This window comes from Salvelinus namaycush, chromosome 13, assembly GCF_016432855.1.
Source record: "Salvelinus namaycush isolate Seneca chromosome 13, SaNama_1.0, whole genome shotgun sequence".
In the NCBI taxonomy this organism is placed as follows: domain Eukaryota; kingdom Metazoa; phylum Chordata; class Actinopteri; order Salmoniformes; family Salmonidae; genus Salvelinus; species Salvelinus namaycush.
In genome coordinates this window covers 20,994,243-21,066,331 of record NC_052319.1, presented here as the reverse complement: position 1 = coordinate 21,066,331, position 72,089 = coordinate 20,994,243, and the positions used below count along the sequence as shown (strand labels likewise).

Genomic DNA, 72,089 nt, shown 5'->3' with positions numbered 1-72,089 from the left:
GGCTACCCAGTCTATTTGCATTACCCCCCCAAGTTTTAAACCGCTGCTACTCTCTGTTGTTATCATCCATGCATAGTCACTGTAATAACTCTACCTACATGTACATATTATCTCAACTAACCAGTGCCCCCGCACATTGACTCTGTACCGGTACCCCCCTGTATATATAGTCTCGCTATTGTTATTTTACTGCTGCTTTTTAATTACTTGTTACTTTTATTTCTTATTCTTATCTGTATTTTTTTTAAACTGCTTTGTTGGTTAGGTTCTCGTAAGTAAGCATTTCACTGTAAGGTCTACACCTGTTGTATTCGGCGCATATGACTAATACAATTTGATTTTTCCCTTTATTCAGATTACAACCGCTCACTTTTGGTTATTTGAAAACAAAATAATCTCCAAAATATCGTTATTTTACAAACAATCCATAGAAACTTGGTTGCAATTTCAGTTTAATGCACCAGAAAAGACTGAAAAGGTTTAATCCTAGACACATGAAAAGTGGGATGTATACGGAGGGTATGGGGCAAAAGAAGACGAACAGCAGAGGGGCTAAGGATCTTGGAGATGGGGAAAGGGCCGATAAATTGAGGGGACATTTTGCGGGACTCTAACTGGAGGGGCAGATCCCGAGTTGACAGCCATACCATCGGCCCGAGACGATAACGGGGAGCCGGGGTTCGGTGGCAGTCTGCCTGTCGTTGATACCTGGAAGTGGTCTTGAGGCTAGCCAACCTCTGGGCCGAGAGTATGCTGACCTCTTCCTCTTGCTCTGGGAAGAGCGGGGGCTGATATCCCAGGGAGCACTCAAAAGGCGAGCTACCAGTGGCTAAGCGTGGGAGGGTGTTGCGTGCGTACTCTACCCACACGAGCTGCTGGCTCCAGGCGGTGGGATTGGCGGAGACCAGGCAGCGAAGAGTCGTCTCCAGGTCCTGATTTGCTCGCTTCCGACTGGCCATTAGACAGAGGGTGGAACCCGGAGGACAGACTGGCCAACGACCCAATGAGCGTGCAGACGCCTTACAGAACTGGGACAAGAACTGAGAACTGTTACCATCAGACGGGGGGGAGACAAGTGACGAAGTCCAGGGATATATGTGACCAGGGATGGTGAGGGACGGGAAGTAGTTGGAGGCCAGCCGGAGCTTGCAGAGTAGTCATATTCTGGGCACACAAGGTGCAGGCGGCGACGAATGCGGGGACGTCAGGAATCAAGGTGGGCCACCAAAAACGTTGTCGTACAAAGGCCAGGGTCTGACGGGAGCCAGGATAGCAGGCCAGTCGAGAGGAATAAGCCCATTCCAGAACCAAGGATGTCCCCCCCCCGGCCTCACGGACCCGGTTTTCTATACCCCAGAAAAGTGCAGCTACGAGACAAGAGGAAGGGAGGATGGTCTCGGGGTCCAATGGTGTAGCGGTGGGGAAATAGAGGCATGACAGCGCATCCGGCTTTATATTCTTGGACCCTGGGTGGTAGGAGATAGTGAAGTTAAATCGGGTGAATAGCAGGGCCCATCGAGCTTGCCTGGAGTTGAAGCGCATGTCGGTGCGGAGATATCCCAGTTCTTGTGATCTGTCCATACTTTGAATGGGTGTTCCGCCCCCTCTAACGAGTGCCTCCACTCCTACAACTCCATCTTCACCGTCAGCGGAGGTTAGCTGGCTGGCTTGCTAGCTAACATTATCTTACATGTATGAAGTGTGTGAAACATTAGTAATGTTTTCTCAGAATGCCATTTCACATTGCTAGTTATAGCCTAATGTTAGCTAGCTAACATTGAACCTGTTTGGTTAACTTTAGCTAGCTATGACAATCAGTTTGTATTGTTAGTTAAAGCTTGTTGTTAGCTAGCCAGCTTAAGTTTGATGGATGGCTTGCTAGCTAACATTGAACCTATTCGGTTAACTTTAGCTAGCTATGACAATCGGTTTGTATTGCTAGTTAAAGCTTTCTGTTAGCTATCCAGCTGATGTTAGATGGCTGGCTAGCTAGCTAACATTATATTTTTGAACTGTGTGTAGTGATATGTTATCTCAGAATGCCATTTCACATCTATTGTATAATATTGCTAAAATATTTGTATCTGGAATTTGTCTTTCAGCATCAGTAGAACATGCCTGACTCTCCTCCACCAGTCATACAAGGAGAATGGTCTAATGCCTCCCATCCTAAAGAGAGCTTGCCCAAGCAAGCACAGGTTACACCTAAAGCATGTGAGTGGTAAACTTCATCAACAACTATGCAGAGGATAATGCATTAGTATTACCAGGACACCACCCAGGACACAAACAATTTGGTGGAAAGCTGCTGTCATCCCATGTGACAAAAGCAGCGATGTGGAGTCTCTACAAGGAATCGATGACAACACTTGGTATGTAAATCATAAACAAATTTTGATTATTTAATTGACCTCCAACATGATTGGCACTACTTTTATTGATCTCGCATTATTTCTGTATTTTCCAGAGGTACGTGGCTGCGAATGCTTATTGAATTGTTTTATTTCTGCCTTTTCTATTCCAGACATTCTGAAATTCACTAAAGCATCCCATGTATGTAACTTTAGTCTTTCACTTTTCACTGTCTTCCTTCAGGAATCTGTGGAGAAAATTGCTGCACCACATCTCAAGCACTAAGCCCAGGACAGACCTGTGATGGCAGTGCCAGAGGAACAACTATCAGGTCTTCAGATCTGTCAATCTGCCAGAAGCTGTTAAATCAGCCAAGCTGAAGAAGCAAGAGCAGCATCTCCTGCTTGTTCAGAGTGAGCAGTCTGTCTACCAGAAGATGGTCGCTGACTGCAAGACCACTTGTCAAGACCTGCAGTTGTCTTTGTGGGCATCTACTGAACCAGCAAGCAAAGACATCAGGATGCATTACAGTTTTGATTTTGCTCAAAAAGTAGGCAACATTTCCTCCGTTATACTGATTAAGGACATAGATGGATAGACATACACTCAACAACAAACAAATCTCATATATATATATATATATGGGATGCAGGCAAATACCTTTCACTGAGCTGTGTAAAGACAGATTGACAGGGGCGAGACAATTAATTGTAATTTATCTTAATGTTCTTTTGTCGTTTGCTGATGCACTATCCTCCCGACTCTATGCAGCCAGGTCCCATCTACTTTTTAACTCCTCGCAAGTGTGGCTTGTTTGGTGTCTGCTATGAAGGAATACCACAACAAGTCAACTACTTGATTGATGAAGGCATGTCATCCAGCAAAGGCAGCAGCGCAGTCATCAACTACATGCACTACATGTACTGGTGTGAAGGCATTTGGGCAGTGGTGTAAGTATTTTTGGGGGGTATCTGTACATTACTTTACTATTTATATTTTTGGCAACTTTTACTTTTACTTCACTACATTCCCGAATGAAAATAATGTATTTTTTACTCCATACATTTTCCCTGCCACCTAAAAGTACTCGTTACATTTTGACATGAAAATTGTCCAATTCACTCACTTATCAAGAGAACATCCCTGGAAACCACATATCCTGAGGCTGCATTTATTCTAGCTGGGGATTTTAACAAGGCTAATCTGAAAACAAAGCTCCCTAATTTGTATCAGCGTATCGAATGCGCGACCCGGGACGGCAAAATCCTGGATCATTGTTACTCTAACTTCCGCAACGAATACAAAGCACTCCCTCACCCTCCTTTCGGGCAAATCTGACCACGACTCCATTTTGTTGCTCCCAGCCTATAGACAGAAACTAAAACAGGAAACGCCCGTGCTCAGGTCTGTTCAACACTGGTTCGACCAAACTGATTCCACGCTTCAAGATTGCTTCGATCACATGGACTGGGATATGTTCCTGATAGCGTCGACAACAACATTGATGTATACGCTGATTCGGTGAGCGAGTTTATTAGCAAGTGCATCGGTGATGTTGTACCCACGGCGAATATTAAAACCTTCCAACCAGAAACCATGGTTTGATGGCAGCATTCACACAAAAATGAAAGCGCGAACCACTGCTTTTAATCAGGGCAAGGCGACCGGAAACATGACCGAATACAAACAGTGTAGCTATTCCCTCCGCAAGGCAATAAAACAAGCTAAGCGTCAGTATAGAGACATAGTAGAGTCGCAATTAAACGGCTCAGACACGAGAGGTATGTGGCAGGGTCTACAGTCAATCACGGACTACAAAAAGAAAGCCAGCCCCGTCGCGGACCCCGATGTCTTGCTCCCAGACAAACTAAACAACTTCTTTGCTCGCTTTGAGGACAATACAGTGCCACCGATACGGCCCGCTACCACAACCTGCAGGCTCTCCTTCACCGCAACCAACGTGAGTAAAACATTTAAACGTGTTAACCCTCGCAAGGCTGCCGGCCCAGACGGCATCCCTAGCCGTGTCCTCAGAGCATGCGCAGACCAGCTGGCTGGTGTGTTTACGGACATATTCAATCAATCCCTGTTCCCAAGAAAGCTAAGGTAACTGAGCTAAATGACTATCGCCCCGTAGCACTCACTTCCGTCATCATGAATTTCTTTGAGAGACTAGTCAAGGATCATATCACCTCCACCCGACCTGACACCCTAGACCTACTCCAATTTGCTTACCACCCCGATAGGTCCACAGACGACGCAATCGCACTGCACACTGCTCTAACCCATCTGGACAAGAGGAATACCTGTGTAAGAATGCAGTTCATCGATTATAGCTCAGCATTTAACACCCTAGTACCCTCCAAACTCGTCATTAAGCGCGAGACCCTGTGTCTCGACCCCGCCCTGTGCAACTGGGTCCTGGACTTTCTGACGGGACGCCCCCAGGTGGTGAGGGTAGGAAACAACATCTCCACCCCGCTGATCCTCAACACTGGGGCCCCACAAGGGTGCGTTCTCAGCCCTCTCCTGTACTCCCTGTTCACCATTGACTGCGTGGCCATGCACGCCTCCAACTCAATCATCAAGTTTGCAGACGACACTACAGTGGTAGGCTTGATTACCAACAACGACGAAATGGCCTACAGGGAGGAGGTGAGAGCCCCCGGAGTGTGGTGTCAGGAAAATAACCTCACACTCAACGTCACAAAACAAAGTAGATGATCGTGGACTTCAGGAAACAGCAGAGGGAGCAACCCCCTATCCACATCGACGGGACAGTAGTGGAGAAGGTGGAAAGTTTTAAGTTCCTCGGAGTCCACCCACACAGACAGCGTGGTGAAGAAGGCGCAACAGCCTTAAAAGTTTTTGGCCTTGAAAGTTTTTGAAAATAGACATAAATAGACATGGGTCATTGAAAGTGCTTTAATTTTTATATGTTGTGCAAGAATAGAAATTGAAGATTTAAAAAAACTTAACGTCAGTAATAGGCTACGTTCCGCTGTCTGCATGTGTCTCCCACCGTCTGTGCGTCCTTGTTTCACACGCCACCTGCCTCGAGAAAGTGCGACGGTCACGTGCGTGCATGAGTGATTGAAGTCGAATGATGCAGGCTAAACAGCAGCAAGCAAGCGAGAAAGCTAACGTTAAGCGAACCTTCAGCTATGCCTGGAAAATGGAAACTCACCAGACACTTACAAAGGCTGGCTTGTTAAAGATCCGTGGGACATCCATATGGCCCGATGCAGAGCCTGCAGCAAAACAATAAAAGTTCACGCCATGGGCGAAGCAGCTGTGACGAGCCATGCTGCTGGAGCATCACACAGGACAGCACAAGTTAAAAGCAGGTAGGTCCTACCCCTGGTAACATGTAGAAAGGAATACAACAACCATACTTAGTTAGTTACTAACGTTAATTAGTTAACTAGATTATTCAGTCTCTTCGTGGTTGGGTAAATTTACTTTAACATTAGAATTATTCGGTCAAATTAACGTTTGCTATGTTGTTGTTAGCTAACGTTATCTAGATGTCTCAGTCAGTTTTCCCACATAACTACACCTGTCAATATAGTGCTAGCTAGCTAACGTTAGCTAAGTTGTTAACGTTACGTTAGCCAACTTGCGGCAAGCAGAGCTGGACAGTGAACATTTAAAATAAATGACAGTTTGCTAACATTAGCTGATAGTTTACATTTAGTTAAAGGACATTCACTAGAGTTGTTAGTGACAGCGTTTAATGACTAATGCTAGCCAACGTTAGCCAGCTAGCTAGTCATTCATCAGACTTGGACACTTATTTTCTTACAGCTCACACTCTATTGAACTATGTGGAAAAGTCATCGTCATCTACATCACCACCTAGACAATCTTCTACAACTGCTACCACATTCACCACCTCAAGACAGTCCATCATTACTGGCGTACCCAAAGAGGACACATTGTTGGAAGAGACACTGTGGTGTCTGAATATTATGGAGTCTGAGTGGCATGGTTTATAAGCTGTCACCTGTAACATGAAATTATTTTTAGGAACATGTTATGTTTGTTTTCATAGTTCATTTTCTCTCTCTGTGACACACACACACACACACACACACATGTTCACACACAGGCTAGAAACAGAAAGTGTTTGATTTCAATCTTTTTTTTTTTTTTTACTCGTGGGTGTGCTGTTCTCATCGATGTTCCCAGACAGTGCAATAGCCAAGACCTTTGCATGCTGGGAAATAATTGCAGCTGTGTACACACGTGGCTTGGCTCCTAATTTCAAGCACTTGTTGTCTAAAAAACTGTCTGCTAGGGAGGAGGACTATGTACTTCTCTATGATGAGAACCTTAACTTCTCTAGGGTAGGTGAGACGCTAACGTCCCACCAGGCCAACATCCGGTGAAACTGCAGAGAGCTAACATTTTAAATACACCATTCGTTGTATTAAACATTCTTGTAAAAACATGTATCTTACATAATTTAATGTCAGATTTCAAAAAGGTTTACTGCAAAAGCAAACATGCGATTTTCTGAGGACGGCGCCCCACACACACAAGTATTACTAGCATTTTCCAACCAAGTATTAGCGTCACGAAAGTCAGAAATAACAATAGAATAAATCGCTTACCATTGAAGATCTTCCTCTGGTGGCAATGCCAAGTGTCCTAACTACACAGTGAATGTTCGTTTTGTTTGATAAAATACATTTTTATAGCCTAACACGAAACATTTGTAAACCGGTTGCGTCGTGATTTCCGTCCCATTCAACTTTGGACGAAGCGTTCGTGGTAATTACACACACTAAACAAACGTTTATCCAGTTATGGTTGATTTCATTGCAATCCTCTGGTTGTTACTAACACCAACCATACATGATGGCTCTTTTCCCGGGACGTATTGACCGAAACAAACCGATTTGAAGACACCAATCAATGACCTCATTGCGCACCAATGGTAGGACCGGTCTATCGTTGATTGACTGTATTTTGGCCCAATGACCACTGATCATCTTGAAATCTAGCTTGGAAGATAGCCAATGAGCTGAGGTAAACGGCAATATGTAATGGTTATACGTTTGAAGACCAGCCTTTGTCGTAAACTCTGGCGTAAAAGAGGTTCATTCGCCATGGCAAATCCTACTTGACGGAGCCACGAGTGTTACGCATAGCAGTACAAATTCAATAGCATTTTCAACAAGTTTATACATTTAAATTATGGCGAATAAATCAGGAAAAGCTAAAACAAAGTCTAGGTATACAGATTTAACCCAAATTATAGAGGAAATTGATAGAGACAGCCCCCCATCTCACAGCTAGCCTTCAGGGAGCTGCTCATCCAGAAGCTTGCTAGCTACAGCAAGTCCACTGCAGCACCTTCTGCTCCAACCAGTGGTGTTCACCTGCCCAGATTCATCTCTGCAGGCATGAATGTGCCTCAGGGCAAAAAGGGCACAGTAGGGAGACGTCGTTGTGCCCTTTGTCACAGGAAATGCCCCATCACTTACACCACCTGTTCAGTAAGCCTCTGCTTTACAGCAGAAAGAGACTGTTATGGGCCATGGCACCAGCAGCACAATATTGTGTAGAGGACTGAGGGTCTTCACAATATTGTAAATAGAAAATGTGTAAATAGTTACCCTTGTTATTTGTTTGTTTATTATTATTTATGTTTTTCATTATTTTTTTTCATATATATATATATATATATATATATTTTGGGGGGGGTGTGTTAGAATAGCATTTATGTATTTTGTATATAGTTCTTTCCTTCAAAATGTATCACTGTACCAATTTGGCCACTTGGGTACATTTGGGTACATTTGTGTGGGACACCTGGGTGACTTCATGCTCAATGTCATGTAGCTCGCTCATTTCTGAAGTTCTGTCTAAAACTTTGCTCAGCTATTGTTGCCATCTTATGTTCTTCATTCAAATCATCCACAGCATCCTATCTGTATGTTTGGCTGTTCTTGGTCATTTGAAAGATGATGCAGCAACAATAAAAAACAGAAAACATATGTTTATTTCCTTGTATTTTCTTCTACCAGATCAATTGTGTTATATTCTCCTACATTCAATTTACATTTCCACAAAATCCAGAGTGTTTCCTTTCAAATGATACCAAGAATATGCATATTCTTGCTTCTGGGCCTGAGCTACAGGCAGTTAGATTAGGGTATGTCTTTAGGCGGAAATTGAGAAGAGGGGGTACCCCAAAGAAGTTAACAGAAAATCACTTTATGGGACATGCGACTGCGTTGGACCTTAAAGCGGTCTATGAGAAGAGCACTGGAGATCTACCAAAGAAAAACATGGTTCAGATCTCCATGGATGGACCAAATGTAAATTGGTCATTTTACTCAAAGGTTGAGAAGTCTCTCCTAGATTTTGATGTACACCTTATAAACATTGGCAGTTGCGGTCTACATATTGTACACATATTGTACATAGTATACTGCATGCTATGTACCAACTTCTGAAGGATACTCCAGCCTGCAGGGAGGACTACTTTAACATCATTGGATCATCAGATCCCCAATGCCATTTAAGTTTTGCAAGACGGTGAGTTGAAAATGTGCCGGTGCTTGAAAGAGCTTTAGAGTTTTTACCCCATATGGCAACATATGTGAAGGCTGTAGAGAAGAGATGTCCAAATACAGGCACAAAGTCCTTTGAGGTGATTCAGGAGGCTGTTAAGGACCCTCTCAAGACAGCAAAACTGAATTTCATCTTGTCAGCGAGCAAAGAAGTGACACCATTCCTCACACGCTACCAGACCAATAAGCCCATGGTGCCATTTCTCTCTACAGACTTGTTCAAGCTGTTTAAGAGCTTGATGAGCAGATTCATTAAGCCAGACCTCATGAAAGAAGCGAAGACCCCTCAAAAACGTCTTGATGTAGAGGTGAGCCAGTCATCCAATCACATCGACTCCTCACCGGTCGACATGGGCTTTGTTACTCGAAGAATTGTGAGAGACTTGTCCGCGGGGAAGAAAATTGGACAGAAAACATTGAACATCAAAATTGCTTGCAAGAAGTGTATGCTCAAAACTGTTAACAAATGGCAGGCACAAATGGAAAGATGCTGTGTACAGCAAAATTGAAGAAGGCCCTGACCTACCTTGTAAATAGACATTGGGTGAAGGAAGAAGATTGTGATGACATCAGTCATCACTACTCACATTTTATTGATGACATTGTCCAGGCCCAACACTCAGTTTGCCAACTTTGATTCTGTCCAAGACAGCGTGTACACATTTTTACATGAGTACATGTCAAAGGACAAAGAGTTCAGAAATCTATGGAGACTTTGCCGCCAACTCCTCTTACTGTCACACGGGCAAGCCTTAGTAGAGCGCGGATTCTCCATCAATCGGCAGATTGAAGTGTAGAACTTGAAGAAAGATTCGTATGCAGCACAGAGATGTATAGTTGACCACATAAGAGCTGTGGGTGCCATACATGTGTGCATTGACAGACCGCTACTGATGTCAGTGGCAGCTGCAAGGCAGAGGTATGTGACACATCAAGAAGAACAGAGACAGAGAAGAATGGATGAGCAAAAAAACATTATAGATGAACCTTATAGATGAACTGAAAAGGAAGAAAAGAAGACTGACATCTGACATAAATGCTCTCTAGACCTCAGCAGACAAATTCGCACTCAAAGCGGAGAGCACAGGCAACCTCAGTCTTATTGCCACGTCCAATAGCCTGAGAAAGGGTGCTAAAGATAAAAGAGCACAAATAGCTGAAATAGCAACACTATTCAACAAAAAAGTGAATGACCTGAAAAGCAAATGAAGGGGCATAGCAGCAAAAAGAAAGGGTTGGGCACTGTTTTAACAGTTAGAGAAAGGGCAAAACACTACTCAATGAGTAAGTGATAAAAAATAAAAAAGCAAATGAACCAAAAAAGCCAACAACCCCAGAACACAATGGTTGGGGAAGTGTTTAATTTATTTTGATCCAATTCATTTTCATCTAATCTTTTATTGTTGCAAAACATTTTATTTATGGTCATGTGTTTTTGTTTATTTATCTGTTATTTTGGTCATGTTCATGAAAATAGGTCATGTTTTTGCTCTGCGACATGTTTTGTGTTGTTAAGCTGGTGCTAATGAAATAAACGAGGAATTACTTAGCTCTTCAACTCGTAAATAAGTCTGTCTCTATCGCTCAACTTACACAATATATTGTTTTGCTGTGTTAGAGAAGGCAAGAGACCACGTAGTCTGCCATCACTGTAACACAGCACAATTGAGAAGTGTTCACACATTCAAGCCTCTCTCTCTTTTTAATTGTTGTCTGTGAGCTTCTGTAAAGCCTGCTAGTTCTCATTATAAAAATTCTCAGTGTTGTAACAGTAATAAACCTTGATCCGTGTCTCAAACTATGCCATGTTGGGTCCTTGAATTTGAGGGAATTGGGCCTGGAAAGTCCTTGAGGTTGATGTTTAAGAAGGTGTAGGAACCCTGTCTCCAGTAGGTACCAAAACATTCAAAGGCCCTTATCTCAAAAGGGAGCTTACAAGTTTATCAACTTTCAAAGCAGAATTACTTTCCCATTGTTCCTCAACAATGCAGTGTATGATTTATAATTTTGTAGCTCTGAGTTTCTACTTTAACTTGGGGTCTGTGGTAGATGTGACGTTAACGTTAGCTAGCTAGCTAAAAAAATTAGCTAAAATCCCAATCCATAGTGTAACGTTACTAGCAATACAAACCGATTGTCATTGCTAGCAAGCCAGCCATTTAACTTCAGCTGGCAAGCTAACAGCAAGCTCTTACTAGCAATAAAAAACCGATTGCCATAGTTAGCTAAAGTTAAGAAAATAGGTTCAATGTTAGCTTGTTAACATTAGGCTATAACTAGCAATGTGAAATTACATTCTGAGAAAACATCACTAACGTTACACACACTTCATACATGTAAGTTAATGTTAGCTAGCAAGCCAGCCATCGAATTCCAGCTGGCTAGCTAACAGCAAGCTTAAACTTGCAATGAAAACAACTTTCTGACTAAATAAAAAATGTATAATATCTGAAACTGTAGCTAGATTCTTACCCGAATACATGAATGAAAGCTTCACGGCAGACTGCAACCCCTTTTATTACATTTTCAGAGTCAGAGTCAGAATGGCATGAACGTCCTCCAGAAAGTAGTCTATAACAACTTTTTCCCACTGACCTTAGTGCCTGATAAATTCAGGGCAGCAATGTTATTGAGAGCAGTAGCAACATATTTTCAGCTCTCCATGGCTAATGTTATATCTTTAGAAAAAACTGCAGTAGAAAGGATTATCTACTCATAGCGAGCAGCTCATTTTTATAGACACAAGCTGCTACACCGCAGACCAATCCAAACTCATCTCTCGGCATGTCCAGCCCACTCATTATCTCAACCAATCATGGCTAGCGGGACGGTTGCTGACTTTTTCTGTGGCTAAACAAACTAGGCTCGTAATTTAACAATTTTATTTGTATTTACAGATGGCATACAAGTTTGTTATTAAGGCACATGAAAGTTCACATGTTCGAGAAGGCATTTCTGTCAAAAAAATGTATTACGTTCAAACGGCTCTCCTGTGAAGTTGTAACTTGCGACATACGCCTAGTTTCCTGAATCGGGTCACATATGTGGGTATGTGTATGTATGTATACCCCAAAAATATATGGGGGATTGGAAATGATGCAGACAATTACATTGATGGAAGCTACAATCTATCCGCTATATTAAAGCTGATCCACCCTGTAAAAAAAGAAATACTTACAGTGTAGTGAGAGCGGCTTTATCTCAACGCTACCTCATACCTGCCGAATTTCTGTCTGCTTGAACGGCAATTTCTCAGATATACATGAAAACATGAATTGACCCAGGGAACCGATAAAACATCGCTCAGAGATGCACACAAACAATATAACATTCAAAATGGGTGAATATTTACTTTAATAGGCACTTACTATTGTATTTTTTTTTTTAAATTTAACCTGTTGAGATGGGAAAACATGTTTTTTATTAACTTGAACATTTGCTCTTTATGACAGAATGTTAAAATTAAGTTTTAAAAAATGTGTTTTTTTTACTACTCAAAAGGCACCTAATTGGTGGAATGACCAACAAGCTCTCAGTGTCATTGCAGAATCTGATGTTTTACCATTAACATACATTTCGAAGGTTAAGTTTAGGCATTCATTCAGATTGTTAAGGTAATGGTTAAGGTTTGGGATAGGGTTAAAACCTCAAAATGCAAAACGAGGGTCTAGCCCTGGGATTGAACTCGACCCTCGGAGCTGGAGCTCATCCGCCATCCCCGTCCGCAACACCCTACTTGATGGTAATAGCTCTCACTGCTGCCCCTAGTGACCGGTTTTCAGTGGTGTAAAGTATTTAAGTAAAAATACTTTATAGTACTACTTAAGTCGTTTTTTGTGGTATCTGTACTTTACTTTACTATTTATTTATTGACAACTTTTCCTTTTCCTCCACTACATTCTTAAAGAAAATAATGAACTTTTTACTCCATACATTTTCCCTGACACCCAAAAGTGCTTGTTACATTTTGAATGCTTAGCAGGACAGGACAATTGTTGGGAGATGAATTCAAAACCGGCAGTGGTGGAAAAAGTATCCGAATATCATACTTGAGTAAAAGTAAAGATACCATAATATAAAATGAAAAAAAGTGAAGTCACCCAGTAAAATACTAAAATACTACTTGGTTTTAAATATACCTAAAATATACCTAAGTATCAAAAGTAAATGTAATTGCTAAAATATATACAATATTTCAAAACCAATCTGTTAATTGGGGCTATTCTCCCTTTAGAAAAAATAAAATGAAACACCATTTTTACTAACACAAAACATTAAAAAATTCAATATTTGAGTACAAACAATTTCATAATTAATGTGGTTTAACACTTGGTTTAACATTGTTAAAAAAAAGGACACTGTTGTCAATCTAAAACATAACACCTGGAAATATAGGTACAATGATATTCTTTTTTGATTCTCTGCAAAATAGATTTGCTGAATTGTTTTTTAAAAACTGAACGATTATTCAGCTGAATTAACAAAGATTAAGATATGTACAGTATATTTGGGACTGTTATATGGACTAAATAACACCTTAGCATGGGAACTTTATGCATCAACAGCTGCATCACACCCCCGCTTTGTGATACATTTCCATATAAAAATATACATGTTTCTTTTAAATACAGTGGCTTGTGAAATTATTCACCCCCTTGGCAGTTTTCCTATTTTGTTGTCGTACAACCTGGAATTAAAATAGATTTTTGGGGGGTTTGTATCATTTGATTTACACAACATGCCTACCACTTTGAAGATGCAAAATATGTTTTATTGTGAAACAAACAAGAAATAAGACAAAAAAACTGAACTTGAGTGTGCATAACTATTCACCCCCCCACCCCACCCCCAAAGGCAATACTTTGTAGAGCCACCTTTTGCAGCAATTACAGCTGCAAGTCTCTTGTGGTATGTCTCTATAAGCATGGCACATCCAGCCACTGGGATTTTTGCCAATTCTTCAAGGCAAAACTGCTCCAGCTCCTTCAAGTTGGATGGGTTCTGCTGGTGTATCACAATCTTTAAATCATACCACAGATTCTCAATTGGATTGAGGTCTGGGCTTTGACTAGGCCATTCCAAGACATTTAAATGTTTCCCCTTAAACCACTCAAGTGTTACTTTAGCAGTATTGTAACGGCTGATTTCCTCCTCTTCGTCTGAAGAGGAGGTGTAGCAGGGATCGGACCAAGACGCAGAGTGGTAAGTGTCCATGTTTTAATAGAATTAACTGAACACGACAAAAAATACAAAATAACAAAGTAACCTAACCGAAACAGTCCCGTGTGGCACGAACACAGACACAGGAAACAAACACCCACAAACCAACAGTGAAAACAGGCAACCTAAATATGGTTCCCAATCAGAGACAATGCAAAACACCTGTCTCTGATTGAGAACCATATCAGGCCAATTGACAAACCTAAACATAGAAACACATAACATAGACTGCCCACCCCAACTCACGCCCTGACCATACTAACTAAAGACAAAACAAAGGAAAATAAAGGTCAGAACGTGACAAGTATGCTTAGGGTCATTTTCCTGCTGGAAGGTGAACCTCCGTCCCAGTCTCAAATCTCTGGAAGACTGAAACAGGTTTCCCTCAAGAATTTCCCTGTATTTAGCGCCTTCCTTCAATTCTGACCAGTTTCCCAGTCCCTGCCGATGAAAAACATCCCCACAGCATGATGCTGCCACCACCATGCTTCACTGTAGGGATGGTGTTCTCGGGATGATGAGAGGTGTTGGGTTTGCCCCAGACATAGCGTTTTCCTTGATGGCCAAAAAGCTAGATTTTAGTCTCATCTGACCAGAGCACCTTCTTCCATATGTTTGGGGAGTCTCCCACATGCCTTTTGGCAAACACCAAATGTGTTTGCTTATTTTGTCTTTAAGCAATGACTTTTTTCTGGCCACTCTTCCATAAAGCCCAACTCTGTGGAGTGTGCAGCTTAAAGTGGTCCTATGTACAGATACTCCAATCTCCGCTGTGGAGCTTTGCAGCTCCTTCAGGGTTATCTTTGGTCTCTTTGTTGACTCTCTAATTAATGCCCTCCTTGCCTGGTTCATGAGTTTTGGTGGGCGGCCCTCTCTTGGCAGGTTTGTTGTGGTGCCATATTCTTTATATTTTTTAATCATGGATTACATAGTGCTCCGTGGGATGTTCAAAGTTTCAGATATTTTTTTACAACCCAACCCTGATCTGTACTTCTCCACAACTTTGTCCCTGACCTGTTTGGAGAGCTCCTTGGTCTTCATGGTGCCGCTTGCTTGGTGGTGCCGCTTGCTTAGTGGTGTTGCAGACTCTGGGGCCTTTCAGAAACGGTGTGTATATATACTGAGATCATGTGACCGATCATGAGACACCTAGATTGCACACAGGTGGACTTTATTTAACTAATTATGTGACTTCTGAAGGAAATTGGTTGCACCCGATCTTATTTAGGGGCTTCATAGCAAATGGGGTGAATACATATGTACGCACCACTTTTCTTTTTTTTTTTCTTCTTTTTTTTTTAAACAAGTAATTTTTTTCATTTCACTTCACCAATTTGGACTATTTTGTGTATGTCCATTACATGAAATCCCGCCAAAAATCAATTTAAATTACAGGTTGTAATGCAACAAAATAGGAAATACGCTAAGGGGGATGAATACTTTTGCAAGGCACTGTAGTTTACAAAATGCCATCCCTCTCTCTCTGGGTCAGAGGTCAAAGCTCAGAGGTCAGCCAATGTCATCTGCCACACAGAGATGACCGTGTGTCTAACTAAGGGCTTTCCCCCCAGCACCAGTAGCAAATCAGGCAGGTTTTGTGCTATGCTCTCATGGCTCTTCTCTGGTTTACCTGAACCATCCTCCTCTCTATTCTCACAGCTCCACTGCTTACTGAAGGCCTCCTGGTTCTCAAAGGTCAGACAGTTCCCAAACCGCTGAGTGTCATTCCCACTTAGACCATTACAATAGTCCTCCACTTCAGTCAATAGCTTCTCCGAGCTACTAAACGTCTCCAGCTCTATAGTGCCCTCTGTCTCTGAGGAGGATGGGAAGCATTTGTTCTTGAACGGCCGTATCTTGCTGTCAAGTCTGTTTCTGATGGTGGTGCTGGGGGTCGGGGTGGTGCTGGTGGTTGTGGTCACGGCAGGCTGATAGCTAGGGCCCAGGCCGGCACAGCAGTGGTAGATCCTGTGGGGAGGTGGGTTGGAGCCGGGTAGCACGGCTAGCTTCCCCCAGGTCTGGGTGGTGAAGCTGTACCTGTGGATAAAAAGCATCTACTAAATGGCATATCTTATATTATTATATATTCAGTGTAGCTTGCTTCAGCAAGCACACTCTAGATATTTCTCTTCTGACTTATAGTTATTACTATTATTTAGGACGATATTTCTCTTACACCACCATTTACGATAGAAACTCCATTCAAAATGTGAAGAGTGACTCAGGTCTGAATAGTGAAGATGTACCTCCATAGACAGCTCCTGGGTGTGTGCTGGCTTTCTCCTCCTCCAAACAGAAGCATGCTGTCCCGGTAGACCACAGTTGAGTGGCCCACCAGCTTAGAGGGGCCTGATCTGTATAACACATCCACAGGACAGACAGACCGGAAGGAAGGAAAAACAACACAACGCATTGTTAAACAAGCGACACAATTAGTCTATTGTTAGTTTTTTTGCTTTGTGTGGAAAAGATAACATCACTTAGATTGTTGATTTACTTAATGTACTGTGTGTACATACACTGCACAATCCAAATGATTTATTCAAACGTAACAATTGATAGTGAATGATGATATATGTTTGTGAGAGGTTAAAGCTACAGGTTAAGCAAATTAATCTGGTGGCTAGGCGCCAGATAACATTGTCTGGTTTCAGCTGTTTTGCATTTCCTGTTGAAACGCTGAACAAATTGCCACACAAAACAACTGAGCCCATAAAGAGAAATTATAATTGACATGATATTGCCCTCCATAAGGCTGTTGAGGTTGTCAGTGCCTGAAACAGACCTGGGTCAAATACATTATCTCAAATACTTTCAAATACTTGACCGGAGCTTGATTTAGCTTACCTAGTACAATGGAACCAATGGAACAATCCTAAAAGTGTCCTCCATAAGGGTATTGAAAGTTGTCAGTGCCTGAACCCTTAAACTATTTTCATAGATCTGTAGTATCCAGTGAAACCCCAGCGGCAGAGAGAGAGAGAGAGATAGAGACACAGCCAAATAAAGAGGGAGCAGAGATCACTCACGTGGCGTTGAGACAGCTCCAGGAATGACTGGTAGAGTTCCATCTCCACAGATCCCTCTGCTCCCTCAGGCCTCTCAGACCCCCGAACAGGTACATGCAGTCCAGGTGGGTCATGGCAGAGTGGCTGTGTCTGGGACCAGGACCCACCTCTGTCTGGGTACAGTCCAGCAGGGACCACAACATAGTGTCTGACACACACAAGACAGTGTTCAGTGAAGTGTTGGTAAATTCAAAACATATTCCAGTCATGACATCATTATTATTTTCTCTGGAAATGTGACAGCAATGTGTTGTTATTAAATGATAATCACGAAAACCAAATGATCTATCCATAGAAAACGTCTAACTCACCAAATTCTAACTTCCAAAACTCCTGTGATGAGGCTCTCATGTCAATGTATCCTCCGTAGATGTACATGGCAGAGCTAAACACCACGGCACTGTGGCCCTTCCTGTTGACTGGCACCTGATTCTGTTAACATGTTAGCATATGGACGGCCATGAGGGATGTCATCAATATCAGTACAAAGCATGGGAACCATACTTGATCAGCCATGACTATTAATCATGCTATGGGCCAGTTTATAGAGCTGCCATATGCTGTTGTTACATTTAGTTAATCAACTGATTATGTTTTTCATTAATTGCAGTTAAAACCGTACTTGATATGAGAGGGTATACAAATTAATATGTACTGTTCTTTTAATAATTTATAGTGGTGCATTTGTGCGAGTGCAAGCTGTGGAAAATGAGCATGGTTACATTATCACTCTCAATTTCCCTGGTATGTGGAGCATTTACTTTTACATTACATACCTGAGGGGGGTTCCTATCCTGCCAGGACACCCACTGCTCTTTCACTGCAAGAGATATGAGAAAGGACACTGACAACTGTGCAGGACTCACAGAGAAACAAAGGCAGAATGGCAGCTTTTCTTTGCCGTCACTCCCTATGAGAACTGTGCGCTAGTACCAACTTTTTATGTTGTCAGGTAGGATTTTATATGCCAGATGCAAGTTTGAACATGTTTTAACACTTCTTTCTTGTGAGGAGTAGAAGTGTTTTGGATGTTGTTGGATCATTATGATTGTGTCAGTAGTTATTGAGGTGTATGTTGCCCACAGTGGATTTTACCAATATCAAACACCCAGAGGGGGGTTTTCCATATAGTGTACGCAGAATCAATCATTCCACCGAAGACATACAGAACACCCTGTAAAGATAATGATTTACAATCAACATTGAGCTCCATGAAGCCTACCATGTACAGCAATGCTAAGCAGTCTGAGATACAATGACATTGATATTATATTGATATAACCATACAGACGACATAGATAAAACCCTACCTGATGGGCCACCATGGAATGTTCCTGAAGCTCCTCAGGTGCTGCCTCACAGCTACAGTCCAACTCTGTCCACTCATTGCGTACTACATAGACACACACAGTGGTTAGGTCCATACCCTCATTCCTAATGCGTAACAACATCACTGTATAACACTGTTATAACATGATTGAATCACAGTCTGCATAACTGACATATACAGTTTGTAGCAGACCAGGTCACAATATAAACAAAGTTATAATAATTATGACTTAGAAAAAGTATAGTGTATCTGACACTAATCTTGGAATGAACCTAGAAGAAATTATTGCCTGCATGCTGGCCAGCTATTAACAGCCTGTCACCAGAGACTAGTCACTTACCAACATTATACCTCCAGAAGTCCCTGAGCGAGTGGCTCTCCCTCCCTCCCAACACAAAGACACTGCCCCCGTAGGAGCAGCAGGCGTGCTTGTAGCGTTCACATGGTGCAGGGCCACTCTGAGGCAGTACGGTCCACAGGCTGGGGCTGCTACTGCTCCTCCGGCTCATACTAGGGCCTCCTCAATCTCAGCTGTCATTGGGCTGCTATTCTCCTTAGGAAAACGACTGCATGGTGAAGAATAGGGCACAGCAACACTAGTTGTCAACCACTAACCACTACGGGTGTCATGTGACTGTTCTCAGTTGTCTTTGGAAAGAGATTCAATCGACACAGTGAGGAAAGCTTTAACCAAAACAGTCCGTGTGAATTCGAATTCCTCTGCAGCTGCAAGAAAAAAAAAGTTAAATGAACTATTATCCTCAGGATAAAACTAACATTGAGGTTTGTGATGTCATGCTTCTCTCTGGGGGGAATGGATAAGTTCCCTGGATCATGAACGGCTTCTCTGTCCCCAGGTGTGAAAAAAACAGTTTGAAGAGGCACCTAATATAACAGACAATGCACTGCAACCCCAGGCAACACCCTTGGTAATGACACAAAGTCGGCCACCACCACACTCCATTATGCCGCCAAAGTATGGATGACAGTCCTACACAGACACAGTTGCCAAGACAGCATTTGTAGTTGCTGCTGAAGTATGCTTGTGTGCTCATCTGACACCCTCTACAGACAGAGCACCTGACTCTGAGTCAACAAGAGCCCCTGACTCTGTGGGTAACGCAGCGATGAGACCCTCCCTATGCAGGCAACATATTCATTATTGTAACTCCTCACACTCTTATGACTATATAATAGCCTGAGCCTATATCTGTTATGTTGTCTTGCCAACTTTGCCAGGCCAAACATACATAGCACAATTAGATCTGGGACTAGGCTAACTGTATACAAGTACTTCATTATATAATCAGAACAGTCAGCTTCATACCCAAAAAGAGACATTTGTCTTAGTACTTTGTGTGGTTTTTGTGTATTCATAATACATGTGTATATTAATTTGTATAGTACAAACAAGCAACAAGTAACCAAGGCAACAGTACACATGTCACAATGAATGAGGCAGCTCCCCCTTGGGCCAATCAGTGTAATTTTGTAAATGCGAATCTCTATGGCAAGACATATTATTCACCCAAGTTTCATCAACATTGGGCCAGTGCTGTCTGAGATATCGCATGTGACTAACGTACTAACGAGCTAATGGACAGAGACAGATTCACCATCCCCTCCAGGGGTATAGTGCTACACAGAGCTAGTAAAAATATTTCTGGAAAATGTATTCTGAAGCAATGTCTCGCAAGATCACATAATGATTCATTCGTATTATAACAGAACTTAATATAATAGCATGGCATAATAGGCCTAAGATGCGCCAAAATCAGCACCTGCCACGAGGCAGAATATATGCTTTGATTGAAACAAAATACAAGGTTTATAGTTTAACAACATCCGGTCTAATTCGCTTACAAAACAGTAATTCAAGAAGATCTAAATTCATATTCCCATGAAACTGATTGAAATCAAATGATTGGTATGCAGATGAGGTTTGGACATTTCACCGGTAAAACATGAAGAATTAGGCCTATCATTCACGATTCACAGTGATGATGACCTATTTTAAAATTAGGTATGCCTAACTTGGTGTTTGAGGGTGATACAAGTAAGACATTTTCTTGACACAAACCAGGTTTCCATCCAACGTTTTTATGCAAGTAAAGTAGTCCTACATGTTGGATTAAAAATGTCACGACAGGCCTGATGGAAACAGCAGATTTGTCCGTAAACTTTCCAAATGTTGACAAAACAAAATACGTTTGACAAGCTGGGATCTTTTTGTGTCGGAAAAAATGAATTATGCAAAAAATGATGTACCTTTATACGCAAATATTGATATAACTATCATATCGATGTCACGCAATAACATGTCGTGTGGTCCTCCCACTAGGATTTGCAGTTTATTATGCAGTTTATTATGCTACAGATGAAATCAGTTATGATGAACTTCACAGGGTGGTGAAAGTGCACGGTGATGAGCTTGATGCTACTTTCAAATGTATAGAGGGTGTTTTTCTGGTGACATGGTGATGGATGCTTGTCTGACGTTTGACAAATAAAAATAATCTCGCTATTTTGTCTATACAAATCTCATGTAGGCCTGGTAGGCTATACCTGTACTGTATCTGCCAGCTGTTGGCTAGAGTGCATGTGCCATGACCAGTGTTGGCAATTTCGCTATATAACCCAAAATAGTTGAAATAGTAGATGGAAACATCTCTGGTGGGTAAATGTGAATATTGTTTTTATGCAGATTTTAGAATATTCGCAAGAAAATCTGTCACTAATTGGATGCAAACCTAGACTACGTGTGGGCATAGGCAGACGTTGACTTTGGAGGATGCATTTTCTGATATTCAATAGGATACAAACTTTGAGAAATGATGATGTCCATTAAAACATTTTGGGTGCTCAATTTCATTGTGGGGGTCAACAAGCAACTTCTCCACTTCTACATTTTGAAAACAGTATGCAACATACCGTAAATGAAAGGCTACGTGGAAGTCCGCCCAACACCCAAAGTTTGTTTTGGTGGAAAACATTTTTTTATGAAAACTAACTTCCTGCATTTCTACACATTTTGCAATGGGGCAGAGAGAAAAATGTGCTGTTTTAAAGTAACTGTCTAGTGAAAGTCTCACTTACATATTCTGTAAGTACCGAAATAATGTTGTTGACTCATCCTATACTCGTTTTTGTGGCCAAAGCAAATATTGGAGAAAAAACACTTCAAAAACCCCACCTCAACCCCACCCCACCCCACCTTGTATCTCAAACAGACCGTTTAAAAAATGTGTGTTATTTCCTCATAGAGGATGACATGGATGAGCTGGCCATCAGTCTACTTATATCAATATTTTTAATGACCGGTATACATCCACACCATTCCGTTGTTGAGATACACCCACACCATTCCAACACAGAAAATATTCTTTTTAAAGGTCATGAAGAGTCAAATCATGTTTTTCATGACATTTGATGATATTTGAAGTATGATGACCAAAGTATAACAACTAAGGAGTGGCTCCGTAAGAAGCATCTCAAGGTCCTGGAGTGGCCTAGCCAGTCTCCAGACCTGAAACCAATAGAAAATCTTTGGAGGGAGCTGAAAGTCCGTATTGCCCAGCGACAGCCACGAAACCTGAAGGATCTGGAGAAGGTCTATATGGAGGAGTGGGCCAAAATCCCTGCTGCAGTGTGTGCAAACCTGGTCAAGAACTACAGGAAACGTATGATCTCTGTAATTGCAAACAAAGGTTTCTGTACCAAATATTAAGTTCTGCTTTTCTGATGTATCAAATACTTATGTCATGCAATAAAATGCAAATTAATTACTTAAAAATCATACAATGTGATTTTCTGAATATTTGTTTTAGATTCCGTCTCTCACAGTTGAAGTGTACCTATGATAGAAATTACAGACCTCTACATGCTTTGTAAGTAGGAAAACCTGCAAAATCGGCAGTGTGTCAAATACTTGTTCTCCCCACTGTAAATGTTAGTTTGAGCAATGTCAGAGTGGCATTGACAAAAATACAGTAGAATAGAATACAGTATATACATATGAGATGAGTAAAGTAGTACAGTATGTAAACATTATTAAAGTGACCAGTGATTCATTGTCTATGTATATAGGGCAGCAGTCTCTAAGGTGCAGGGTTGAATAACCGGGTGGTAGCCGGCTAGTGATGGCTTTTTAACAGTCTGATGGCCTTGAGATAGAAGCTGTTTCAGTTTCTCGCTCCCAGCTTTGATGCACCTGTACTGACCTCGCCTTCTGGATAATAGCAGGGTAAACAGGCCGTGGCTTGGGTGGTTGATGTCCTTGATGATCTTTTTGGCCTTCCTATGACATCGGGTGCTCTAGGTGTCCTGGAGGGCAGGTAGTTTGCCCCCGGGGAAGTGTTGGGCAGACCGCACCACCCTCTGGAGAGCCCTGTGGTTGCGCCCGGTGCAGTTGGCGTACCAGGCAGTGATACAGCCCGACCGGATGCTCTCAACTGTGCATCTGTAAAAGTTTGTGAGGGTTTTAGGTGCCAAGACAAATTTATTCAGCCTTCTTCACCACACTGTCTGTGTGGGTGGACCATTTCAAATCTTCAGTGATGTGTACGTCGAGGAACTTGAATCTTTCCACCTTCTCCACTGCGGTCCCGTCGATGTGGATAGGGGCGGGCTCGCTCTGCTGTTTCCTGAAGTCCACGATCAGCTCCTTTGTTTTGTTGACGTTGAGTGAGAGATTATTTTCCTGGCACCGCTCTCCCAGGGTCCTTACCTCCTCTCTGTAGGCTGTCTCGTCATTGTTGGTAATCAGGCCTACTACTGCTGTGTTGTCTGCACACTGATTGAGTTGGAGGCATGGGTGAACAGGGAGTACAGGAGGGGGCTGAGCATGCACCCTTGTGGGGCCCCTGTGTTCAGGATCAGTGAAGTGGAGGTGTTGTTTTCGACCTCCACCATCTGGGGGCGACCTGTCAGGATGTCCAGGACCCATTTGCACAGGGCAGAGTTCAGACCCAGGGCCCCGAGCTTAATGATGAGCTTGGAGGATACTATGGTATTGAATGCTGAGCTATAGTCAATGAACAGCATTCTTACATAGGTATTTCTCTTGTCCAGATGGGATAGGGCAGTGTGCACTGCGATGGCGATTGATTCTTCTGTGGATCTATTGGGGCGGTAAGAAAATTTAAGTGGGTCTAGGGTGTCAGGTAAGGTAGAGGTGATATGATCCTTAATTAGCCTCTCAAAGCACTTCATGATGACAGAAGTGAGTGCTACGGGGCGATAGTCATTTTGTTCAGTTACCTTTGCTTTCTTGGGTACAGGAACAATGGTGGACATCTTGAAGCAAGTGGGGAAAGCAGACTGGGATAGTGAGAGATTGAATACGTCTGTAAACACTCCAGTCAGCTGGTCTGTGCATTCTCTGAGGACGCGGCTAGGGATGCTGTCTGGGCCGGCAGCCTTTCGAAGGTTAACGAGCTTAAATGTCTTACTCACGTCGGCCACAGAGAAGGAGAGCCCACAGTTCTTGGTAGCGGGCCGCGTAAGTGACACTGTGTTATTCTCAAAGGAGGCGAGGAAGGTGTTTCGCTTGTCCAGAAGCAAGACGTTGTTGTCCGCGATGTGGCTGGTTTTCCCTTTGTAGTCCGTGATTCTCTGTAGACCCTGCCACATACATCTTGTGTCTGAGCCATTGAATTGTGACATTTTGCCTGTTTGAATGCCTTACGGAGGGAATAACTACAGTGTTTGTATTCGGGCATATTCCTAGTCACCTTGCCATGGTTTGCGCTTTCAGTTTTGTGCGAATGCTGCCATCTATCCACGGTTTCTGGTTTGGGTAGGTTGTAACAGTCACAGTGGGTATAACATCTCCTATACACTTCCTGATGAGCTCAGTCCCCGTATCTGTGTATTCGTCAATGTTATTCTCAGAGGCTACCCGGAACATATCCCAGTCCGCCTGATCAAAACAATCTTGAAGCATGGATTCCGATTGGTCAGACCAGCGTTGAATAGACCTTAGCATAGGTACTTCCTGTTTGAGTTCCTGCCTTTAGAAAGGGAGGAGCAAAATGGAGTCATGATCAGATTTGCTAAAGGGAGGGCTGGGGGGGGGCTTGTAGGCATTTTGAAAAGTTGAGTAGCAGTGGGCCAATGTTTTACCAGCGATAGTTCTTTAGTCAATGTGTTGGTAGAACTTCGGTAACGTTTTCCTCAAATTTGCTTTGTTAAAATCCCAAGGTACAATAAATGAGGCCTCAGGATATGTGGTTTTCAGTTTGCATTAAGTCCAGTGTAGTTCTTTGAGGCCGTGAATCGCCCTGAGCTTGTCTACTTTATTGTCCAGAGACTGGACATTAGCGAGTAATATACTCGGAAGCAGTGGATCGCATGCACGCCTCCTGATTCGGACTAGAAGTCCACTCCGAATACCTCTTCTCCGCCAGCTGTGTTTTGGAGCAGCCTCTGGAAGAAGTTCAATTGACCTGGGGGGTACGAACAAAAGATCCAATTCGGGAAAGTCGTATTCCTGGTCGTAATGCTGGCGAGTTACCACCGCTCTGATATCCAAAAGTTATTTCCGGCTGTATGTAATAACACAAAAAACATTATGGGCTTATAATGTAAGAAATAACACACACACACAAAACAATACTGCACAGCTGATTAGGAGTTAGAAGCAGAGCCGCCATATCTGTCGGCGCCATCTTACTAAGATGACTGTATTGATAAAGTTTGATACTGACCTGTTGATACTTTTGACTATTATTTGACCTTGCTGGTCATCTATGAACATTTGAACATCTTGAAAAACAATCTGGCCTTAAAACCTGTTTCGGAAAGGCGTGCCGCTAGCGGGACACCTCGACAACATCCGGTGAAATTGCAGAGCGCGAAATTCAAACGACAGTATTATAAATATTTAACTTTCATAAAATCACAAGTGTAATACATCAAAAAAAGCTTAACTTCTTGTTAATCCAGCCGCTGTGTCTCCAAAAAGGCTTTACGGCGAAAGCAAACCATGCGATTATCTGAGGACAGCGCCCCGCATACAAAACCATTGAAAACATATTTCAACCAGGCAGCTGCGACACGAAAGTCAGAAATAGCGATATAATAAAAGCCTTACCTTTGATGATCTTCTTCTGTTGGCACTCCAAAAGGTCCCAGTTACATCACAAATGATCCTTTTGTTCGATAATGTCCTCCTTTATATCCACAAAAACTCAGTTTAGCTTGCGCGCTTCAGTCAATAATCCACCCAGTTTCCCTCCATCAAAATGCATACAAAATGAATCCCAAACGTTACTAATAAACTTTTCCAAACAAGTCAAACAACATTTATAATCAAACCGTTTATTTACTAATACGTAAATAAACGATAAAATTTAAGACGGAGAATCGTTATTGTCTTTACCGGAGAAAAATACCAAAGAACGCACTCTCTTCCACGCGCTTGGAAACACTACAGCCAAAATGGGATCCACCTAGAAAACATACAATCTCTGGGTCATCTTTCCAAAAACCGCTCTAGTGGAAGCCCTAGGAACTGCAATTTGGGAGGATTTGGCCTTATAATAAAAGTGATAGCCATTGAAAATAGTGGTAAGCTGAATTATTTTTTTGGGGGGATGGTTTGTCCTCGGGGTTTCTGTTATATTCACAGACATTATTTTAACAGTTTTAGAAACTTTAGAGTGTTTTCTATCCAAATATACCAATTATATGCATATCCTAGCTTCTGGGCCTGAGTAACAGGCAGTTTACTTTGGGCACACTTTTCATCCGGACGTCAAACTACTGCCCCCTATCCAAAACAAGTTAATGGCCATGTACTCTTATAATCTTCACCCGGCACAGCCAGAAGAGGACTGGCCACCCCTCAGAGCCTGGGGCCTCTCTAGGTTTTTTCCTAGGTTCCAGCCTTTCTAGGGAGTTTTTCCTAGCCACCGTGCTTCTACATCTGCATTGCTTGCTGTTTGGGGTTTTAGGCTTTGTTTCTGTATTGCACTTGTGACATCTGCTTATGTAAAAAGGGATGTATAAATACATTTGATTGAAATCAATTTGATTGATATACTGTACCACACCAACAAAAGCTGGAGAACATACGCACATCCTGGTACTTTCCGCAGGTGCTGGAATTGTAGACAAACTCATGGAAAACAGGAATAGAAAACGCTGCACACTGCTGCTCATGCTCCCAGGTGATTTGATTTATAACAACGTTTCGACTCATAGGTCTTCATCAGGCAACCATATCCCAGGTGGGGGTGAACGGTCCTATGCGGCATTTTCCTTTCTGTTTTCCATATACCAACCCCCCTCAGGCCTTATTGCTTAAATATATAATTGATGCAGTTTCAATGTTGTTTGAGTTGCTTTGTGTATCACCAAATTTGCTTGAGATCATTGATACTGCAACACCGCTCACTGCATCCAAGTTGCTTGGCATTTCAAAGAGTTGTCAGTCAAGGCGAACTCATGAATATAATCTCCCCGCCCACTCAGCCTGTCTTTTCAAACTTCCTGGTAGTTGCCATGAGAGAAAAGGTACCTTTCAGAATGACTGTTCAGGACTATAACGGCAGTCTACTTCGTCCTCCTCCTCAGACGAGGAGAGGCGAGAAGGATCAGAGGACCAATTTGCAGCGTGGTAATTTGACATAATGAATTTAATTAGACAAAACAAAAACACTATACAAAATAACAAAAGAACATACCGTCACAGTCCTAGCTGGTGCAGAACACAAACACAGAGACAGGAAACAACCACCCACAATCCCCAACACAAAACAAGCCACCTATATATGATTCTCAATCAGGGACAACGATTGACAGCTGTCTCTGATTCAGAACCATATCAGGCTGAACATAGAAACAGACGAACTAGACACACAACATAGAATTCCCACCCAGCTCACGTCCTGACCAACACTAAACAAGCAAAACACATAAGAACTCTGGTCAGGACGTTACAGTACCCCCCCCCCTGAGGTGCGGACTCCGAACGCACCCCTAAAACTCAAGGGGAGGGTCTGGGTGGGCATCTGTCCGCGGTGGTGGCTCCGGCGGTGGACGAGGACACCACTCCACCACTGTCTTTGTCCCCCTCCTTAGCGTCCTTTGAGTGGCGACCCTCGCCCACGACCTTGGCCTAAGAATCCTCCCCAAGGCCCCCACATGATTTAGGAGGTAGCTCAGGACAGAGAGGTAGCTCAGGACAGAGAGGTAGCTCAGGACAGAAAGGTAGCTCAGGACAGAGGGGCAACTCCGGACAGAGAGGCAGCTCAGGACGAATGGCAGCTCCGGACTGAATGGCAGCTCCGGACTGAATGGCAGCTCCGGACTGAATGGCAGCTCCGGACTGAGTGGCAGCTCATGACTGAGTGGCAGCTCATGACTGGAGGGCAGCTCATGACTGGAGGGCAGCTCATGACTGGAGGGCAGCTCATGACTGGAGGGCAGCTCATGACTGGAGGGCAGCTCATGACTGAAGGGCAGCTCATGACTGGAGGGCAGCTCATGACTGGAGGGCAGCTCATGACTGGAGGGCAGCTCATGACTGGCTGGCGGCTCTGGCAGCTCCTGACTGGCTGGCGGCTCTGGCAGCTCCTGACTGGCTGGCGGCTCTGGCAGCTCCTGACTGGCTGGCGGCTCTGGCAGCTCCTGACTGGCTGGCGGCTCTGGCAGCTCCTGACTGGCTGGTGGCTCTGGCAGCTCCTGACTTATGGACGGCTCTAGTGGCTCCTGACTGACGGACGGCTCTAATGGCTCGGGACAGACGGGCGGCTCTAATGGCTCGTGGCAGACGGATGGCTCAGACGGCGCTGGGCAGACGGATGGCTCAGACGGCGCTGGGCAGACGGATGGCTCAGACGGCGCTGGGCAGACGGATGGCTCAGACGGCGCTGGGCAGACGGATGGCTCAGACGGCGCTGGGCAGACGGATGGCTCAGACGGCGCTGGGCAGACAGATGGCTCAGACGGCGCTGGGCAGACGGATGGCTCAGACGGCGCTGGGCAGACAGATGGCTCAGACGGCGCTGGGCAGACGGATGGCTCAGATGGCGCTGGGCAGACGAGCAGTGCAGGCGGCGTTGGGCAGACGGCCGACTCTGACCTGCTGAGGCGCACAGTAGGCCTGGTGCGTGGTGCCGGAACTGGTGGTACCGGACTGGAGACACGCACCTCAAGGCTAGTGCGGGGAGCAGGAACAGGGCACACTGGACTCTCGATGCGCACTATAGGCCTGGTGCGTGGTACCGGAACTGGAGGTACCGGGCTGAGGGCACGCACCTCAGGGCGAGTGCGGGGAGAAGGAACAGTGCGTACAGGGCTCTGGAGACGCACAGGAGGCTTGGTGCATGGTGCCGGAACTGGAGGTACTGAGCTGGAGACACGCACCACAGGGAGAGTGCGTGGAGGAGGAACAGGGCTCTGGAGACGCACTGGAAGCCTGGTGCGTGGTGTAGGCACTGGTGGTACTGGGCTGGGGCGGGAAAGTAGCGCCGGATATACCGGACCGTGCAGGCGTACTGGCTCCCTTGAGCACTGAGCCTGCCCAACCTTACCTGGTTGCATGCTCCCCGTAGCCCGTCCAGTGCGGGGAGGTGGAATAACCCGCACTGGGCTGTGTTGGCGAACCGGGGACACCATGCGTAAGGCTGGTGCCATGTACACCGGCCCGAGGAGACGTACTGGAGGCCAGATATGTAGAGCCGGCTTCATGGCACTTGGCTCAATGCTCACTCTAGCCCGCCCAGTGCGGGGAGGTGGAATAACCCGCACCGGGCTATGCACCCGTACAGGAGACACCGTGCGCTCTTCCGCATAACACGGTGTCTGCCCGTACTCCTGCTCTCCACGGTAAGCATGGGAAGTGGGCGCAGGTTTCCTACCTGCCCTCGCCACACTGACCCTTTAGCCCCCCCCCCCCCCAAGAAATTTTTGGGGTTTCTTCACGGGCTTCCAGCCCCGCTTCCGTGCTGCCTCCTCAGACCACCGCTCCTGGGCTTTAGCTGCCTCCATCTCTTCCTGAGAGCGGCGATATTCTCCAACCTTAGCCCAGGGTCCTTCTCCGTTAAATATTTGCTCCCATGACCATTCCTCCTGGTACCGCTGCTGCTGTCGCTGCTGCCCGTTGCCACGCTGCTTGATCCTTGTTTGGTGGGTGGTTCTGTAACGGCAGTCTACTTCGTCCTCCTCCTCAGACGAGGAGAGGCGAGAAGGATCAGAGGACCAATTTGCAGCGTGGTAATTTGACATAATGAATTTAATTAGACAAAACAAAAACACTATACAAAATAACAAAAGAACATACCGTCACAGTCCTAGCTGGTGCAGAACACAAACACAGAGACAGGAAACAACCACCCACAATCCCCAACACAAAACAAGCCACCTATATATGATTCTCAATCAGGGACAACGATTGACAGCTGTCTCTGATTGAGAACCATATCAGGCTGAACATAGAAACAGACGAACTAGACACACAACATAGAATTCCCACCCAGCTCACGTCCTGACCAACACTAAACAAGCAAAACACATAAGAACTCTGGTCAGGACGTTACAAGGACCTTTAACATACTTATTTAAAACATTTTTGGAAGGAAAACTATTTCACTCATATTGTAATTAATTCTAGATCATATTTCATAGAAATCTGGAAACACTGGACAGTTACTTTAAAAGGTTGACTTTGAAAAAAAAAAAAAAAAGGCTTTAAACTGTATCACTGATAAATGCACCATATCAGGTCATTTAATGGTTAATTTTTTTATTAGGAATACGATATTTTGCTACGGTAGTGCCATTTCTTACTGATCTCTGTCCAAAAATAAATCATGTGAAATGACATCAACACATACTGGAGGAGTTACTGGCTAGCTACAAGTGGTTAGCTTAGCTAATGAACTAGCTAGGTCAGTCACAGCCTTCATGACCAGAATGACACATCGATGAACCACCTTATTTCGGTAAAAAAAATCAGGAGTTGGATCGTTTTTTGTGCCCTAAGTCGACCGTTAAAGCTAATTTCCTGCAATTCTACACTTTTGCCATTGCTTATGACATGTTCATACGCAATCTGGGGGGCCCCCAACCTCAAGGTTGTTTTTGTGTTCTAAAAAGAAAGTAGGTCATTGGGAGCAGTACCTACCTTCCTCTATCTTGAATTAAGAATTTAGATAATTGCAAATGAGTCAATATGATATGACATTGATTAAATTGAGAAGCATAAACACAGCCCCATGACTGTGTGAAGGCATACCCTATGTGAACAGGAAATTATATAGTTAATTCCTTCACTGATATTATATTCTATTCTTCTATCTCAACTGTTTTCAAGTGATTTTCTGAAGGCTTCTATTTCTCTGTTCAATCAACTAGCCTAACCTGATTAGAAAGGTTGGATTAAGAAAGGTGCATTGCAATGTTATTACAAACTACAAAGCACAAACTATTATTACATTGTTATTACGAAATTGAAGGAATAGTCAGATCATGGAAAAATACAAGTTTGACATCTCTGGAAGAGAACGTCTAGGAGGGGCACGTGACCGTTATTTCAGCACTATTTCACTCTGTGCCTGTTTCTTACCACATTCTTCCTACTGACTTTACAGTTCCATGCTGTTATAGGCTAATACAACCTAGTCAGTAAAATTAAAAGTACGCCTACATCTCAAGATGTAGCCTAGGATACTTATTCTACAAATATCCTTTGCCTAGGCTACTGCATACAGTACACGAAGTGTCTTTTCCAGAAGAGAAATACACACGAGACAAAAGTTTAGCTACAATGTGAAAACGGTCACTGGCCAGACATTTTTCACTGTGTAAAATAAAATGAATAGATTGTTTTCAATGTCTTACTTATGGCATTAGAATAATTGTTGGTTTCATTGTGGAAATATATAATTATAAAACCCTTACGAAAAATAAACCAAAACCACTATTTCAATAGCTAATAAAAACGTAATATATTATATTTTCCTTTTAGGCTACATTTTACTAGGCTACATAGCCTACACAGCCAAAGCTGAACTCACTTACTGCATCGTTGAATAGTCTATACATTGAAAATGTAAAGTTACATCATAGAAAACAAAATTACCGATTAGATAGCCGATATCTCACCCGTTCCTCTGCATTGGATTTTGCTGCGCCGCAGTGATCATCCGGGCGTTGAAGAGCATTTCAGAAGGAGGGGCATATTGTGGTTTGAGCAGGAAGTGTGGGTGTTTCTCAAGAGTGAAAATGAGAAACTCTTCCGCAGCACTGGAGAAAGCACGTGATAGTAGGCTACTATTTGCACTTACATATTACAGTCAAATGTAAATGTTTGCCTGTCAGTGTAATCTGCATATGTCCACTTTATTACTATAGGCTACTATGACATAAGGAGAAAAAGATAAGCAGAGATAGGCCACTATGAAAAGCATGTGATTGTTTATGATATCGAAATATTCCATTCAAACTTGACCTTGAACCTATAAAAAGTTATTATTGCATACTGTCTATGACAATTCGGTGATTTATATTCCTTATCATATGCCAGCTCAGGGGAATATTTTCTGTCACTGGAAAACTATCCCCCCAAAAATGATATCCAAAATTATTTGTGAAATCTTATCTGTTGTCTCCATAATAAGAATTGACCCTCAAATCTGTAAATTAAGGACAAAGAGCTGGCTAATGTACTGTTCCGTATTACATATTCAAACATAATTGACTTGGAGGGGATTAAGAGTAATATTTGTACTTGTTATATTCTCCTGTAATAAAAGGTCACAGGATTTTTGTATTGTTTGCTATGGCATATACACTGAGTATACCAAACATTAGGAACACCTTCCTAATATTGAGTTGCACCCCTCAGTAATGCACTGAGGTCAAGTGAGCCGACACTTGCAAAACGAGGTCAAGCCATCCGCACGTTTACACTTTACTGTATTGCATGTTTTCTGGTAGGGAAACTGAGTCGGATGCACGCTCATGCACAGTTGAGACGATATAGCTACAAATAATTTAAATTAAAAAGTTTGAAGCACACGTAGTCAGTATTCCATAATCAAAATGATACAAAATCGTGTATTTCATTTTCGCGCCTTATAAAACATTTCTTTGATATCACGATTAGAGTGCGGCTGCAGAAGCTGCAGTAGCCTAACGGTGATGCTGTTTAGGAAATATTAAATTGTTAAACTGTTATGATTTTAAAATGTTAAACTGTTATAATCTCAACCCGGCACAGCCAGAAGAGGACTGGCCACCCCTCAGAGCATGGTTCCTCTCTAGGTTTCTTCCTAGGTTCCGGCCTTTCGAGGGAGTTTTTCCTAGCTACCGTGCTTCTATATATGCATTGCTGGCTGTTTGGAGTTTTAGGCTGGGTTTCTGTATAGCTAGCACGTTGTGACATTGGCTGATGTAAAAAGAGCTTAATAAATCAATTTGATTGATTGATTAAAGCAAGATGTGTTTACAGTAATGACAAACGAACACAGTACACAGACACACACACACACACAGCTTCACAGCAAGATCTAAGTGAACTTGATATATTTTTAGTAGATTACTAATCCATTGTGATGACCATTGTTACCATACAATAACCATGTTATGCCAGTTTAAAATGGGTTAATATAATTGGTTATTCTATATTAAAGTGAACTTTTAAGTAACATAATACCATTTTAGCAAAGTAAAATTGGATGGTAAACATTTTGTTACATCTGCCGCTAGTACATCATTAATTCATTGTCATTAAAATTGTGAGGTATCTGTGACCAACAGATGCATATCTGTATTCCCAATCATGTGAAATCCATAGATTTATTTATTTAAATTGACTGATTTCCTTATATGAATTGTAACTTAGTAAAATCTTTGAAATTGTTGCATTTTATATTTTTGTTCAGTATAGGTGAGCTTGATATAAGGAAATCAGTCTATTTAAATAAATAAATTAGGCCTTAATCTATGGATTCCACATGACTGGGAATACAGATATGCATCTGTTGGTCACAGATACCTCACAATTGGCTTCCGGATCTCCTCACGAGATTCACAATGTTGACATCAGCAAACCGCTCGCCCACATGACGCCATACACGTTGTGTGCGATTGTGAAGCCGGTTGGACATACTGCCAAATTCTCTAAAACGACGTAGAGAAATTAACATTAAATTATCTGGCAACAGCTCTGATGGATATTCCTGCAGTCAAGCATGCCAATTGCACGCTCCCTCAAAACTTGAGACATCTGTGGCATTGTGTTGTGTGACAAAACTGCACATTTTAGAGTGGCCTTTTATTGTCCCCAGCACAAGGTGCACCTGTGTAATGACCATGCTGTTTAATCAGCTTTTTTATATGCCACACCTGTCAGGTGGATGGATTATCTTGGCAAAGGGGAAATGCTCACTAACAGGAATGTAAACACATTTGTGCACAATATTTGAGAGAAATAAGCTTCTTGTGCTTATGGAACATTTCTAGGATCTTTATTTCAGCACATGAAACATGGGACCAACACTTTACATTGCATTTATATTTTTGTTCAGTATATATCATGACCGTAAACACATCTTCCTTGAACAATTTAACATTTCCTAAACAGCACCACCATTAGGCTACTGCAGCCTAACTCTACCTGTGATATCAAAGTCACTTTTGATAAGTCGCGAAAATGAAATAAATGATTTGGTATAATTTTGAGAATGGAAGATTGAATATGTATTCTTCAAACTGTTTGCTTGGAATGATTTGTAGCGTATTGTCTCTACCTGTGCACGACGGTGCACCAGACTCAGTTCCCTACCAGAAAACACGTCATACCGTAAAGTGATGTGTATTCACGCAAAAATGGTAGGCGTAAACTGAAGAGCGGATGGCTTGATCGCGTTTTGCAAGTGTCGGCTCTAGTGATGGGCATTCCGGCTCTTTTCAGTGGGCCGGCTCGTTCTGCTCAGCTCACCAAAAAGAGCCGATGTCCTTCATCTCTCTCCTCGGCTGCTAAGTGTGTGACTGTGAGTGAGTTGGCTCGGCCCTCGGCTGCTAAGTGTGTGACTGTGAGTGAGTTGGCTCGGCCCTCCGCTGCTAAGTGTGTGACTGTGAGTGAGTTGGCTCGGCCCTCCCTCACGTATCTTTGGTTCATTGGTTGATACTGCGTGTCTGATTGACAGGAACAACAGGCGAGGCTGTTAGCCTGAGCAGACAGTCAGAATGAATGTGTGTGTGCGCTTGAGCATTTAGGCCTATATTCTTTTTTTATTTTTTCGTTCTTTGAATTAGTTAATTCTATTCATTTAAATATTTTGATTATTCATATCTTAATTTTAAAAATATATTTATAAATAGATCTGGCTCTTTTGATATGCGAGCCGGCTCCCAACGTTCACCTACAAGAGCCGGCTCTTAGAGCCGACTCTTTCGCAAACGACCCATCACTAGTCGACTCACTTGACCGCAGCCTCAATATATCGGGGCATGGACTCTACATGTTGTCGAAAGTGTTCCACAGGGATGTTGGCCCATGTTGACTCCAATGTTTCCCACTGTTGTGTCAAGTTGGCTGGATGTTCTTTGGGTGGTGGACACGAGAAACTGTTGAGTGTGAAACCCAGCAGCGTTGCAGTTCTTGACACAAACCGGTGCGCCTGGCACCAACTACCATACCACGTTCAAAAGCACTTACATCTTTTTGCACATATACACAATCCGTGTCTCAGTTGTCTCAAGTCTTAAAAATCCTTATTCAACCTGTCTCCTCCCCTTCATCTACACTGATTGAAGTGGATTTAACAAGTGACATAAATACGGGATCATAGCGTTCACCTGGATTCACCTGGTCAGTCTATGTCATGGAAAGAGCAGGTGTTCCTAATGTTTTGTATACACAGTGTATTCTGTTCTATTCTGTTTATTCTTATCAACAGGTGGCACTATGATACAACATTACTTAGGCCTATTATTTAATCATTTGTCAAATGTAATCCATAAAGAAAATCAGACAAAATATAACTCATAACTGATTATGTGTTCATACATTTACACAAACGAAAGACAACTAGGCCTATGTGTGAAGATCAGTATTCATACAAGGTGCAGTGTTCCTATTCAAATGCTTTCAAACGAACCCCTCACTTTCATAAAGTAGCTCACTGCCCTAACACAGATGGATTGGTGAAAGGAGAGATTTATCCCATAACTTTCATCGATCCATGTCACTCCTGATCAGAGATGAGCATACTACTTCAAGTAAGGAGGAAAGGAAGGATCCATTTGGACGATATTATGACGGGGCCATTTGGAGTGCCAGCGCAAGTGAGCTGTTGTTGACATCATATCCTGTCGGGTTTCTTCCTCCCTGTATGTCCGGAAGGTGGGGTTTTGAGTTGCAGCGGACGGTCGGTCTGTGTTGGAACAGTGGAACTCGGCAGCCCTATGCCTCGCTATTCACCATTAATGCACTCATCAAGATAGCAGCAAGAAAGGGGAAACGTCAAAATCTTGCTTTGGTAAGCTTTCATAAATATCTAATAAATACATGTATATTTATTACAGAGCATTTCTATGTAGCCATGGCGCTACTACGTCTGTTCTTTCAGAGTGAGTAAAGGAAGGAAGGGAGGGAGAACCTGCCTCGACTGGTAGGTAGTCTAACTCAAATCTATAGATTTGCAGACTATTGGAATAAATGCCCATATTTGTGACTTCTTTTTGAAACGACCATAATACAATTATTCCAAATAGTGGTAGGGCCTTTACCAGTTGCACTTATCCAATTGAAAGCACACTCCCCGAGGCGGTAACGGGGATGTGGCACGATGATAATAGAAGTCCTTTAGAGACCATCAGTATTTTTATACATTGTTGCACTCGGCGATATTATGGACTAGTAAAACAACAATGTTGCTATAATGTTGTTGTATCAAGGCCAAAACAACGATCATTGATGGTTAGGCTAGGCTACTGTATCACTGCGATATTTTCTTATGTTTATTTATTTTCTTTTAGTCAGCTGTTTTGCTGAATGTAATTTAAATCATATTTTAATCCAAGTATTTAATCTGATCCCTGGCCATGAGCCACACACATAAAAACACATTTCCATTTCACACCACACACTTGTACAGGTTACACACTTGTAGATGTGTGACACAAGACAAATATATATGTATAGATATGTTTCCTTTAGATACAGTAGGCCTATTAGATAGGCTACATATTAGATACAGTAAGAGTGTCTTAGGCAGCTGTATCTCTGATGGCTTCCCCAGATACAATGTTTCATTTAGCTCTCCCACCATTGATTATCCTAACAGACCATTTTGTAGGTAATTACACTGTTAAAACAGGCTACTGTGACTTTAGGACCAAATCAACCAGAGAATATACATAGGAGGATACTTCACATCTTGTTCCATATTTGCCTTATGCATGTAAACAACACTGTGCTGCCGACATGGTTTTGTACCATTCATACATTGATTTTACAGATGTCTAATGAGGTTGCCACACCCAAGGTAGCTCACATGAATGTGTGTTTTAGTAAAAATCTGATCGATCAGCAAAACTGTCTTTTCCCATAATATCTTGTCTGTACTTTAGGAAACATTTATCATGCATGGGTTAGTATCTTGTCTCTTTAAAAAAGGAATGACATGTATGTACTGCCCTGTCAAAATAGTTCACCAGGTCAACAGAGCAAGGCTACTTAGGCCTATAAGTAATGGCATTTTCATTTGTTACCAAAACCGATGCAGAGTATTTAGACTGAATTCTTTTTGTTGTTGAATGAATGTTTTTGAAACATGTAGGCTAATAACACAGATCCTTCCTGGTTATGCTCAGCAACAATCATGTCATGTAGCCTTTATGAAGTTTATAAATTACTTAAATATTGCCTTTTTGTTTTAATTTGATACAGCATGCCCATTATTTTGCTACTTCTTACTGTTGTTCTTCAAGTTGGGTGTAACCTTTATATGGCCTTTATCACATGACATGACAGACATGGGCTGTATGGTGTGGAACAGTTACATCACCCTTATCACCAGGGTGTGGGAGGGGCACACACACACACACACACACACACACACGTTCCTCTCTCCAGCGTTCTGACCGTACTGTGCTGTAATAAGTTAACATAAGACACTGGCCTTGCAACTCAATATTAGGAAGGTGTTCCGAATGTTTGGTATACTCAGTGTAAATTAAATAAAAATAGCCTAGTACACACACCAAAACTTTTCAAATGTTCAAATCAAAAGGCTATTGCACAGAAAAACGTGGACAGTCAGGTGCATCACAAGTTCAGAACCGCTGGTCAGCAACATAATAAACTAAAGCACTGATCATTGAGAACGAGATCAGAATGACTGCGAAGGCTTGATCCATAAATGCAATAATTAAATAGGTAGCCACGCCTACAAAATTAAAACAATCCATATGTTCAAATCATAAGGCCTGATTACCATGACATCAATACAGCAGCCACATACCGAGTCCCCGGTGCCGACACATTCACAAATCAAAAGATAGTTTAGTATTCAGTTTAAAAGCTCTGAAAAAGGCCAGGAGAACAAGAAACACTTTTCAGTGAGAAAACAGAAATCCACGTAGGGGGAAAAAATATATAAAAAATACTTGTTTTCAAAGATATACACTCTTAGAAAAAAAGGTGCTGTCTAAAAAGGGTTCTTCGACTGGTTCCATAGGAGATATACCCTTTGAATAACCTTATTTGGTCCCAGGTAGAACCCTTTTCTTTTCATGTAGAACCCTTTCTACAGATGGTTCTACATGGAACCCAAAAGGGTTCTACCTGGAGCCAAAAAGGGTTCATCTATGGGGACAGCCGAAGAACCCTTTTGGAAACCTTTTGTCTAAGAGTGTTGTAGCCTACGATGCAATTCTTGTGATCATTTTAATTTGAACACCACCACAGAAGCTTTGGGCACCTTCCCAATTAAGGAGCCTAGTTTGGCTACTTGAAGAGAACTAGGGCCTATCATTTGCAGCCCAACTCTTCCAATGCATTGTGGAAAAGTGTGCATCGAATTCTACTAGATGAAGACCTAAAATGAGACTAACATCCTGGCATTTTAACCATACTCGATTTTTGAATTGTCGCATACTAGTAAACTTTTTTCCCCCCTCGCATACTCAAACAAACTACTATTTAGGATGCAAGTATGGGTATTCAGACGCAGCCAGTGAGCTGTGAAATAGTAACATCCCCATATTAAGCTCTCTGTGCCTCAGGGTGGACCAAGCCTAGTTTCATTCTGTCTCTTGAGGAATAGAGCATGAACAAAACCCACCCATTTTGACTATATTATGTGTTCCTCTGTTCTGTCATGTGGTAGTGCCACATTGGACTCTGAAGTGCAGCCAGGTAACCTTAACATTTACCTTGTTAAGTGAAACTGCTGACTACAGTATATCCTCCATCAACTGGACCAGTTGTTGTTTGTTACACATTGCTGACAATATTGCAAAAAATATTACAGGAAATAGTCATTTCAAAATCAAGGGAATCACAAGGAGATGAATGATGCCGAAGTGTAGTAGCCTAGATATTCCATATGGAAACATAGGCCTGTTTGTACAGCTGGTGTTGCCTTGTGCTTTCCCTTCCTTGTGCTTTCGCTTCCTTGTGCTCTTTAAGTTTCAGAAGGGCACCCAAAATAAGGTTATATTCAGAGCATTCTTCTGTCTTTGAAGGCAGAATGTAGAGACCGTCAGATACTAATTTAGGTCCCCTTAACAAGATAACATGACGTTTTACAGCAGGAGTCCTGTCTAGTCTTAATTCACATATTTTTTAAGTTTAACTTCAGACGACCAGACCAGTGTGTCTGACTGAATGTGAAGGCATTCACATTTTCCTTCCCACAGCTGGTGTTCGTGGTCTTTGTCCCTAACTGAATAAACAGTTTTGTTTATAACCCATTAAAGTCAACAGACTTTTGTTAAGTGAAGTTCTGAGAGATTCTGAATGTCTTGTGACAAGGATTATTAATGGGTAATGGTCTAGGCTAGGGTATGCATGGTGGTCATAAATGAATGCTTTCACAGATGAGAAAAAAGTGGCATGCAAGGCCTTAACTTTCTGATGCTGGTCTGTCTCAGTGAGACTGCTTTATTTCCCTCACTGATTGTGAAGGACTGTCAGAATCTTTGTTTCTGTGGAGAAAGGTCCTGAGATTGATACTGGACTGGCCCTGAATTCTTTCTCTCCCCCCGAGCCCTAAGACAATCACTCAGGCTGTGAATGTTTATGTGACTGTGTCAGAGCTACTCAAGGCCCTTTCGTTTAAAATATAATCCTTCTGGTTATTTCCTGTTACTGGGAGCTGTCAGAAAGAATATGACAAGTATTATCTGATATAGCAGGAGAGCTGAAAAAATGGGTTTCCTTCAGGGTTCTTTCTTTCCAGTTTAACCTGATGACAGTTCTGCTCCGATCCATGACAGAGAACCTCATGCACTATTTAAAGATCTTCCTAGTGACTTTAGCTGACCGTCTCTGGCCTCCTGTCTTGTCTTCTAGAAATTCATTCAGAATGTAATGACATCTGAGTAAGAAGAGAACTGTCTACTAATGATGTTGGGCTAGACAGGCACAGACATAGAGCCATTTTATATGACTTGGGAAAAGCTCCTTTTCAGAGAGGAGAAAGAGAAACGGACCATCATGCCATCAATCGTCTGCTCTGCGTCGGAGTCAATGCTGTATATTTTGTTGTGAGAGTCAGGTCCTATCAGTGACCTCCTGGTGATGAATGCCTTGTTGGCTGGATGCCCCTTGTGCCTACTGGAGAGAATTGAGAGGAGTTTAAGTAGTGGGAGCCAGCTACACCCGGGTTCAAATACTATTTGAAATTCTAAATACTTTAGGTGTGCTTGATTTGAGTATGCCTGTTGCAATGTAGCCAATGGAAAAGTCCCAAAAGGTGCAAGCCCCACCTACCTGGTATTCCAAGTAGTCTAAAGCACGTCTTTCTTTTTGACTGAAGCCGGGGATATATTTACGAAATGATTGTTTTCTCTCTCTTTCTCACTTTCTCTCCTTTATTCCACGCATTTCTGACTGAAGACAGGGATGTCTTCACGAAATGCTTGTTTTCTCACTGCATGTCCCAGCAAGTCCTGGGAGGTGACTGGTCCCCTCCTGTTGCAATGGCACCAATGGGAAAGTCCCAAAAGTTGCAAGCCCCACCTGCCTGGTATTCCAGGTAGACGAAAGCAAACGCTCAATGTATTTGAAATATTTCAAATACCAAGTATTTGAAGCCAGGTCTGAGTGGTAGTGGGTACCAGCCCTTCACCCTCCCTGGACCATAAACATAAACATGTCCACAAGCAGGGCCTCTCTAGGGAGGCTGGGCTGAGGGAGGCTCTCCTCTTGCCACAACCCAGCCCTGCTTGTCACCGAGTAAGCTCCTCCAGCTTTGCTCAACTTCACCCAGAGCCCAGACCCACTCATAGTCTGTTGACTTTGACAAGGAAAAAGTAGGCTTACATGGGGAAAAAGGGTTCTTATAACTTCTCTTTTTGGCCCTGCTTAACTTATGTATCTGCCAGCTAGTTGGTGGTTTTTGTATCCATCTTGCCTTATTTCCCCCTCTCCCTTTGTGTTCTCTCCTTCCTTCCACAGCTTTCTCGCGCTCTCTCTGACTGAAGGTGGGGATGTCCTTACGAAATGCATGCTTTCTCACTCTCGCTTTCTCTTCTTGTGTCTCTTTTTGACTGAAGCCGGGGATGTCTTTACGAAATGCTTGTTTTCTCACTACATGTCCCAGCAAGACCTGGGAGGTGTCTGGCCCCCCTGAGATTGTGCTCCTAACACATGAAGTTAAGCCTAATGCATAGGCTCACTACCATAGTAACAGGCTTTGATTAGAATCAGACGTTTTCTCCTTAGGCCTAAATGGTATGCAATCCAATGTATGGATTCTATGTGTTTAACTTATTTAATTTTAAAACCAATAACACCAAGTAAAATGACTACAAAAGCAAACAGGACTATATTCTGCCTTACATCTAAGTACAGACTACAGAGAGAAGCTAGCTATGCATTTTTCATTATATATATTTTCAAGACATGGGCCTTATTCTGAAGTAGGTCGGTCCGGACCGTCGTTGCAAAGGTTATTCTTATCCCCTCCCTCTCTTACATACTCTACTGTAGTACATATTACGTAAGGCCATGTTCTGTTTTTAGGAAACAAGGTTTGATGAGGCTCTACCACAGGCCTATACCATTCTACTCTAATGTTTCAATGAACAACAATGTCTCACGGTCTCATAGCCTAGGCCTAACTCTGCCGTCAGTCTGTCCCTGACTGTGTGCTCTGTTGAGGTAAGTCTTAATAATCACATTCATGTGGCTAGGTATGTTATGCTGTCTCTGTGCCCGTTGTGTATGCTAGTGCCTCTCTGTGCCTGCCTGTGCTCTATTGAGGTTGTAGGCCTACATCTCATTTGACTAGCTCAGGCTGTGTGTGTCAGTGTCTTTGCCTGTGCCTGCCTGTGCTGGGGGACGCTGCTCGAGGGCCTCTCAGGCTGATTACAGTTCATGCCACTGCAGATGTGTGGCATTCTCCCACTCATGTCGAGTGCTGGTAATCTCTATGGGTGCTGGTAATGGAACTGTGGGTTATGTTGGGTTATGTTGCCAGAGTTGCACGAGCTGCACTAGCAGCGCGTGATATGGCTGTAGTGGGAGATAGCCAGCGGTCTGGGGTCTGTTCAGTGCTTAGAAGGCCCCGGCCGTGTCAGTAGTTGGATGAGGGCCTGATATGTTTATCGCCATCACCATTGCTCTGACTAGGAGGTTTTGATTCCAGGCCACATAGCATCTGAGTCAGAAGGATGTGAGTGGGATGTGTTGGATAGATATGAGCGTCGCCATCACTATGATTGCTGTCGTTTGATTCCAGGCCACCACATAAAAGCATCTGTTAGCATATAATTTAGCACAGCATATAATCTACCGTAGTATAGTATCTATCATAGCATAGCATCTAGCATAGTAAACTCAGCAAAAAAGAAACCTCCTCTCACTGTCAACTGCATTTATTTTCAGCAAACTTAACATGTGTAAATATTTGTATGAACATTAGAAGATTCAACAACTGAGACATAAACTGAACAAGTTCCACAGACATGTGACTAACAGAAATTGAATAATGTGTCTTAAAAGTAAGTTAGTATCTTAAAAGTAAGTCAGTATCTGGTGTGGCCACTAGCTGCATTAAGTACTGCAGTGCATCTCCTCCTCATGGACTGTACCAGATTTGCCAGTTCTTGCTGTGAGATGTTAACCCACTCTTCCACCAAGGCACCTGCAAGTTCCCGGACATTTCTGGGGGGAATGGCCCTAGCCCTCACCCTCCGATCCAACAGGTCCCAGACGTGATCAATGGGTTTGAGATCCGCACTCTTCGCTGGCCATGGCAGAACACTGACATTCCTGTCTTGCAGGAAATCACGCACAGAACGAGCAGTATGGCTGGTGGCATTGTCATGCTGGAAGGTCATGTCAGGATGAGCCTGCAGGAAGGGTACCACATGAGGGAGGAGGATGTCTTCCCTGTAACGCACAGCGTTGAGATTGCCTGCAATGACAAGCTCAGTCCGATGATGCTGTGACACACCGCCCCAGACCATGACGGACCCTCCACCTCCAAATCGATCCCGCTCCAGAGTACAGTGTAACTCGGTGTAACGCAAATTCCTTCAACGATAAACGCGAATCCGACCATCACCCCTGGTGAGAAAAAACCGCGACTCGTCAGTGAAGAGCACTTTTTTGCCAATCCTGTCTGGTCCAGCGACAGTGGGCTTGTGCCCATAGGCGGCGTTGTTGCCAGTGATGTCTGGTGAGGACCTGCCTTACTACAACAGGCCTACAAGCCCTCAGTCCAGCCTCTCTCAGCCTATTGCGGACAGTCTGAGCACTGATGGAGGGATTGTGCGTTCCTTGTGTAACTCGGGCAGTTGTTGTTGCCATCCTGTACCGGTCCAGCAGGTGTGATGTTCGGATGTACCGATCCTGTGCAGGTGTTGTAACACGTGGTCTGTCACTGCGAGGACGATCAGTTGTCCGTCCTGTCTCTCTGTAGCGCTGTCTTTGGCGTCTCACATTGCAATTTATTGCCCTGGTCACATCTGCAGTCCTCATGCCTCCTTGCATTATGCCTAAGGCACTTTCACGCAGAGGAGCAGGAACATCCTTGGGCATCTTTCGTTTGGCGTTTTTCAGAGTCAGTAGAAGGGCCTCTTTAGTGTCCTAAGTTTTCATAACTGTGACCTTAATTGCCTATCGTCTGTAAGCTGTTAGTGTCTTAACGACCGTTCCACAGGTGCATGTTCATTAATTGTTTATGGTTCATTGAACAAGCATGGGAAACAGTGTTTAAACCCTTTACAATGAAGATCTGTGAAGTTTTTTGGATTTTGACGAATTATCTTTGAAAGACAGGGTCCTGAAAAAGGGACGTTTCTTTTTTTGCTGAGTTTATATAGCATAGCAGATAACATCTGTTAGCATCTTTTTCCTGGTTATGCTACCACAATGTTGAGCTCCAAGCTCCTCTTTGGAGATCCCAAAGACCCCATTGCGTCCTTCACTCTAGGCAGCCATGCACCCCTGATCCCTGAGAGGGAGTTGAGATGAAGTGGGACATGCCCTGTCTCCATGGTAACCCATTGACTGGAGCCTAGGGGCCACTGTGTGTGTGTGTGTGGGGCTGCTTTGTTTCCCTTGAAAACTTTCAGAGGATGATTAGGCCTACAGCTGACAAATGTTAGCCGATAGAGCTAAGAGATGGGGACAAGACAACTAGGAGAGGAGGATGCAGTTTCTTTATTGGAAAAAATGGAGAGTGAGCTGTAAATTAGTACTACAGATCAGGAAATGTACCCGAGTCTCTAATGAAAGGAAATAAATAGAAAGCTGATTGATAGCTTAGGAGTTGTATGAGTGTGTGGTAGCAGTATGGGATGGGGGGGGGGGGGGGGGGGGGTGAGTATCTGGGAGGTTCCCTGTATCCCCTGTATAAGTCAACCCCCCCCCCCCCCCCCCCCCCCCAATCATCCCCAGATAGACTCAGAAAAACCAGTCCTATGATACTGAACACGAACTGAAAGACTACTCCTCTCTGATGTCATCACAAAATTACATATGGTGTTTTTTCTCTACATATTCAAGAACATTGTGCATAGCTATATGTTCCTATAAGACCTATAAACAGTAAACGTGTGTTAGATCAGCCCCTATATATGATCTATTCTCCCTATTTAAATACTAGTGAATGCCCTCCACAAGTGCATTTATGAATGTAGTGAATTAGGGGTGTTAAGAATTCAGAAGAGTGAATGTACTACTAAGCGACTAGGGCGGTTGGATCAGGCTTGAAACAGAGACCCAGTTTAGCACCCTGCTGCCCAAATTAGTCAAAGAGTCCTCTGTGTGTTCCTCTGCTGGGGATGGTTAGTATGCATTGTGGGGTGTCGGGCAGCTCAGATTGGGGAGCTGCTTTTCCTCACACCTTAGCCCCAGAATCCTTATTTTAACTGAATGGACCTTAAATACTGTTTCAAATATGATCTTTAAAGAAAGTAAACATTGAACAAAAATGCAATTAAAGTACAAATAAATCCCTCTCTCTCCTTCTCAATTATTCATAAGCCTTCTGATGATAAACAAGGGGTGCGTCCCAATAATATTTCCTTTCTCCTGAAGTGTGCACCCGTTCACTACTTCCTACAAATCTAAAAGCATTGGATTGGTCGAGGCATGGGCGTTTAACCATATTTCTTATACTAGTCAATTCCTTTTAAATCAGTGAAGGGAAGTGAAGAAGTTTACACTTTGGGAGAAAGTAGGTAATTGGGACATTGCCAGAGTCTGTGAGTACTCCCCTGAACACCCTGTCCCTCTGTGCAGGGTGCTGTTTAGGTTACAGATGAAATCCCCTTCCCCTAAACACCTGCCTCATGACTTTAACTGTAGAGTCCACTCTGGCCACAATCAATGCAACACTAGTCCATAAGCTATCTGCCATACTTATTCTAGAGAAAGACTAGAAGGGAACTTGCTGCTTGTACCATGCACTTTGTGGAAATAAGAGAAAGAGAACAAAAGCTTTTTGTGTGTCTCTTTCTCATCAGTTCTGTGCCCCTAGTGCGTAATGTGCTGATCAGGTAATGAGGAACTGGCTAGTCCTGGTACTGTTTTGGAGGGAAGTGAGATGTGAGTTCATCCAGAGGAAGTGCATATACTGTAGCTTGGGGTGAGAGGGTTTTAGAAAAGGGAAGGGAGGCCTGGCTGGGGGATGTTTTCTGGGCCATCAATCCCCCTGTTTTCCCCATCACATTTTTCAGAAAGTCCCCAACTGGCCTTTAAGGTGAAGGCAGGAAGAGTCCTACCAGACAACTGCATTCTAAACACTTTACCAGAGTATGCTAACATAGTGGTCGCATCATGGCTCATGTTTTGAAACTCATCACGTTTTATAGCTTCAACTTACTTTTATGATTAAGGAAGGAAGGACTGACTAAGATTTGTTGAAGATGTTGTGCATGACTAACTGAATGAATAACTGATCTGTTGTTGATGAAGTTACATTATTTGAATTAATTACATTTAATTAGATTGTTTTCCAGTACTATACTTCTATTTCAGTCAGTGTGTTATTGATGAGTCAGTGTAAATGGCAGGATATGTTCTGTATCACAATAATATGGACCTGACTCTGGCTTCTGAAACCCATAATTTCAGACAATGTTCTGTTAGGTTGACTGCTGTTTAATTGCAGTAACCTGTACACCATGTTGCCTGTCACCTGACTTTATCCTGACTGATCTATCCTGGCATGTCTCTAGCAGCATTCACCTGTTCTGCTACTCGTCCCTTCCTCCTGCCCCTCCTCCCCCCAGTGTCCCGGGCTGAGCTCCTGTCCTGACATGTGCCTTGATTGACCCCAGCCCTCCCCTCCCCCTTGTCGCCTCTCTGCAGTGGAGAGGTTTTTGGTCACCCTGATCAAGCACTTCTCATCCAACAATGCACTGATCTACAGATAAGTATTTGTAGTGGACAGAGTAGTACACATGCAGAGGACACCTGACTGAGGCCTGTTTCTATCCTACACTGCATATTACACATTACACTGCAATAAATAGGCCTACTGGATAGGCTGTGGGAGGCTAAAGCCTGGGCCAGGAATTTCCCAGTGTCGCACTGTGTTGTGGGCTATTCCATGTCGGAAGGTGCCAAGACAGTGAAGAGAACATGGGACTGCCTAGTGGGCTCTTCTCTGCCGCTATATGGATTCACTGTGCTGTCTGTTGTATGGGATGTGGAAGGGTGGAAGACAGTAGAGAACATTGGCTGCCTGGCCCTATGCCTGGCTGTGCTGTATGGACTCACTGTATCATCTGTGTGGAGAACATAGGCTTCCTTCTGCCTGCTATATGGACTCAGTGTATCGTCTGGGGAATCCTAATGAATTCCTGCAGCCTGGTTGTACGCTCTAGTCATTTATATTTCAGCAGCTCCTAGCTGTCAGACACAGACCGATCATGCAGATAGGCCTTGTATATCCTTACAACCCTCTACTGTACTATGCTGTATATATAGGTTAGGTAGAAGGCAGTGTTTTCTGCTGGGACCGGGCACGCAAGGCCGCCCTCCATTTAACCTTAGCGTAGACTTTCATTGACGGGCACTGAAGTTAGAGGAAATGGAGGATCCCATGACTGACTCATTCTCGATGGGCCTCTCATTCACAAGTCATGTTCGTTTTTTCTTCTTCAATGAGCCTACAATGACAATGACGTTATCCATAATGAACCTGTAATAGTACTATAATGTAGTGTATATTAGGCAGTAGCATTGGATTTGTACAACATTTTAAATTGAGACCTAACAAAGTGAATGAGTGATAAACTAGGCTGAGTGGTAGTATAGCAGTTCTACTTTTCTTGCTCGGTCTCATTGTGTGTTGGATGGAAGTAACACATTTACTGTACCTTCTGTTTTAAAGTGCTGAGCTAGTCACTCAGCAGGTTCAGTCTGCAGCCACCCGGTGTGTCCTTCCTGTCCACTCAGGTCGGCCTCTAGAAACAAAGACAGGACGTTACATGGGCAGACCTATTTTTTCCTTGACAGGAAGATCCAGGGTGACCTGGCATCCCATAAGGCCACTCCTCCCTTCACCCCCCCAGTTAGTGGTTTTACCTTCATGAAGCTATTTGTTTTCTGCTATAGACATATCATAGCTTAGCTGTGGCCAAGTGTGCAGGAAAAACAGACATGGGCGTTGGACCATCGAAGAGGCGCAAATATGATAAGAACTACATTGATTTGGGGTTCACCTATATTGGGAGCAGTGCCTTTCCTCAGACACAGTGTGTTATATTTGCAAAAGTACTATCTCACAACTTGATGAAACCTTCACTCTTCCGCAGACATTTAGAAACAAAACATGCCCATTTGAAAAATAAGCCACAGGAGTTATTTGAGCGAGAATTAAGATGACTTTCGAGTGGTAAGACATGTATAAAAGCAACAGATACAATTAATAAGGGGCTAGAAGAGTTTTATATGGTGAGCTACCGAGTGGCTAGGACAGGCAAGCCCCATACTATTGTGGAGGACCTAATTCTTCCTGCTGCCGCGGATATGGCTGGGACAATGCCGGGGGAAAAGGCCCAAAAAACTATACAGACAATGCCTTCATCAAACAACACTGTTTCACGATGCATCAGTGACATGGCAGGAGATGTTTTGAAACAATAACTGCTTTGCATACAAGCCAGTGAATTCTATGCATTACAGCTGGATCAGTCAACTTTTTTACGTAAAGCTTTTTTGAAATCTGACACAGTGGTTGCATTAAGGAGAAGTGCATCTAAAATTCCATGCATAACAGTTGTATCTTTTAGCAATGTTTATTATGAGTATTCCTGTAAATTGATGTGGCTCTCTGCAAAATCAAAGGATGTTTTGGAACTTCTGAACGTAAGGCGCCAATGTAAACTCTGATTTTTGGATATAAATATGAACTTTACCGAACAAAACATACAATCAATCAATCAAGTTTATTTTATATAGCCCTTCGTACATCAGCTAATATCTCGAAGTGCTGTACAGAAACCCAGCCTAAAACCCCAAACAGCAAGCAATGCAGGTGTAGAAGCACGGTGGCTAGGAAAAACTCCCTAGAAAGGCCAAAACCTAGGAAGAAACCTAGAGAGGAACCAGGCTATGAGGGGTGGCCAGTCCTCTTCTGGCTGTGCCGGGTGGAGATTATAACAGAACTATGCCAAGATGTTCAAAAATGTTCATAAGTGACAAGCATGGTCAAATAATAATCATGAATAATTTTCAGTTGGCTTTTCATAGCCGATCATTAAGAGTTGAAAAACAACAGGTCTGGGACAGGTGGCGGTTCCATAACTGCAGGCAGAACAGTTGAAACTGGAATAGCAGCAAGGCCAGGCGGACTGGGGACAGCAAGGAGTCATCATGCCCGGTAGTCCTGACGTATGGTCCTAGGGCTCAGGTTCTCAGAGAGAGAGAAAGAAAGAGAGAACGAGAGAATTAGAGAGAGCATACTTAAATTCACACAGGACACTGGATAAGACAGGAGAAGTACTCCAGGTATAACCAACTGACCCTAGCCCCCCGACACATAAACTACTGCAGCATAAATACTGGAGGCTGAGACAGGAGCGGTCAGGAGACACTGTGGCCCCATCCGAAGATACCCCCGGACAGGGCCAAACAGGAAGGATATAACCCCACCCACTTTGCCAAAGCACAGCCCCCGCACCACTAGAGGGATATCTTCAACCACCAACTTACAATCCTGAGACAAGGCCGAGTATAGCCCACAAAGATCTCCACCACAGCAAAAACCAAGGGGGGGCGCCAACCCAGACAGGAAGATCACGTCAGTAACTCAACCCACTCAAGTGACGCACCCCACCTAGGGATGGCATGAAAGAGCACCAGTAAGCCAGTGACTCAGCCCCTGTAATAGGGTTAGAGGCAGAGAATCCCAGTGGAGAGAGGGGAACCGGCCAGGCAGAGACAGCAAGGGCGGTTCGTTGCTCCAGAGCCTTTCCGTTCACCTTCACACTCCTGGGCCAGACTACACTCAATCATATGACCTACTGAAGAGATAAGTCTTCAGTAAAGACTTAAAGGTTGAGACCGAGTCTGCGTCTCTCACATGGGTAGGCAGACTGTTCCATAAAAATGGAGATCTATAGGAGAAAGCCCTGCCTCCCGCTGTTTGCTTAGAAATTCTAGGGACAATTAGGAGGCCTGCGTCTTGTGACCGTAGCGTACGTATAGGTATGTACGGCAGGACCAACTCGGAAAGATAGGTAGGAGCAAGCCCATGTAACGCTTTATAGGTTAACAGTAAAACCTTGAAATCAGCCCTTGCCTTAACAGGAAGCCAGTGTAGGGAAGCTAGCACTGGAGTAATATGATCAAATTTCTTGGTTCTAGTCAGGATTCTAGCAGCCGTATTTAGCACTAACTGAAGTTTATTTAGTGCTTTATCCGGGTAGCCGGAAAGTAGAGCATTGCAGTAGTCTAACCTAGAAGTAACAAATGCATGGATTAATTTTTCTGCATCATTTTTGGACCGAAAATTTCTGATTTTTGCAATGTTACGTAGATGGAAAAAAGCTGTCCTTGAAACAGTCTTGATATGTTCGTCAAAAGAGAGATCAGGGTCAAGAGTAACGCCGAGGTCCTTCACAGTTTTATTTGAGACGACTTTACAACCATCAAGATGAATTGTCAGATTTAACAGAAGATCTCTTTGTTTCTTGGGACCTAGAACAAGCATCTCTGTTTTGTCCGAGTTTAAAAGTAGAAAGTTTTCAGCCATCCACTTCCTTATGTCTGAAACACAGGCTTCTAGCGAGGGCAATTTTGGGGCTTCACCATGTTTCATTGAAATGTACAGCTGTGTGTCATCCGCATAGCAGTGAAAGTTAACATTATGTTTTCGAATAACATCCCCAAGAGGTAAAATATATAGTGAAAACAATAGTGGTCCTAAAACGGAACCTTGAGGAACACCGAAATGTACAGTTGATTTGTCAGAGGACAAACCATTCACAGAGACAAACTGATATATTTCCGACAGGTAAGATCTAAACCAGGCCAGAACTTGTCCGTGTAGACCAATTTGGGTTTCCAGTCTCTCCAAAAGAATGTGGTGATCGATGGTGTCAAAGGCAGCACTAAGGTCTAGTAGCACGAGGACAGATGCAGAGCCTCGGTCTGACGCCATTAAAAGGTCATTTACCACCTTCACAAGTGCAGTCTCAGTGCTATGATGGGGTCTAAAACCAGACTGAAGCATTTCGTATACATTGGTTGTCTTCAGGAAGGCAGTGAGTTGCTGCGCAACAGCTTTTTCTAAAATTTTTGAGAGGAATGGAAGATTCGATATAGGCCGATAGTTTTTTATATTTTCCGGGTCAAGGTTTGGCTTTTTCAAGAGAGGCTTTATTACTGCCACTTTTAGTGAGTTTGTTACACATCCGGTGGATAGAGAGCTGTTTATTATGTTCAACATAGGAGGACCAAGCACAGGAAGCAGCTCTTTCAGTAGTTTAGTAGGAATAGGATCCAGTATGCAGCTTGAAGGTTTAGAGGGCATGATTATTTTCATCATTGTGATACACTGCTCAAAAAAATAAAGGGAACACTTAAACAACACAATGTAACTCCAAGTCAATCACACTTCTGTGAAATCAAACTGTCCACTTAGGAAGCAACACTGATTGACAATAAATTTCACATGCTGTTGTGCAAATGGAATAGACAACAGGTGGTAATTATAGGCAATTAGCAAGACACCCCCAATAAAGGAGTGGTTCTGCAGGTGGTGACCACAGACCACTTCTCAGTTCCTATGCTTCCTGGCTGATGTTTTGGTCACTTTTGAATGCTTTCACTGTAGTGGTAGCATGAGACGGAGTCTACAACCCACACAAGTGGCTCAGGTAGTGCAGCTCATCCAGGATGGCACATCAATGCGAGCTGTGGCAAGAAGGTTTGCTGTGTCTGTCAGCGTAGTGTCCAGAGCATGGAGGCGCTACCAGGAGACAGGCCAGTACATCAGGAGACGTGGAGGAGGCCGTAGGAGGGCAACAACCCAGCAGCAGGACCGCTACCTCCGCCTTTGCGCAAGGAGGTGCAGGAGGAGCACTGCCAGAGCCCTGCAAAATGACCTCCAGCAGGCCACAAATGTGCATGTGTCTGCTCAAACGGTCAGAAACAGACTCCATGAGGGTGGTATGAGGGCCCGACGTCCACAGGTGGGGGTTGTGCTTACAGCCCAACACCGTGCAGGACGTTTGGCATTTGCCAGAGAACACCAAGATTGGCAAATTCGCCACTGGCGCCCTGTGCTCTTCACAGATGAAAGCAGGTTCACACTGAGCACATGTGACAGACGTGACAGAGTCTGGAGACGCCGTGGAGAACGTTCTGCTGCCTGCAACATCCTCCAGCATGACCGGTTTGGCGGTGGGTCAGTCATGGTGTGGGGTGGCATTTTTTGGGGGGGCCGCACAGCCCTCCATGTGCTCGCCAGAGGTAGCCTGACTGCCATTAGGTACCGAGATGAGATCCTCAGACCCCTTGTGAGACCATATGCTGGTGCGGTTGGCCCTGGGTTCCTCCTAATGCAAGACAATGCTAGACCTCATGTTGGCTGGAGTGTGTCAGCAGTTCCTGCAAGAGGAAGGCATTGATGCTATGGACTGGCCCGCCCGTTCCCCAGACCTGAATCCAATTGAGCACATCTGGGACATCATGTCTCGCTCCATCCACCAACGCCACGTTGCACCACAGACTGTCCAGGAGTTGGCGGATGCTTTAGTCCAGGTCTGGGAGGAGATCCCTCAGGAGACCATCCACCACCTCATCAGGAGCATGCCCAGGCATTGTAGGGAGGTCATACAGGCACGTGGAGGCCACACACACTACTGAGCCTCATTTTGACTTGTTTTAAGGACATTACATCAAAGGTGGATCAGCCTGTAGTGTGGTTTTCCACTTTAATTTTGAGTGTGACTCCAAATCCAGACCTCCATGGGTTGATAAATTTGATTTCCATTGATAATTTTTGTGTGATTTTGTTGTCAGCACATTCAACTATGTAAAGAAAAACACCTGTACAGGTGTGGGGTGGAGGTTGTCACGGTAACCAGCTAAGCTTGGCCGTGGCCATGCCTGGAGGGAGGGGTAGGGTGGAGAGAGAGATGTGTGTCAGTAGGCTACTATGCTACACAGTAACAGGAAGGATAGGGCTTGGTCCCATCCTTAACAAAGCCTTCACAACAGTGTGAAGGGAGAGGTTACAGGATGTTACAGAACACAGTTCATTTTACACTGACTGTATGAGGGGAGTTGTTAAAATGTTTGGAGATGACTTCACTTGTGTGTGTGGTCAATGTGTGTAGAAGAGTTGCCTAAAAATAATAATCTGTTATTTCCATGACTCTTTCTGTTGATAACTCACAGTTCAAACACTGCTCTAAGAAGTTCTAAACCTGTTCTCACTGAAGCTCAAAGGCCATGATTGTTAAAATATATTGCAGACGATATGTTATTAAACTGCTTTGTCAAAGGCTATCAAATTGCCCAGAGCATATTATAATTTCACCCACTGAACTAGTTTGACATAATGTCCTTAGTCACTAAAAGTCACCTGAAAGCAATTGTACAGTTTTCTGTGTATGCAGATATATTGCCCTGCCCTGAAGGTGTCTTACTGCTCTTCCTTTGAGGTTTTCTATGAGTTAGGCTGTCCTTAAAATAGGTGTTTATCATGGTTCAAAATCCCACCCTACAGTAGGCATGCGATTGATCGGTGGTATTGCCCTTTAGATGGTGAACCCCACTAAGCCAGCTGTTAAAGTCTGCTGTGAGATTCATGACCAGCCTATTTAGCAGTGTGGGGATGAGGTTTGGGACTGGCTGCAACGTAGGCTGGTTTGGTTTCACAAGCTCGGTTCAACTATGTGTAAGGTTTTGTGAGTGCTTTTCATCGAACAGGTTGACCATCAGTTTTAGTAGGCTCTGTGATTGACTGGGCAATGTGTGTGTGTACTGTGTGTATTTGGTATTTTATTAGGATCCCCATTTAGCTGTTGCAAAAGCAGCAGCTACTCTTCCTGTGGCCCACACAAAACATGAAACATAATACAGAATGACATAATACAGAACATCAATAAACAACAACAGCTCAAAGGACTGTTGCTGTGTGTATTATCTGTATTGTGTGTGTGTGTGTGTGTGTGTGTTCACTGACTGACTGTTGTACTTTCTGTCTCTGCAGGTGGTGTCAGTGAGTGTTTGGACATAGTGACGGTGTGTGTGACAGAGACCAGAGATGGCTGCCAGTAAGAGTAAGACCCAGAGTTCTCTGGCCTTGCACAAGGTCATTATGGTGGGGAGTGGTGGCGTGGGCAAGTCCGCCCTCACGCTGCAGTTCATGTACGACGAGGTGAGAGTACGACACACATACTTGTTAGGGCTGGGAATTGCCAGGGTCCTCACAATATGATATTATCATGATACTTAGGTGGCGATATGATTTTATTGCGATTCAATGTTCTAAACATATTGCTTACCATATGTCTGCTGCAGAGGGACAAGAGAGAGCCATAAGAAAATGAGTTTTGATCAGTCATGGAAATAAGTGCTGATATTTAAAAAATAATATGGAGAACAAGTTATGAAGGAGAAAAAAAATTGAATTTTGGTGCAGGTACAGCCAACTAGCGCAAAAAAAAATATTGCGATATTGTCAAAACTATACAATATATCGTCAAAAATAATATCCCAATATTTAACTATATCGACTTCCCCCCCATCACTAATACTTGTTACTTTTTGTCATATGTTAATGTTTCAAAGCTGTATTGTGTAGAAGCTTTGTTTTCTAACTTATACCTAATCTTCGTGACGATGCCTCCCAGCCTATTTCCACATTGCACTCTGTGACGTACTGTCGTGACTGATGAATCGTTCTGACGGTTCTGTGGTTCCTCCTCCTAGTTTGTGGAGGACTATGAGCCCACCAAGGCAGACAGCTACAGGAAGAAGGTGGTGCTAGATGGAGAGGAGGTCCAGATCGACATCCTGGACACGGCTGGACAGGAGGACTATGCTGCCATCAGAGACAACTACTTCAGGAGTGGAGAGGGCTTCCTGCTAGTCTTCTCCATCACAGAACACGAGTCCTTCACAGCTACTGCAGAGTTCAGGTTGGTACCATGACTAACTCCTCATGTATCCTAGCATGGCTTTAAAGGCAGCCTAATGGGTTTCAGACTGAACACTCACTATGACAGTAGTGACAGAAGACTCGGAAGCTATGATTTGCGTGTGTGTGTGTGTGTGTTTGCCTGCAATATAGACCTAGGAAATAATTTCCATGACTTCTTGATTGTAAGACAATACACCTCTATTCCCCTTTCCCTATGTTTTTCCTTTGCACCTGACCTCAGTGCCTGTCTCTGGATCCAGATAAAGTATTTGTAATGCTTATAATGTGTGCGTTTCAGGGAGCAGATACTGCGGGTGAAGGCAGAGGAGGATAAGATTCCCCTGTTGGTTGTGGGGAACAAGTCTGACTTGGAGGACCGCAGACAGGTCTCTGTAGACGAGGCCCGAGCCAAGGCAGAGGAGTGGGGAGTGCAGTATGTAGAGACATCAGCTAAGACACGAGCCAACGTTGACAAGGTACAGTCAGTGTGTGTGTGTGTGTGTGTGTGTGTGTGTGTGTGTGTGTGTGTGTGTGTGTGTGTGTGTGTGTGTGTGTGTGTGTGTGTGTGTGTGTGTGTGTGTGTGTGTGTGTGTGTGTGTGTGTGTGTGTAATTACTGCAGACAATTATGTTCTATATGCCATTTTCAAGTTGATAAAGTGATACAGAAATAGTGGTGGACTATGACTGATAATTGTCTGTTCAGGTAAATGTGTCTGGCAACATTGTTTCTTTTCAATTCTCAAGGTATTCTTTGACCTAATGCGAGAGGTGCGAGGCAAGAAGATGTCAGAAAACAAGGACAAAAACGGCAAGGGGAAGAACAAGAATAAGAACAAGAAGAGTTTCAAAGAGCGATGCTGTTTACTCTGAACCCAACATGGACCTTTACAACGCAAAACACCACAATCTATCGTTACGCTGAGGAACCAACCAGCTCAGAATCACACCAGAACATCCCTCCTCACGTTGAGTCAAAAGTTTTAGATTTGTTTTTAATCTGGCCATAGTAGGTTTGTTTAGCAGGTATGGGGTTAGTTCCATTTCAACTCTGTCAATTCCGTAAGTAAACTAAAATTCCAGTAGCAATTTTGCTCATTGCTTTTCAATAAGGGAAATTGGAATTTCAGTTTACTTCTAGAAGTGAAATGGAATGGACCCCAACCCAGGTGTTTACCACATTCTCAACCACTGTTTTTGCAACTAAAACTTAAGGTTAGATAGATAGCCTGACTGTTTATTGTTTTTAATGGAAGGTGACCATTGTTCTGCTACTCTGTGACTTGATCTGCAATGCCTGACCGCTCCCCTGATAACAACCTAATGACCAAACTGCCTCCAACACTAACTTCAATCTGCTTTGATCTTGTTCTGTCTATCTCAATAGATCTGTCCTTTATGATCAACTTATGATTATACCCTTTATTTTCATCAAGAATGGGCCTTGGGACATTTTTGTCTAGAATGGGAATGGATCTGTGAATGGGGATTGTTTGTCAAGCACAGAAATGTAGCGATTTCAATGCTTTTCACTGATGTCTATGTGGTCATGGACATCACCACTAAGCTGTGTTTCTTAATGGAAAAATATATATTTCCTAGTTAGTAAGAGTTGGGGACTAAGACTGAACTCGTCATTGTTTCCTCTACAATAGGATAAAGCAATTGTCAATCAAGAAGGCTCATTGCCTAAGGAGTCAAAGCACATGTGGGGGCCAGAAGTTTCTTCGGGTCAGTTTACATTGTCAGGAAAAACTCCTGACCCTAGTCTAAGAATGATGGATGTTGAGGCAGTTAGCAGGCAGTGTTTTTGGAGCCACCTGCTGGCACTTATTGGGTACTTCCTGGTAAATACAGGAACTGAAATGGAACTTCTGCCACATCTATTAGTCTGTGCAATATGGTTCAGTTGGCACCATAAGAGGAGAGTGAGATTTAAGTACACTCTGTGTTGCCATTAACTATCAGCCAGTCAATGTCAGCTTTGGGTTATTAATATTTGTACTTATTATGGATTTTATTCTAATGCTTTTGTAGAAAGTGCACTACATTGTTGCCAATACCTTAAAAAATAAGAACTCTTCAAAGTTCCCATGCTGGAGAATGCTAAAGCAGTTTGTGCCAACACCATTAAGGATATCATGATATAGGCTACCAACTCACTACCAATTCACCCCTCTATATAAATTATGTTTGTATATTAACTGAGTGTATGTAGGTATGTATGTTCATCAGACAACAGTTGATTCTTCTGGTTCATTTGTGTCTGTGTGAACGAACTTTGGTCATGTTCATAAGGTATCAAATTGAACAAAACGGACAGGCACGTGGAGGGACTACCTGGACTTGTCCAATAGGAAATTGTCATTTTTGTTTTCAGCTGTAAACATAAAAAAATGTATTGTGCCCTAATGAATGCTACTCTGGTGAGGGACACAGCTCATTTGCTGTTATTGCTGGATCAGTCACTCTGTTCTGCCCTACAACAGTAAAGTAATATTTCCAACAACCACTGTCCTAATCATTCTGCTCTTTTATAACAATGTGTGTCCTACTCTTTTCTTTTAAAGTTAGTCTATTATTGCTAGGTTTTCACCTTCTTTTCTGAACAAAAAATACTTCAAAATATGTTGCCAAATAAATGCCTTTTTCTTTGTAAAGTTGGTGGTCTTCAATCGCAGCGTAAAATGGTCAATCATGAAATATTGGATTCAACCTGTTAGATTTAGACAATGTTGTCTTTGTTGATATGTGTTGAATGTAGATTTTGAAATGCCTACTAGTCTCAGTACATGATACATCTCATATTTCCTTCAGAATTCTAGTGTAATGTAATGGTAGGGAAACAAACATGCCATACAGTATCCTCTACAGGTCATTCACAGTACATTGAGATCTTACTTTAGATGCAAAAAGTGCATAGGAATGAATGGGTACAAATATTAGAGCTGTTAAGCATTTATATTAACCCTAAAAGCACCAAAAGGAGGACAATTTTGACCCCAAGGGGTAAAAAAAAGTATATTTCGAAACCCTTGTTTTTATCCTTCTGAAATGTTAGGACTTTGTCAAGCAGAGTTAGTTCCCCCCATCACTCAAGCAGGTGGAGTGAAACGCTGTTCACACTTCCCAATCCAAAGCTTTGTTTTTTAAAAAGATCAGAAACCAAGTCCCCAGTAGAAGGTAAGCAAATAAACTAAAGAACTGAGCCTGTAAAGAAACCCATTTTACTGTACCTATCTGGTGTATGTGACAATAATATAAACATCTACAGTTCAAGTCGAAAGTTTACATTCACCTTAGCCAACTACATTTAAACTCAGTTTTTCACAAATCTTGACATTTAATCCTAGTAAAAAATTCCCTGTCTTAGGTCAGTTAGAATCATCAATTTATTGTAAGAATGTGAAATGTCAGAATAATAGTAGAGAGAATGACTTATTTCAGCTTTTATTTCTTTCATCACATTCCCATTGGGTCAGAAGTTTACATACATTCAATTAGTATTTGGTAGCATTGCCTTAAAATTGTTTAACTTGGGTCAAACGTTTTGGGTAGCCTTCCACAACATTCCCATAATAAATTGGGTGAAATTTTGCCCATTCCTCCTGACAGAGCTGGTGTAACTGAGTCAGGTTTGTAGGCCTCCTTGCTCGCACACACTTTTTCAGTTCTGCCCACAAATTTTCTATAGGATTAAGGTCAGGGCTTTGTGATGGCCACTCCAGTACCTTGACTTGTTGTGCTTAAGCCATTTTGCCACAACTTTGGAAGTATGCTTGGGGTCATTGTGCATTTGGAAGACCCATTTGCGACCCAAGCTTTAACTTCCTGACTGATGTCTTGAGATGTTGCTTCAATATATCCACATAATTTTCCTCCCTCATGATGCCATCTATTTTGTGAAGTGCACCAGTCCCTCCTGCCGCAAAGCAACCCCACAACATGATGCTGCCTCCCCCGTGCTTCACGGTTGGGATGGTGTTCTTCGGCTTGCAAGCTTCACCCTTTTTCCTCCAAACATAACAATGGTCATTATGGCTAAGCAGTTCTATTTTTGTTTCATCAGACCAGAGGACATTTCTCCAAAAAGTGCGATCTTTGTCCCCATGTGCAGTTGCAAACCGTAGTCTGTCTTTTTTATGGCGGTTTTGGAACAGTGGCTTCTTCCTTGCTGAGCGGCATTTCAGGTTATGTTGATATAGGACTTATTTTACTGTACTTTATGTTCACAAGGTCCTTTGCTGTTGTTCTGGGATTGATTTGCACTTTTTGCACCAAAGTACATCCATCTCTAGGAAACATAACGCATCTCCTTCCTAAGAGGTATGACGGCTGCGTGTTCCCATGGTGTTTATACTTGTGTACGATTATTTGTACAGATGAACGTGGTACCTTCAGGCGTTTGGAAATTGCTCCCAAGGATGAAACAGACTTGTGGAGGTCTACAATTGTTTTTCAGAGGTCTTGTCTGATATCTTTAGATTTTCCCATGATGTCAAGCAAAGAAGCACTGAGTTTGAAGATAGGCCTTGAAATACATCCAAAAGTACACCTCCAATTGACTCAAATTATGTCAATTAGCCTATCAGAAGCTTTTAAAGCCATTACATCATTTTCTGGAATTTTCCAAGCTGTTTAAAGGCACAGTCAACTTAGTGTATGTAAACTTCTGACCCACTGGAATTGTGATACAGTCAATTATAAGTGAAATAATCTGTAAACAATTGTTAGAAAAATTACTTGTGTCATGTACAAAGTAGATGTCCTAACCGACTTGCCAAAACTATAGTTTGTTAACAAGAAATGTGTGGTGTGGTTAAAAAACAAGTTTTAATGACTCCAACCTAAGTGTATGTAAACTTCCGACTTCAACTGTATCTAGCTGAAAATGTGGACTCAATAATAACAAATAAAAGTACCAGATTTGGCACAGAGATAGATGTACAGTATGTACCCTGAAAATATACAGATATGGAGCCACCGGTGCACATATCACCTATAACGCCCATATCAGTGGCTATTTTAGGACATACCAGTATGTCAGATTAGCTCAATCGCCTTTGAATGAATAACAGAAACATGTCCATGACAAGTTGCTATGGATGAAATGGATCAAAATAACTGCTCAAAAAATGATAAACATAAACATCACGTCTGACTATAAATGTGTGAAAATGTTAAAATATATGCTTATTTTGGGGATTTTAAACCATTTACTAAGGTTGAAAGAAAAAGTGTTACTGTTTGACAGAAGGTGTAATTTTGCCATCATTTCCAATTTGAGGTAAAAACATTACCCCTGTTGGTGCTTTTAGGAGTTGAAATGTGCTTTTCGGATTAAAACTGTTATATTTGCTTGTTTCATTACAGTCATAAAGCAGACAGCATTTAATAAGACACTCATAAGGAGTCTACAGAATGAGTCAGAGGGGAATCCAGGGCATTATTAGGGCCCTCAGCTTGATTTTACCCCTCTGCAGGCCAGACTGCAGGCCAGACTGTCTTGTTAGTCGAATTTAGATGGATTATCAAGCTAGTTAGCTAACTAGGTATAGGCTATAGCTAGGTAGCTTTTGATGCTTATGACATTGTTACATTTATCAGGGACTTTTTTATGAACTAATACTAATTTTCATTCTGATTTAGCTCACTAACCAGCTCAGCAAGCAATCTTGAAGCTAGCTAACTGACTGTATTCTATCACAGGCTAGCTAGCTTGCTAGCTCCTGGGTATAATTTTTGATATGTTGTTAAATTAAAGGCCACACATTTCAGGAAACATTGTTAATATAGAGCATTTCATCAGATATCTTCTCTATTCTACCAATATTTTGGGATATGGCATTTTTTCTTCCTCTTACCAGCTGCTGGCTCCTCCCTGAGAAGCTTCAGCCTGGTTTTATTTGGGGCCATTTGAATTTAGTGACTTCACGTAACACGTGAGGAAAGAGGAGGGATCGGGGAAAATCTTGTAACAGTAGCTAGAGGATATTTCACCTCAATCTCACCTGCCCAAGTTCAAATCAAATTAAATTGTATTTGTCACATGCATACAACAGGTGTAGTAGACCTTACAGTGAAATGCTTACTTACATGCCCTTAACCAAAAATGCAGTTTTAAGAAAAATACGTGTCAAGTAAAAATAGAAAAGTAAAGAATAAGAAATAAAAGTAACAAATAATTCAAGAGCAGCATTAAAATAACAATAGTGAGGCTATATACAGGAGGTACCGGTACAGACTCAATGTGCGGGGGCACCGGTTAGTCGAGGTTGACCATATTCCAACAACTGAACACATTTCCATGAAACTTTTAACACTAGATGTTAAATGGTTATTGCTCCTGAGTCCTGCTGTCCACGTTTACATTTAAATACCAACTCAAAACAAGTCTGACCAGACAGACAGACCGGCAGCATGATTTGAAGCATAGTTTGAAGCATGCTCGCTTTAGTTAGCTAATGTTACATCCAGAATACCAAACTGAATAAATACAGGACTTTGAACCTCAAAACTTCTTAGCTAAACTCGAGGTCATGTTCCTAAACATATCTTGAGAATGAAATTGCAAAATGACTCACCTTTTTATTGTTTTAGTTAAGAATAGTCATACCATTATGTATTAGGTATTACCAGAAGGGCTATTGTTTATTGTATTTAACCCCAATTTTTTTTGCCAAGTAAGTTGACCATTTTCCAAATCATTCTCATTTACTTACAGCAACAACCTGGGGAAGAGCGACAGGGGAGAGACGAGGCATAAAGGACCCCGCCATGTTGTCAGGTGAGTGATTAGTAAAGATGGCTCTTAGCCTATTACTTGCCTCCCTGACATCAGACCAGCTGTGATACTTCTTCTTAGCTCTGCCTTCCCTTGCCCCTCTTAAACAGATTAGGAGGTCTGCTAAACTCACAGTGCGGTACTTATTTAGAAATGTCTGAAAAGGGCAAACTGAGGAAGACTAATGACCGATGCAGTGTCACCAGCGCACTCCTAAGTCTTTTATCATTCTACAGAGTGGCTCGTCCTCTGTGTAACCCTCATTATATTTGAGCTAATGTTGGGGATGAGTATGGACTAGTGATAAAGCACCATCCCAGTCCTTCTATTACACAGAAAGAGAAACAGACTCAGTGTAATTGCTCTGGAACAAAATATAAATATAATGGACATAAAATGACTTATCTTTTATCAGGGTACCGCACCATAGGCTTCGTATTGGATAGTTTGGGAGGGGGGTATACGTGTTGGCCACAAGGTGGAAGTCACACCATTCATAACTTTTCATCTGTCTATATTTTCAATGTTACTTGTAGTCTTCATAATATGATGGCTATGTCCATACTGCTGATTAGCTCTTTTCATATAGCCAGTAAATTATGTTTGATTGCACAGTAGAAGAGACACTTGTCAGTAAGACCAATTCTCTCTCTGGAGTTGACTGATGGTGTATCCCCAAATATTCTATACAAACAAATCCCATATTTTGTGAACATCAAGACCTGGATCCATATTGTGAGATGGGATAGACTAGAGGAGATATGAGGAAAATGGCGGTGGCAGAGGTATAAGTACGTGAGGCTGTATATTGTGACATCCACCTTGCTTAAGAGTGCCGTTGTACAGTAGTTCCCTATATGGCTGGTTAAACAGACCCAGATTGTCCAGGAGTAAGTTTAATCTGGGTCCGGGAAACCAGTGCCTTATCATTGCTCTCCTTATTGTTCACTAGCAGCCATGTTGTGTAGCTATCAGGGAGAGGGGATTGGGGACTGTGAAGTTCTCCATTGCATCTCACAGTAGATGACCCATAGAGAGAAGTTGCCTTAATGATCAGTGAAATTGTCTGTATTAATGGCGGAACGGAGCTGTGGGGAGTATACTGCACTGGGAAATGTTAAATAGGCTGTTTAATGATTCCAATTCAACAGCATCTCAGTATCTAGCCTCACCATTCATCAACCCTGTAGGTCTAGAGAACAGTGCATACAGAGCTCAAAATATATATTTTCTTCTGCTTCACCTTGCAAATCGTAAGTTTTAATATACATTTGTACCATCATGAGCTGCTTGAGGTTCATGAACCTGTATTGTTTATTGACACACCTGAAATGAACTACTCCCACATCCTCTACATATAAAACACTGATGGAAACTTACAAGGAGTACAAGGAGAGCCTGAAGGAGAGTGGAAAAAGTAAGGAAAAGGTCAACCACAAGATCACACATCACGGTCAGCTTTGCTTGGTTTAACTAACTTGTAGAGCCATGTGAATAGTATGAATAACTTGTAGGTCTGAATAGTGTAATTAACTTGTACAGTATATGTAAATAGTGTCAAATGTGATCCTGAAAGCATAATTTCTAATCATACTCAGCCCTGACAACGGGATGGGATGTTGTCGAAGATAACAATTTACTGATGACGATTCATTTGACCCTGGGTGTCAGAGGGTTTTGTGATGGAGGGGCTCAGCATGGGAGCTGAGAGAGGAAGGCTGCCTCATTACTTCTGCTTGACTGCAGGGGATTGAGAATGAGAACAATGGCAGGAGGCAAAGGTAAACTATCCTATCCTACTATCCACATTAATCTGCATGACGTGTGTGCAATGATTGCATCAGGAATTCAGCCTGCTTTGTTTTGATGGAGGTATAAAGTAGGGAATGATCCAGAGAGAGTGCAGTGAACTGAGGGGTGAATTGTTGGAAGTCCCCTAAACAATATGAGCAACGAGTAGAATACTAATGGGTTTGGAAAGAAAGAAATCAGATGAGATGTGGCCAAAACTAATGATTGTGATTCTGATCTGTTATTTTTAAAAACTGAGGAACTTGTCTGAGGAAGGACCTTGTACAGTAGGCTTGTAGCATACTGTCTGTGCCTATAAGTTGTTAAGAAAGATCCAGGGAATGAGATGACCTGTTACATTCTATGATACATTTACATTCACATGTATGCATCCGTCCTTTTTAAAACACATACAACTGTGATATTCTGATTCCCTCTCTGTGACCGGCCTAGCGTATATACAGTACCAGTCAAAAGTTTGGACACACCTACTCATTCAAGGGTTTTTCTTTATTTTTACTATTTTCCAAATGTTAAAATAATAGTGAAAACATCAAAACTATGAAATAGCACATATGGAATCATGTAGTACCCAAAAAAGTGTTAAACAAATCAAAATATATTTTATATTTGAGATTCTTCAAAGTAGCCACCCTTTGCCTTGATGACAGCTTTGCATACTCTCAACCAGCTTCATGAGGTAGTCACCTGGAATGCATTTAAATTAACAGGTGTGCCCTGTTAAAAGTTAATTTGTGGAATTTCTACCTTCTGAATGTTTTTGAGCCAATCAGTTGTGTGGTGACGAGGTAGGGGTGGTATATAGAAGATAGCCCTATTTGGTATAAGACCAAGTCCATATTATGTCAAGAACAGCTCAAATAGGCAAAGAGAAATGACAGTAATCATTACTTTAAGACAAGAAAGTCAGTCAATCCGGAACATTTCAAGAACTTTAAAAGTTTCTTTAAGTGCAGTTGCAAAAACCATCAAGCGCTATGATGAAACTAGCTCTCATGAAGACCGCCACAGGAAAGGAAGACCCAGAGTTATCTCTGCTGCAGAGGATAAGTTCATTAGAGTTAACTGCACCTCAGATTGCAGCCCAAATAAATGCTTCACAGAGTTCAAGTAACAGACACATCTCACCATCAACTGTTCAGAGGAGACAGCGTGAATCAGGCCTTCATGGTCGAATTGCTGCAAAGAAACCACTACCAAAGGACACCAATAACAAGAGACTTGCTTGGGCCAAGAAACACGAGCAATGGACATTAGACCGGTGGAAATCTGTCCGAATTTGAGATATTTGGTTCTAGCCGGCAGTGTCTTTGTGAGATGCAGAGTAGGTTAATGGATGATCTCCACATGTGTGGTTCCCACCGTGAAGCTTGGAGGAGGAGGTGTGGTGGTGCTTTGCTGGTGACACTGTCAGTGATTTATTTAGAATTCAAGACGCACTTATCCATCATAGCTACCACAGCATTCTGCAGCGATACGCCATCTCTTCTGGTTTGCCCTTAGAGGGACTATCATTTGTTTTTCAACAGGACAATGACCCTAAACACACCTCCTGGCTGTCTATGGACTATTTTACCAAGAAGGAGAGTGATGGAGTGCTGCATCAGATGACCTGGCTTCCACAATCACCCGACCTCAACCCATTTGAGATTGTCTGGGATGCTTTGGACTGCAGAGTGAAGGAAAAGCAGCCAACAAGTGCTCAGCATATGTGGGAACTCCTTCAAGACTTTTGGAAAAGCATTCCTCATGAAGCTGGTTGAGAGAATGCCAAAAGTGTGCAAAGCTGTCATTAAGGCAATGGATGGCTTTGAAGAGTCTTTGTTTAACACTTTTTTGGTTACTACATGATTCCACATGTGTTATTTCATAGTTTTGATGGCTTCACTATTATTCTACAATGTAGAAAATAGTATAAAAATAAAGAAAAACCCTTGAATATGGAGGTGTGTCCAAACTTTTGACTGGTACTGTTTATATATGCTTTGAGGCGCAGGCAGTGCCAGTAGAACCCTTGGGGATAGAGATGGGGCTTTGGCCTGATACAAGATCACTTTTGATCTCCACGCTAATAAGCCGTATATTCTATTTCCATTTACTTTACTGTTGTATGGCCGTTTGCACACAGGTATAGAGACAGACTGAGACAAACCAGGGATATTTACATATGCATTCGTGGACTCTTCCCGGAAACGTATGTGGCAATTATATTTGGACAGACCATGCATAATATAACGAAAGCATTCAATAAAGTTAAAAAAAAAATGTGAACATACACCAAGGAAATGTCATCTGTTTCAGTCTCACAGGATTTAGATCAAAGAATGTAAACTATAGAGAACCTCCTCTGTTTTGTGCTTTACTGTCCGATTATTTAGATGTTGTTATTGTTGTTGTGTTCATTTCAATTTAAAAGTTGTTATAGTGCTGCATTTTCTCAATATTGCATGGAGATTAACATAGAGATTCCGTTATAAGGGCTGCCTGCTATAAAAGTATTCATATATGGACAGCTGCACTCACTGGCACTCTGCTCCCTGTCAATCAAACCTAGCCATGGGCAATGATGAAGTCTGTCTGAACAGTGCTTGTCATTACTTCTTAAGTGCAACCTCTCAACTGACAGTATATTCAGCTTTATTTATACAGACATCATAGTCTATATTTACTAATTTAGTGGAAATAGCCTCTTAGCCGCACGGCCGCACGGACGCACACACACACACACACACACACACACACACACACACACACACACACACACACACACACACACACACACACACACACACACACACACACACACACACACACACACACACACACACACACACACACACACACACACACAGTGATTCGTTATTAGTTTGTCTGTGCCGATGAACAACGGTTACTACTGTATGCCTCATTTGATCTGGAAAAACACTCATTAAGAAAAAGTGGGCGATTGACTTACAACAACAAATAAAAAGTTAAAAAGCAATGGTATTGAGGGAGGCGAAGGTTTATAAAAAATAACCCTAAATGAAATAAATGTGGTGCATGCCAATTAGTGTTGAAGATATTGTCTCTTGACTGATGCATTGCTGCTATTGATACAGTATATCTAGGATCAAAGCTAGAGTTGAAGGATCACTTTTGGAGATTGTTTTGATTTCTAAACTTTCTGATTTTTGGAAGAAAGTATATATTTAAAGTTAGATGGAAAGAGAAAAACTAATGCTGTATTGAAAATTAGGAGATTAATACTTTAAACATGCTGGTACTTACTCTTTCCCGATTTAAAGATGACATTGTCTAGATATGAACCAACAATTGTCAATTTCAATTGGTACTGAGCATTCATATCGACACGAATCACAAAATGAATAGAACATTACGTTAATTAAAATGAAACCAACTAATTTGCTGGGCTTTTTAAAAAATATAGATTTTTTTTTTGGCTCACTTGGCAATACAGTCCAAGAGATTGCTTTGCTTTGAAGAATCTGACTCAAAATGAAGTGGCAGACATTTTCAGGCATAAAGGAAGGATTTTATGTTTTGTACAGATATGAAATGCAAGCTTACATCCAGAAGCAATTTTTAAAGTAAAGAACAATCTTTGAAAGTGCAACAGCTCCCCATTCATAGTGTCACTTTGGCTTCAGAGAACGAAACAGATTCCCGCAATGCAACTGCCACATGTCATTCGCACTTAAAGTGAAAACTGAAGTGATATCCATAGATACATTTCTCCCTGTGTAAGGTCAATCACTGTTGTAAAACAAGCCTGGGACTATACTATATGCCACAGGAGGTTGGTGGCACTTTAATTGGGGAGAATGGGCTCGTGGTAATAGCTGGAGCGGAATAGGTGGAATGGTTTCAAATACATTTCCATTCAATTTGCTCCGTTAAAGCCATTATTATGAGCCATCCTCCCCTCAGCAGCCTCCACTGTTCAAAATGCTGGTGCGTTTTGGATTTCTAACCCCTTTTAAGCATTGTGTTTTTGAGCTACAGACTTTTGGGTTGTCTGTCTCTGTAGATACCAACAATTAGTATGTGAGATTAACAGGGGCTGAGCTAGAGCAGTGTTTATGAGACAAGGGCGGATTCCGAAGGGGCCTGGAGCCGAGTCTTTTTACAAAAATGTCTGTAGAGTCCAAATGGCTTAATCTACACGCTACTAAACAAAAAGATCATAGGAAATCCCAGGACATAGTTGTCCCTGACTAGTTGGATATTAATTTCCCAGTAAGCAAACTATTTCTGTACCTACAGCATTCATATAAATATATTTCTATCAGGTATTTGCTTTGGGGTGGACCTTATTTTTTTATTGTCATTTAAACTCATGAATACAACTTTTATGTTCTACTTGCAGCCCTGGTTGTCCTGAAAAGAAAATGGAAAAGCTCTTCATTGTGATGATAAATATAAGCGCTGGACATACAGATAAATGAAAGTCAGAAAAATGAAAAGTCAATTTTTTCTGTTCTCTCAGGACCGATAGGGTTAAACCAACTTGAAAAGGACCACAAGCTTTGCGTTCGAGATGCTTAATGCACATTAAAAGATTACCTGAACAGGAGTGAATTTCTGTGGAAACTGCCCTTTGCAGAGTATTGATTGAACAGTGGAATTAAGTTGGATTGATGAGCAGAATTTAAACTCTGTATCCCTCAATCTAACAAGCACTCTCACTGTTCCAGGAGACTTAAGAAGTGGCTTTTACAGTTGGCAATTGAACATACATGAGTTAGGAGAGAGGATCAATTCTTGCTCACCTCATAACTGGATTGCCTTGGACTGTGTCACAAATGGCACCTTATTCCCTATATAGTCCACTACTTTTGATCAGAGACCTATTCGGCCTGGTCAAAAGTACATAGGGAATAGGGTGCCATTTGGGATTCACACATTGTGATGTAATTACACCTTTGTTGCTCTTCCCTACTCAATTTACAATCTGAACTTATTTCCTCTGTAACGCTCGTCGTTGGAATGAGGTGAGGACCAAAGCGCAGCGTCGTAAGTGTTCATCATTATATTTATTAAACATAGAACACTAAACAAAATAACAAAGGTGTAACGGTTGTCCTCCTCCTCTTCGTCCGAAGAGGAGGAGTAGGGATTGGACCAAAGCGCAGCGTTGTTGTACGACATGATATTTATTAAACAAGACGAAAACTAAACACACTTGAGAATTTACAAAATAATAAACGAAGTCAACAGACCTGAACAAACGAACTTACATATACACGAAGAACGCATGAACAGGTACAGACGACACAAACGAACGAACAAACGAACGAAACAGTCCCGTGTGGTGCACAGACACAGACACGGAAGACAATCACCCACAAACAAACAGTGTGAACAGCCTACCTTTATATGGTTCTCAATCAGAGGAAACGTCAAACACCTGTCCCTGATTGAGAACCATATAAGGCTAATTACCAATGACCTAAACATAGAAACACAAAACATAGAATGCCCACCCCAACTCACGCCCTGACCAACTAAACACATACAAAAATAACAGAAAACAGGTCAGGAACGTGACAGAACCCCCCCCTCAATGTGCGAACTCCGGGCGCACCCCTAAAACTCAAGGGGAGGGTCTGGGTGGGCATCTGTCCGCGGTGGCGGCTCCGGCGCAGGACGAGGACACCACTCCACCATTGTCTTTGTCCCCCTCCTTAGCGTCCTCCGAGTGGCGATCCTCGCCCCCCAACCCTGGTCTAGGAACCTTCACACCGGTCCGCCCTAGATACCTCAGGACATAGAGGTAGCTCAGGACAGAGAGGTAGCTCAGGACAGAGAGGTAGCTCAGGACAGAGAGATAGCTCAGGACAGAGAGGTAGCTCATGACAAAGAGGTAGCTCAGGACAGAGAGGCAACTCCGGACTGAGTGGCAGCTCCGAACTGAATGGCAGCTCCGGACTGAGTGGCAGCTCCGGACTGAGTGGCAGCTCCGGACTGAGTGGCAGCTCATGACTATAGGGCAGCTCATGACTATAGGGCAGCTCATGACTATAGGGCAGCTCATGACTGTAGGGCAGTTCATGACTGTAGGGCAGCTCATGACTGTAGGGCAGCTCATGACTGAAGGGCAGCTCATGACTGAAGGGCAGCTCATGACTGGAAGGCAGCTCTGGCGGATCCTGGCTGTCTGGCGGCTCTGGCAGCTCCTGGCTGGCTGGCGGCTCTGGCAGCTCCTGGCTGGCTGGCGGCTCTGGCAGCTCCTGGCTGGCTGGCGGCTCTGGCAGCTCCTGGCTGGCTGGCGGCTCTGGCAGCTCATGGCTGGCTGGCGGCTCTGGCTGCTCATGGCTGGCTGAAGGCTCTGGCTGATCCTGTCTGGCGGAAGGCTCTGGCTGATCCTGTCTGGCGGAAGGCTCTGGCTGATCCTGTCTGGCGGAAGGCTCTGGCTGATCCTGTCTGGCGGAAGGCTTTGGCTGCTCCTGTCTGGCGGAAGGCTCTGGCGGCTCCTGTCTGGCGGAAGGCTCTGGCGGCTCCTGTCTGGCGGACGGCTCTGAAGGCTCATGGCAGACGGGCGGCTTTGCAGGCTCAGTACAGACGGGCGGCTTTGAAGGCTCAGTACAGACGGGCAGTTCAAGCGGCGCTTGGCAGACGGACAGGTCAGACGGCGTTGGGCAGACGGGCAGTTCAGACGCCGTTGGGCAGACGGGCAGTTCAGGCGCCGTTGGGCAGACGGGCAGTTCAGGCGCCGTTGGGCAGACGGGCAGTTCAGGCGCCGCTGGGCAGACGGGCAGTTCAGGCGCCGCTGGGCAGACGGCAGACTCTGGCCGGCTGAGACGCACTGTAGGCCTAGTGCGTGGTGCCGGAACTGGAGGTACCGGGCTAATGACACGCACCATCAGGCTAGTGCGGGGAACAACAACAGGGCACACTGGACTCTCAAGGCGTACTATAGGCCTGGTGCGTGGTACCGGCACTGGTGGTACCGGGCTGAGGGCACGCACATCAGGGCGAGTACGGGGAGAAGGAACAGTGCGTACAGGGCTCTGGAGACGCACAGGAGGCTTGATGCATGGTGCCGGAACTGGAGGCACTGGGCTGGAGACACGCACCACAGGGAGAGTGCGTGGAGGAGGAACAGGGCTCTGGAGACGCACTGGAAGCCTGGTGCGTGGTGTAGGCACTGGTGGTACTGGGCTGGAGCGGGGAGGTGGCGCCGGAAATACCGGACCGTGCAGGCGTACTGGCTCCCTTGAGCACTGAGCCTGCCCAACCTTACCTGGTTGTATGCTCCCCGTCGCCCGACCAGTGCGGGGAGGTGGAATAACCCGCACCGGGCTATGTAGGCGAACCGGGGACACCATGCGTAAGGATGGTGCCATGTAAGCCGGCCCGAGGAGACGCACTGGTGGCCAGATGTGTAGAGCCGGCTTCATGGCACTTGGCTCAATGCTCAATCTGGCCCGGCCGATACGAGGAGCTGGTATGTACCACACCGGGCTATGCACACGTACAGGAGACACCATGCGCTCTACTGCGTAACACGGTGTCTGCCCGTACTCTCGCTCTCCACGGTAAGTACAGGGAGTAGGCGCAGGTCTCCTACCTGACTTCGCCACTCTCCCTTTTAGCCCCCCCCCCAAGAAATTTTTGGGGTTTACTTTCGGGTTTCCTACCGCGTCTTCGTGCTGCCTCCATTCGCCGGTATCCCTCCTCGCACTGCGCCAGAGAATCCCAGGCGGGCTCCGGCACTCGCCCTGGGTCGATCGCCCACCTGTCGATCTCCTCCCACGTAGTGTAGCCCAGATCCTTCTCCTGCTTCCGAGCTAGCTCCTCAAAACGCCACCTCTCTGCTTTCGCTGCCTCCAGCTCAGCTTTGGGGCGGCGATATTCTCCTGGTTGAGCCCAGGGTCCCTTTCCGTCCAATATTTCCTCCCAAGTCCACGAGTCCTGGTTTTTTGGCCGCTGTTGCTGGTTCCTCTCACGCTGCTTGATCCTTGTTTGGTGGGTGATTCTGTAACGGTTGTCCTCCTCCTCTTCGTCCGAAGAGGAGGAGTAGGGATTGGACCAAAGCGCAGCGTTGTTGTACGACATGATATTTATTAAACAAGACGAAAACTAAACACACTTGAGAATTTACAAAATAATAAACGAAGTCAACAGACCTGAACAAACGAACTTACATATACACGAAGAACGCATGAACAGGTACAGACGACACAAACGAACGAACAAACGAATGAAACAGTCCCGTGTGGTGCACAGACACAGACACGGAAGACAATCACCCACAAACAAACAGTGTGAACAGCCTACCTTTATATGGTTCTCAATCAGAGGAAACGTCAAACACCTGTCCCTGATTGAGAACCATATAAGGCTAATTACCAATGACCTAAACATAGAAACACAAAACATAGAATGCCCACCCCAACTCACGCCCTGACCAACTAAACACATACAAAAATAACAGAAAACAGGTCAGGAACGTGACAAAAGGAGAACGAAACGCACCAGTTCTGTAAGGTAACATTCACTACACAGAAAATAATCACCCACAAAACACAATGAAAAACAGGCTACCTAAATATGGCTCCCAATCAGAGACAACGACTGACACCTGCCTCTGACTGAGAACCATACTAGGCCAAACACATAGAAATAGAACAAAGAAC

General features: G+C 43.2%; 2 protein-coding genes across 4 annotated transcripts; one reads left to right on the top strand and one right to left on the bottom strand.

The window, feature by feature from the left end:
* Nucleotides 1–15,553: 15,553 nt before the first annotated feature.
* On the bottom strand, nt 15,554–31,741 carry si:dkey-3d4.3 (leucine-zipper-like transcriptional regulator 1). Of its 3 annotated transcripts, none has more exons than XM_039006898.1 (9): nt 31,642–31,741; nt 18,895–19,280; nt 18,535–18,617; nt 18,320–18,398; nt 18,001–18,044; nt 17,536–17,656; nt 17,186–17,372; nt 16,403–16,510; nt 15,554–16,193 (listed from the first exon to the last, which is right to left on the bottom strand). In XM_039006898.1, exons 2-9 carry the CDS (start codon nt 19,061–19,063, stop codon nt 15,659–15,661), a joined length of 1,326 nt encoding a protein of 441 aa, XP_038862826.1. In that variant the 5' UTR covers nt 19,064–19,280; nt 31,642–31,741; the 3' UTR covers nt 15,554–15,658. The 3 variants fall into 3 exon arrangements, with proteins under 3 accessions (XP_038862826.1, XP_038862825.1, XP_038862827.1); XM_039006897.1 differs by having other exon boundaries at nt 18,895–19,120; nt 31,642–31,734; XM_039006899.1 differs by lacking the exon at nt 31,642–31,741 and adding an exon at nt 25,648–25,672 and having other exon boundaries at nt 18,895–19,120.
* A 4,155-nt stretch (nt 31,742–35,896) lies between these two features.
* Nucleotides 35,897–57,511, top strand: LOC120058318 (ras-related protein Ral-B). The gene is made up of 5 exons (XM_039006896.1): nt 35,897–36,046; nt 53,921–54,088; nt 54,643–54,851; nt 55,152–55,329; nt 55,599–57,511. Exons 2-5 carry the CDS (start codon nt 53,975–53,977, stop codon nt 55,722–55,724), a joined length of 627 nt encoding a protein of 208 aa, XP_038862824.1. The 5' UTR covers nt 35,897–36,046; nt 53,921–53,974; the 3' UTR covers nt 55,725–57,511.
* The last annotated feature ends 14,578 nt before the right edge of the window (nt 57,512–72,089 follow it).

Coding starts and splice junctions, on each gene's coding strand:
- LOC120058318 (XM_039006896.1), top strand. CDS start 53,975: ATGGCTGCCAGTAAGAGTAAGACCCAGAGTTCTCTGGCCTTGCACAAG. Junction 54,852..55,151: donor ACAGCTACTGCAGAGTTCAG/GTTGGTACCATG, acceptor TGTGCGTTTCAG/GGAGCAGATACTGCGGGTGA. Junction 55,330..55,598: donor CACGAGCCAACGTTGACAAG/GTACAGTCAGTG, acceptor TCAATTCTCAAG/GTATTCTTTGACCTAATGCG.
- si:dkey-3d4.3 (XM_039006898.1), bottom strand. CDS start 19,063: ATGAGCCGGAGGAGCAGTAGCAGCCCCAGCCTGTGGACCGTACTGCCT. Junction 18,045..18,319: donor CCTCTGGGTGTTTGATATTG/GTAAAATCCACT, acceptor TATCTCTTGCAG/TGAAAGAGCAGTGGGTGTCC. Junction 17,373..17,535: donor GTTTTGGAAGTTAGAATTTG/GTGAGTTAGACG, acceptor TGTGTGTGTCAG/ACACTATGTTGTGGTCCCTG.